General features: G+C 36.8%; 1 protein-coding gene across 2 annotated transcripts; it reads left to right on the forward strand.

The window, feature by feature from the left end:
* Window positions 1-11,629: 11,629 nt before the first annotated feature.
* GABRP (gamma-aminobutyric acid type A receptor subunit pi) lies at window positions 11,630-57,887 on the forward strand. Of its 2 annotated transcripts, none has more exons than XM_074292051.1 (10): window positions 11,630-11,951; window positions 33,903-33,992; window positions 34,684-34,802; window positions 40,452-40,519; window positions 41,985-42,202; window positions 43,769-43,851; window positions 51,456-51,593; window positions 53,393-53,545; window positions 54,240-54,427; window positions 55,549-57,887. In XM_074292051.1, the coding sequence occupies exons 2-10, from the start codon at window positions 33,937-33,939 to the stop codon at window positions 55,849-55,851; spliced, it is 1,326 nt and encodes a 441-aa protein (XP_074148152.1). In that variant the 5' UTR covers window positions 11,630-11,951; window positions 33,903-33,936; the 3' UTR covers window positions 55,852-57,887. The 2 variants fall into 2 exon arrangements, with proteins under 2 accessions (XP_074148152.1, XP_074148153.1); XM_074292052.1 differs by lacking the exon at window positions 11,630-11,951 and adding an exon at window positions 30,208-30,408.
* The last annotated feature ends 14,202 nt before the right edge of the window (window positions 57,888-72,089 follow it).

Raw genomic sequence — 72,089 nt, forward strand, 5'->3', positions numbered from 1 at the left:
AATATTTTCAAAAGATATTTTTTTAATCTTGAAATACTGTGTCAAATACCTCACTAAAATTCTAGTATGATATGCCCTGGCATTCTTCTGATCTAACAGTCTATTAATGAGATTAGCCTGGTATGACCAGTTCTTGAAGGACTTATACTCTCTCATAATGATCATTACTTCCCTTTCTAAAACTCCTTAATAATACATCATAAAATTTTGCCAGGAAAGTTCACTTTCTCACAGTCTAACAAAATTTCCTCTCTTCCCTTAAAAGCTTGATCTTCTCCTGGATAATGTATTTTATTTTATGTACTTAAAAGGAGTATTCTGACATGTTCTCCCTTCTCATCTCTGGCTCATGGCTTCCCTGACCACAGCCAAAGTGCTCATTCCTACAAGAAGCCTTTCTGGATTCTCTTTAATCTTGGTGCTTTCTCTATGAGATTACCTCTAATATATATCTTATGCATGCCTTTTTATTGTACATAATTGTTTGTATGCATTATGCTGTAAGGTCCTTGAGAACAGGGACAACTTTTTTGCTTTTCTTATCTCCAGTCCTTAGCACAATCCTTAATACATAACTGTTTAAGAATTGCTAGTTGACTTGACATGACGCTCCATCTTTGACATATTTTGTGTCTTTGTAAGGGCACCCCATCCCCCTTAATTACATCGTCTTGAGTCTCTAGTGTCCTGAAAAATCCAACTCTAACATGACCTTTCCTAGGAAGCCTTTCTTGGTTTCCTTGGCTACTCATGGCTTCCTCATTCAAAAAAAAAAAAAATTAACTTGTTTTGATTTTGTTTTATATATATTTAATTTTATATTTTGTTGTCTTCCTCGTTTTCCCCTTTTTTATCTGATTTTTCTTGAGCAGCATGATAATTGTGGAAATATATGTAGAATAATTGTACGTGTTTAACATATATTGGATTACTTAGGGGAGGGGGTATGGGAAAGGAAGGGAAAAAAACTTTGGAACACAAATCTTTGCAAGGATAAATGTTGAAAACTATCTGTGCATATGTTTGGAAAATAAAATGCTTTTAAAAATTTAATGATAATAAAAATTCAGTACACCTGCCTGAGAAATTCTGAAGACCAAGTCCCTCCCTTGGAGATTTGCCCTCATGTCTCATCATTAGGATAATAAGTGCCAGAGCCAGAGCAAAGCACTGAAGCTTGGCTAGGTCACAGGGAACTGAATTTCCTACATGGTTTCTTGGAACAGTCAGAGGCAGTCTGGTCAATAACTATAGAGTTTGTTTGCTCTGGGTGACTGAATTTGCATCACTGGCTTGAGGCACACACCTAGACAAGCCACTTTATTGAAAACTAGAGACACTAACCTCATCAACATGACTCATAAGGAAGTAGAATAATGATCTTTTCCCAAAAGTCAGCCAAATTCAAAAACATCAGCGTGTGCCCAAATTTTCTCCTGGAATCAAAGGCAACTATGGCTGAGGGTTTCTTGCCAAACAGAGCCACAACAGGGAACTCTGGCCCTGTGGAGAAATTTAATGGAGGGGATGGAGGCAAGGCAGTATCTAAGGTATGACCACAATTGGGTACAGTTATTGTCAACCAAAGACCAAAGTCAAAGAAGTTGAAAAAAGTGAAGAAATGAAAAAGTCAGGGGTAGCTAAGTGGCTCAGTGGATAGAGCACCAACCCTGAAGTCAAGAGGACCTGAGTTCAAAGACACTTAACACTTCTTAGCTGTGTGACCCTGGGCAAGTCACTTAACCCCAATTGCCTCAGCAAAATAAATAAAATACAAATACAAATAAGAGACACACACTACTTGGTAAGCTAATGAAAGCTGATTTTGAACAATAGCGTTTGTCAACGAGGCAAATTAGATTCCAATTTGATGGGCAATCACTGAAACAGACATACCTGTACAGTTGGAAATGGAGGATGAAGTTACAATTGATGAATTCCAGTAGCAGAAAGGAGGCATTTACTAAGAAGAGAACTTGTGGAACCCTGAGGCAAGTCAAGTCATTTAACCCCACTTGCCTCAGGGGAGAGAGACAGAGAGAGACAGAGAAAGACACACAGAGAGAGACAGAGAGAGACAGAGAGACAGAGAGAGACACACAGAGAGAGACAGAGAGAGACACACAGAGAGAGACACACAGAGAGAGACAGAGAGAAACAGAGAGACAGAGAGAGACAGAGAGAGAAAGACAGAGTGAGAGAGAGAGAAAGAGAGAGAGAGACAGAGAGAGACAAAGAGAGAAAAAGAGAGACAGAGAGAGAGAGAGAGAGAGAGAGAGAGAGAGAGAGAGAGAGAGAGAGTGAGAGAGAGAGAAAGAGAGAGAGAAAGAGAGAGAGAGAGAGAAATCTGCATTCATTCCAGAACTGTGTTCCCAAGGAAAACAGTAAATTCACATTTACAAGATCAAGATTTGATTCATCCACATCCTGACTACTGTAGTATAGTTTTCTCTCTTTTTTGATTTCTTTCCCCCCATTCCTTTATTGTGTATAAAGGAACTGGTATAGGTGCACAGACATAATGTGTTTTGTTGTGTTTTTTAACTAATGGTCAATGGAACATTTTATTCAACATCAAATGGAGGTGAGAAGGGAAAAAACAAACTGGTTCTGTGAAAATATCCCTTTTCTCCATTAGTGTCATACTTATTCAATTTTTATCTTAATATTCTAGTAAATTATTTTCATGATTCAACAAAACCCACACACACATACAAAATCCTTGCATACCTTGTTTGACTGGATAATTTCAATGTTTATCTTTTATAATTGTAAAAGATGATTTTATAACTATATTGTACATAGCTGTTCTATGCAGGGCATTCTCTGTTTTTCAATAGGGATAAATTACTATTAAAAAAAAATCAATCCTAGATAATTTTCCTTTCAAGTCAAACATCTTGTTGTTTAAATAAACTTATTGTTTAAAACAAAAAAATAAATAAACATCATACTAGTAATGAAACATCACCATAGAGGTAATAAAGACAAGGTATAGATTGAGAAATACATTTTTAAACAGTGACAATATGTCCATTGATTTTGTTTGACTACACATATTTGATACAAAATATTTTGGGGTTTTTTCCTTTTTGTAGATTGGAGGACGTGGATCTTGGAGTGGGGTGGAACAATAGGATACCCCCCCAAAAGGCAAGAAAAGTGGATCATTTAAGCATTTTAAAATGTATCAAAGAGAACAGAAGGCCAATATGAAACGCAAACAGAATAGCATTGAAAATAAAGCCATTGAATTATATAGTTAAAAAGAAAATCCATATATATAACAAATTTGCAGCTTCATTTTGTATATGTGGATATCTTATTGGTTACTTGTTAAATTCAGAATACATTGTTTAAAAAAGCAGCAAATTATTTTTTCTCTCATGGTTTTTTCCTTTTGTTCTGATTTTTCTCTCCCAACATGATTCATAAAGAAATGTATATTTTTTAAAAAAGTAATGTACATGTATAACCAGAAAAAAAAATTAAAAATGAATGAATGAAGGAATAAAAATAAAAGCAGCAACAGACCACAGGGGTTTGGCAACTTCTGGCCATGTAGGCCAGATGGAATATGAGAAAGGGCACAGTCAGTATTGGAAAAGGTCTGAAGAGATGTTATATCTTCAGAAGAAAAAAGTAATAACTAGGACATAGTTGGAATATGAGGAGTGTAGGGGAATGAACATCAATCAATTTATTAAGTGCCTACTGTGTACCAGGTACTATGCTAAGTGCTAGAAATGCAAAAAGAGGAAAAGACAATCTCTGCTTTTCAGGATCTTACAATCAAATATTGGAGACAACATGCAAACAAATATATACAAAGCAAGCCAAACATAGAACACATAAGAAATAATTAAGAGGGAAGAGATCAGAATTATCAGGGGTTAGGAAAGACTTGCAGTAGAAGGTGAGATTTTTTTTAGTCAGGACTTAAAGGAAGCCTGGGAAGTCTGTAGGTGGAGTGGAGGAGGGAGAGTATTAAATGCATGGAGAACAACCAAAGAAAATCTCAGGAGAAAAGAAGGCGCGTCTGATTCACACAACAGCCAAGAGGCCAGTGTTACTGGAATTGAAGAGTACATTTTGAGGAATAAGGTGTAAGAAGAGTGGAAAGGTAAGAGGGACAGGTTATGAAGGGCTTTGAATGTCAAACACAGCATTTTATATTTGCACCTGGTTTGGAAACAGAGAATCTGAGTTCAAATTCTGATTTTGTTACTATATGGCCCAAGGCAAGTCACTTAATCTCCTCCTCATTTGTAAGATGTAGGGATTTAAGGAGATGATTTCTAAGGTCCCTTCCAGCTCTCTTTTCATTATCTTAAAGTCAAAGGAAGAAGGGACCTTAGTAGTCCCCCTCATTTAATAGATGAGAAGCCTGAAGTCCTGAGAAATCACACAGCAGCAAAGCCAGGATTTAAATGTGTCTTCTCTGTATCTACCAGCCACTAGCCTCTCCACTGAATCACAATATAGGACTACTCTAGAAGACAAAATAGAAAAGACATTAGTGAGATTGGGGCTGAATTTGCTGCTGAAGCAAGGGGTGGTATAGTAGCCCCCATGAGCACATGGGTGCTGCCTTTATTGCCCATCTCCTCGGTTGGCCCTCCATATGGTGGTCAAGTCAAGCAACCTTTTGAAGAGCAGATGGGAGAAATTCTCTTAGCTGAATCAGGAGGGAGTGGAGACTGTTGGCAGTAAGGATAGTGAGGGGTTGGCCGGGTGAGTAGTGTGCTTGATCCATCCTGAGGGAAAGAACCATGCTCTCCATCCCCGGGATATCAGCAAAGAAGATGTCAGTGCAAACTGCTTACCCGTCAAGATGATCACAGGAAGGGGTGCTAAACACTCAGCTTAGCCTTTGTGGATCTCTTTTATTGTGGATTGCTATCTTCAGAACTCATGCATACACAAACACATACTCTGAAAATAAAGAGACTTGCACCTGATTCTCCAGAAGTCCACACTCTTTCAGAGAAGCCTGCCTAAAATTATGCTTGGGGAAGACAAAGAAGCCCCCTTGTTTATACAAATATCATCCTGCAGTCATTATACACGATATTGTGTATGTATATACACATACATAAATAAATATACATGTCACTCTGGGGTCATGTGTGTATATGTCATTCCGCAGTCATTGTATGTCTGCACCTATAGATACATATATGTACAATGGCTATCTTCATATATATGAATATGACATATTTACAAGCATACACATGAATATCTGTTTCACACACATATGTATGGAAAGATAGAAAGATAGAAAGAGAGTCAGAGATATCCTGGATTCAGATACAGGTGGGAGTGAAGGTCGATGATCCTCAGGGAGCACAGCCCCAGGAGCGGGGAGTGACTGAAAAATCATCCACTTTCCTGGCTGATTCCTGTGAATGAAACTTCCATGGGTAGGAGAGTAAGATGCTAGCCCCCAGGAGGAGATTGAACACTTCATAGTGATTAACTTAGGGTTATTTTCTTCCTGTTTTAGCTGAAGCTTTGTGGTTTAATCACTAATCTGATTTAGTCTTCAATTTGAGAGGATTAGATCCTGGAGATAAACTGGAAAAGGCAATCTTCCTGGCAGTAGGTTGATCCTTCAGTCTTAAATGTGACTGCTTCCATTAGTCAACACCCTGGAAAGTGAATTGGCTACCAATCAAGCAAATTATCATATAGGGACGTAATGGAATATCATTGTGCCATAAGAAATAACAAAATGGAGAGGTTCAGAAGAAATTGTAAAGGCCTCTATGAAATGATACAGAATGAACAGACACTGAAGAAAAATGTCTGTGATGATAGTATTAAAAAGCAAAACAACTTTGAAAGACTTTAGAATTCTGACTAATGCATTGAAAAATCACAATTCCAGAGGATCAGAGATGAAATAAGGTCTCTCTTCTGTCAGAGAAGTGATGGACTTAAAATGCAAAATGAGACATACATTCTGGGACATGGTCAACATAAAGTTCTTCTTGTAATTTATGCATATTTGTTTTTTTAACTTATAGAATGAAATATGCATTTCCATAATATAGTGTGATAAAAATGATTGTACATGAAATACATTATATATAATTTTCTATTCCATTTAAATATCCAACAATGTTAAATAAATTTCTTTTCTTTTCTCTTTATTTTCTTTCCTCTACTCTCCTTCACCCACCCTAGAAATGGCCATCATTAGACACAAATAACTATATATATATGTAAAATTGTTTTATGCATACTTCTATTTATTGGTTCTTTCTTGGGATACAGATAACAGCTTTCTTCATATGTCCTTTATATTTAATTTGGGAATTTTAATAGTCAAAACAACTTATTTGCTCAAAATTCTTTTTTAAACAATATTGATGCAACCATATACAATGTTCTCTTGGTTCTGCTCATTTTATTCTTCATTACTTCCTGCAAGTCTTTCCATGGTTTTCTAAGATCATTGAGGTCATCATTTCTTTTAGCACAGTAAGATTTCATCTGAATCATATACTACAATTTGTTCAGCCATTCCCCAATTAGTGGGCATGCCTGCAATTTCTTGCATATTTGTTATGAAAGTTTTTCTTTTTCTTTCCCAGTTGAAGTGAAGGAAGTAGGGAAAACATGTTTGGGAATTGTTAAATGTTTAAAAAAATGTTTTTTTAAAAATGTTTAAAAGTACATGGAGTGGCAGTTAAGGTAATCAGGTAGGATCTGGAAACTAATGAATAGAATTCACTTTAGTTAATTATTGTCTTCTTTGCTCTCCTAAGCCAAACTTCTAGAAAATCAGAGTCTTTAATTATTTCCATAGATGCATATGTCTGGAGAGCTCACATTTATCTGAGATTCATCCCTGAATGTAGTATAGAGAGACCAGGCTCTTATCACATCAGTTAATGAACCCATCTTCTGTGAAAAAAGAAGGAAGAACATTTCCTGTGGCTTTCTTTTCAAAAAATATTATTGTAATAGAATCAGTAGCTCTGGGTAGAGGGCAGGAACTCTGAAAAGGTCTACTTAAGCCTCAGTATGATTGATCTAATTTTACAACAAGATATTAACTCAGTGGAATTGATGAGATAATGGTTCCCTAGTGGTATAATGATTGGCTTGTACTCAGTATGATGAATTGATGTAATTGTAATAGAATATTTAAGAGGTCAGAGTCAGACCAAAGTCAGAGACTTGAGATGTACAGACTGCTGACTGATTGAGAGTGCTGTCGCAGACTGGGAGACTGAAGGAGACATTAAAGATTTTGGACTTTATTCCTATTCTCCTGGTGATTATTCTGCTGAGACCAAGGCTGGTCCCAAGGCCCTCCAGAAAGCTAGCCCAGACATAACAGCTCTGAGTTCAAATTTTTGCTATGTCAGTAAGTAATTAAGTGACCTAGGATAAAGCACATATTAGGCTACCATTTTCCTCATTTGTAAAATGAATGTATTGGAATACCTCATCTCTAAGATCCCTTTGGGGACATTGGGTGTGGGTAGCACAGCGGATAGAGTACAGGTCCTGGAGTTAAGAAGACATTTCCCTGAGTTCAAATTTGGTCTCGGATACTTCCCAGCTGTGTGACCCTGGGCAAAGTCGCTTTACTCCAGTTCTCTCCTCTGTAAAAGGATTTGGAAAAGGAAATGGGACACTCTGTTTTTGCCAAGAAAACCCCAAATGGAGTTGCAAAGATTGGACATGATTAAAAAATGACAGAAGGCACGTGTGTACACCCACACACACACACACACACACACACACACACACACACACACACAGAGACACACAAAATCTCTTGTACAGCTCACATTCTATGATTTAATCTCCTCATTCAGGACCAACTCAGTGACCTTTCATGTCCTTCAAGCTGGCTAGCTTTAATCAGAATGCTAAGGTAAACCTGTTACAGATCAGGAGTTTATATTCAGCTAAGTGATAGAGACCAATAACATTCCACGCTGTGGAATAAATAAAATAAGACTAACCCAGTAGTGTTTTAATTGATAAAGAAATATCAATGCAAGCAAATGGAAGTTTGGCCTAAGGAAAAAAAAAAAAAAGGTTTCAGGAGAGTCTAAGACATCTCTTAAAGATTTATCTTCCCTGAAAATCCCTTAGACTCGTTTTAGACTTAAAAAGGGACTTTAGAAATGAATTTAATCCAATTTTCTCATTTTCCAATGAGAAAACTGAAATCCAAAGAAGACATAATGGTCACATGTCTAACTTGGCCTGGCCAACAAGATGAAGGTGCTTATCTAATTAGTGCTATAGTAATCCCCAGGTGAGCATACTTTGTAGGATGAGAGCTTTTGTATAGTTTGTATAGTTATTCCTTTCACATCATGACTTTTCCCATGATGGCTTTGCAATAAAGTACTGTAAACTTCCCATAAAAGAAAAAAAAAAAAAAATCAGACTTCTCTGGTGCAAAGTGAGGGCCAAAATATGGATTCAAATCTTATCAATTCTAGTTTTAGAGAAGCTGTTCACTATAATCTCCAAGTGCTCCAGGCAACTCTGAGATTATACATTACAGAAAAAAAAAATGCTACTTTATTGAGAGAAGGTGTTTTGTTGTTCTTTTTTTTTTTTATCCCAGTAAGATCCAAAATCTTGTCTGATCCATTTCCATGGTGGTTGTCACAGCCACAGAGTCTTCTTGGAGCTGGTGAGGAGCTTTGAAAATCAAAACCCCCTTTCAATAACTTACATCCAAAGCTCCATCACTCTTCAGAAGCATCAAGGGGTCACAAAACATCTCATAATGCTTGTTTCCCCGTAAAAGATATATGAAGATAGGTGCTATGTGCATATAGAGAAGGAATTGATAAATAGAAATTTGTACAGAATAATTTTATATGTCTAATAGTAACCATCTCAAGAGGGAGGGGTGGGGAGTGAGGAGACAGAAGAAATATAATTTTATTATATATTTAAAAGAAATAGCAATTTGCATATAATAGATTTATAGTTGTGTGTGCAATCATTTTTTATGTTATAGAAATGCTTGTTTTAGTCTATAAATTAAAAATAAAATAATAGAAAAAAAAAAAGAATGCCTTTTTCAATGCTACTTGCCCTAATTGGATCTCTTGAGTAGGTGATAAATGACTGATTTAAAGAAGGGCTTGAGAATATGCATTTGTCTCCTATTTATTTGTTAATTTGTCAAAGAAAGGATCTATGTTTTAATACTGACAATCCTCAAGTCCTTCATATTTGACCCAATCATATACTCATCTCTTCAAGGCATCCCATCTTCTATTGCTTTGAAGAAGCTTAAAGTTGAAAGTTAATGAGGGAAGAGTCCCAATGGCATTTCATTTATGCTTTTCTCATTCTCTTTAACTCACAAGAAGCAAATATTAGTAATATGTGATGGGAACAACAAGCAACATGAATCAGCAAAAACCTACATACCTTATACCAGTTAGTTTAGAGCACAGTATAAACCATTGTCTGTAAGACTTAAGGCTTGGCCAATCCATTAGGGAACCTGACACTATTTAATAAGGACTGACTGGGGGAACATCTAAGTTGTGTAAACACAAAAAGAAACAGTTCCAGGAATACAAAGAAGGGCAAGATCCAAGAACAATTTTTAATCATAAAATGGTGTTTGGTTGAAAACAAGTCTCTCTGTGGTCTTTAATAGTGAGGTCCTCTGGATCATTACACTTTCATCAACCAAGATTCATAAAGAATCCTTGACATACATTTCATTAGACTAGAACCAATCACCATATTATTGATGATGTCCAATTCTTCATGACCCCATTTGGGTTGTTTTTTTGGTTAGTTTGTTTTGTTTTGTTTTTGGTAAAAATACTGAAATAAGTTTGTCATTTCCTTTTACAGATAAGGAAACTGAGGCAAACAGGATTAAATGACTTACCCAAAGTCACATAATTACTAGCTGTCTGAGTACAGATTGGAACTCAGAGCAACTTTCCTAACTCCAGGTGCAGCATTCTATCCTCTGTGCCACCTAGCTGCTTCTGCCATATTTTATATAACTTTCACTTCAAATAATGCATATTTAAATACATTAGAACCACTTCACAGGATTCATTGTTTATACTAATCAAGACTAGCTGCTCTTTCCTGGCAAGAGATCCTGATTCTGGAATGTGGAACAGTGTTCCAAGACCATGTTGTTAATTGAAATTTCCCTGGAAGGGAACAGACAATAATGGCCCAAATCCCAGGAAGTTATGCCTAGAAGTGGTTTAGTATTCAAGAGATACTCTAACCTGCTTTATGTGAGGCATCCCACTCTGCACAGTCCCTCTAGAAGCCAAAAATCTTTCAGAAAAATCAAGTAAGACTTTAAGCATTTTCAGACTGCATTGTTATTGTTAAATAGTTCCTCACTTTTCATGATCTGGGGGACCAAAGCATGCCCTAATGACTAAGGGGTTTTCTTGGCAAAGATACCAGAGTGGTTTGCCATTTCCTTCTCCAATGGATTAAGGTAAACAGATTAAGTAACTTTCCCAGGGTCAGTAAGTGTCTACGGCCAAATTGGAACTGAGGCCTCCTGACTTCAAGCCTAGCTTTCTATCCATTGAGCTACCTAGTGATTTTGCCATTTTCAGACTGTACTTTGAGATTTTATTACACTTCTCTTTCGGGAGGCAGCTAGTACAGTATAGTAATAAGGTAGTATACATAAGTATAGTATACATATATACTTGGTAAATCACCTGGAAAACTGGGGGAGACAAATGGAGTGGGGCAGATTCTCTAACTGCTAAGGTCCCTTCCACTTCTAAATCAATAATTCTCTCATTTTAGGATTTTGTCCTTGGTTCTCACTATCTCTCCAATATTCTTTCATTATACACTACTTAGAAACAGTCATCTGCCCCAGAACCTGAAACCTGTTACAGTCTTTGCATATGCACATTTGGGAAAGTGTACACCCCATCAACATCTTTAGTTTGCTGTATTGGCCTTTTGTTCAACTTTTCTGTCCTTCCTGTCTCAGCTCTGAATTCTGATAGTATTTTAGGCTCCCTTATTTTATCCCATATATAAAAAATAACAGACCTTGACATCTGCACAGAACGTGGCAGTTTTATAGAGTGCTTTTATTTTTGCCATCTTCTCTGATTCTTATGAAAACTTGTGAGAATGGGTGGGATGTGAGTTATGAGTATTCCATTCTCAAAATCAGAGCTAGAATGCAGGGATTCTGAGTCCCCGAAAAGGGCTCTTTCTAGAACCAGTAAGTAAGGCATTAATTCCCCAATGGTGAGAAATGTGTTTGTTGGAAAGAGGTTTTGGAAAATCCTTCCCTGGAGATTTTTTAAGACAAAAAGAGATGTTTATCATCCTGAGCCTAAAGATTGGAGGAAGGAACTGTGTGACTTCCAAAGAAGGTTTCTAGCTTAAACATTCCATAACTTCATTTTTTCTTTTAAGTCACATTAGCTTTGAAAATGTCTTCAGTTTTCCCACTTTCTGAGTGGATTGTCTGCATCCTTCAGCGTAGTTAAATCAATTTGCCTGGAGGACTTCTAGTCAGACTAACATAAGGAAGAGGGCTCTCCTGTGGTAGGAGGGTCTATTCAATTGGGAGGGACTTTCGGGGGAGGAGAACTGAGGGGACTGTAGGAAAGAATGGAAAAGCTGCTGCTACCTGAAGTTGGTCTATAGGGTCAGTGTTGATTGGCGGTAACTGGGTCAGCAGGTTTGCCAAGCAAATGACACTGCTAGTCTTGGAGCATGAGCTAAGGAGCAAAGACAGCTTCCACAGGGGAACAGAATTTCTGCATCACTGGACAAACAATACTGCCAGGTTTGGCTAACAAGCTGCAGTGATAGACCCACAGGCCTCTGAGGGGAATCCTGGACTCCCAAACAACTACTGGACTGATATTCTACATCAGCAGGTGTAACCAGTGGCTCTACCTGTACCTACTCTGAGGAAGAACTGATTTCAAGTAAGTAAAGCTCAGTGACATCTGATTATGGTCGGCTCTTCTGGCTTTGGTCTCCTTACAGTTGAACTCTTTGTGTGGATAGTCTTAGTGGCTTTCTAATATACCTCATTTACTTTATAATGTGGTGGTAGCTAGGTGGGGAACGAATACCAATACCTAGATTGTTCTGAATTGGTAGAGTCAGCCTAGGCCCCAGATGAGCCCCATTACCTCTGCCAAATACTTTCTTTTTAATACAATGATGGCAGGTTCACCTGAAACCAGGACTAGGCAGGGCTGGGAGAGGGGGGATAGGGAGGGAGAAAAGCCTTTAAAAAAAACAACAAATAAACCCTGAGATCGTGGTTCAGGCACATTCCATGGAACTGAATAATCATGCCCACAAAATGGGGTTGGGGCTGCATTGTGAGTCTCACAAGGGAAAGGGGGAAGAAGGTCAGACACACCTATGTGTGGGCTCAGGAAGGATGGGAGAAGGAGGAAAAGCAGCAGGAGGAGGAGGAGGAGGAGGAGGAGGAAGAAGAGGAGGAGGAGGAGGAAAAGGAGGAGGAGGAGGAGAAGGAGGAGGAGGAAGAAGAGGAGGAGGAGGAGGAGGAGGAGGAGGAGGAGGAGGAGGAGGAGGAGGAGGAGGAGGAGGAGGAGGAGGAGGAGGAGGAAGAAGAAGAGGAGGAGGAGGAGGAAGAGGAGGAGGAGGAAGAAGAGGAGGAGGAGGAGGAAGAGGAGGAGGAGGAAGAAGAGGAGGAGGAGGAGGAGGAAGAGGAGGAGGGGAAGAGGAGGAGGAGGAGGAAGAGGAGGAGGAGGAAGAAGAGGAGGAGGAGGAGGAGGAGAAGGAGAAGGAGAAGGAGAAGGAGAAGAAGAAGAAGAAGAAGAAGAAGAAGAAGAAGAAGAAGAAGAGAAGGAGGAGGAGGAGGAGGAGGAGGAGGAGGAGGAGGAGGAGGAGGAGGAGGAGGAGGAGGAGGAGGAGGAGGAGGAGGAGGAGGAGGAGGAGGAGGAGGAGGAGGAGGAGGAGAAGAAGAAGAAGAAGAAGAAGAAGAAGAAGAAGAAGAAGAAGAAGAAGAAGAAGAAGAAGAAGAAGAAGAAGAGAAGGAGAAGGAGAAGGAGAAGGAGAAGGAGAAGAGAGAAGAAGAGAAGAAGAAGAAGAAGAAGAAGAAGAAGAAGAAGAAGAAGAAGAAGAAGAAGAAGAAGAAGAAGAAGAAGAGAGGAGGAGGAGGAGAAGGAGGAGAAGGAGTTGTTATGAGCTTAGGGAGCTATCAGGGATGGAGGAAGAAAAGTAGGAATTTTTAAATACAGACTCTTGACTTTCTCACACACTCCAAAGTTATTTATTTATTTTTTTTAACATCAAGGACCTTGTTAGCCTCCAGGAACACTTAGAAGAAAGGGATTTAACTGTCAGAACTGACTCTCTAGCTCCATACTCCCACCAGAGGTCTAACTGGAGACAGGGAAAGAGTCTGCCCAGGGAATGATAATACAGAAAAGACTGGGTCTCTGAATAACCCCCAGTCTGCGGTAGGAGATTGAGCAGCCAGGCAAGAGAAGGACTAAGTGTCAGTATGTCAAATTTGCAGCATGGAGGGCAGAGGCTAGGATGTGAGCTAGATCTCATAAAGTGAAATTTAAGAGAGGCCACCATGAAATCTAGCATTTGGATTGAGAGAAATCAGTGCCTAAGGGCAGGATTGGAGGAGAAGTCTTACAAAAAAAGATTTCCATTGGGTTAGTGATCCAGTATGAATCAATAGTGAGAAAGGGCAGCAAGTGCAATCTTAGGCTTCATTAATCTAGGTACAAGATCCAGTGTGAGGGAAGCAATGATGTAGGAGTGGCAACTTGGACAGACTCCATCTATTTTGGCAGCTAAGTGGTATAGTGAGGCAACTAGGTGGTATAATGGATACAGCCCTAGGCCTGGAGTAAAGAAGACTCATCTTCCTGGGTTCAAATCTGGCCTCAGACGTTCACTAGTTGTGTGACCTTGAACAAGTCATTTAACCCTGTTTGCCTCAGTTTCCTCTTCTGTAAAATAAGATGCAGAGGAAATGGCAAACTCCTCCAATATGTTTGCCAAGAAAACCCCACATGGGATTGTGAGGAATTGGATACCACTGAAAAATGACTGGGAAAAAAGTAAGTACAATGGATAGAGCATCAGGAAGACCTGAGTTCAAATGTAGTCTCAGACACTTAATAGCAGTGTGACTCTGGACAAATCATTTAAGCTCACGTGTTTGAGAAGACCGTATTACTAGGACACATGACATGTGGAGGAGACTAAGTTTGCAGAACCATCATCCTGCCCTGATGGGGGCTTTCCTCACCAACAGCTCTTTATTTTGATAAAATCAAAGTTCAGGCAGAAAAATAAAATAAAGCCTTTCTGCAATGAAACATTTTTAATTCTTAAGGAAAGCAAGCTGTAAAATGAAGATCATAATAGCACCTGCATCACAGGACTTAACAGAAACAAATGCGATAACAGTTGTTATCTGGCACATAGTAACTCAATGTTTATTTTCTTCTCACTCTGTCCTAGTCCTGACATCTAGAATGCTGTTTTGGGATCTAGGCAATACATTTTAAAAGGACATTGACAAAGTGGTACATGTCTGGAAGAAGTGACTAGAAATTTGCCATGTGAGGTCTGGTTAAATAATAATATTTCTCCAGAACTTGAGGAATCTGTGATTTCATCTCTGTGGTTACACCCTTTACAAGCATCCAATCCTTTTACAATTTAAGAGCCTTATTAAGTAGCGTGCCAGAGGTCATAGAATCACAAGCTGCTTCTTTGGCTCAAGGTTTACTACTTTTTTCTATAGCACATTGCTTTACTTAAGAATTGCAGTGTTTCACTGCAGAAAGACTCGACTTAATTTTATTTTTGTTCCTGACCTTTGATTTTAACAGAATAAAGAGTGCTGGTGAGGAAACTCTTCCCCCCATCCCCCTTTCCATCAGTGCAGGCTGATAGGACTGCAAACTTAGTCCCTTCCATGTGTCATGCACCCAGTGACATGGCCTCCTCAAACAAGACTCCCCATTTTTCAACTCTGGGCATCTCGTCTGGCCATCCCCCATGCCTCCTCATCTCCACCTCCAGATTCCCCTGACTTCCTTTAATCCTCAGCTAGCATCCATTACTCACTCCTGATCCCCCTTCGCGCTATTATCTCTCACTTATCCTGTATATATTTCATTTGTACATAATTGTTTTCCTGTTATTTCCTCCATTAGGTTATGAACCCTTCAGGAACAGGAATTGTCTTTTGCCTTTCTTTACTTCCCCAGAGCTTAGCACAATGACAGGTACATATTATTTCCTTGATTAATACTTATTGACTGACTGGCTACAGTCTGAAAGACGCTTCCTGAGGCACTGTGGCTCTGGACAATGACCCACCCAGAGTCTCACAACCAGTCTATAGCAGAGACAGCAATCAATTTATTAAGTTGGCAACAAGATAGCTTTTTTTTTTCCCCCTGAGAACCATTGCCTTAGCTTAGGCTTTGGCAGGATAATTCACAAGGGCTTTCATATGGAGTAAGATTTACACTCATTTTTCTTGGCCTCAAAGAGTAGAACCAGGAACATTAGGTGAATATTGCAGAGGAGTTAATTTCAACTTATTAGAAGCATAACATTAAATGGAGAAAACTTCCACAATGAAAGTCATCCTTAAGTGGAATGAGCTTCTTCCCAGAGGGTGAGATCATTAGAAGTTTCCAAGCCAAATAGTCACTTCTCTTTTTAAAAAATTTATTAATCAATTGATTTTATCCCGAATTTAAGAAATAAATAAAAGCATTTCTAGAACACAGTAAAATGGAGAGGAGAGGAAGGGGAGAGGATTGCACATGAAACTGCAAATCTATTATGTCCAACTTGCTATGCTTTTAAATATATATTAAAGTTCTAGAGAAAGAACTGATATTATCTAAATATAGACTGAAGCATTCTTTTTTTTATTTTCTTTCTTCTTTCCTTTCTTCCTCTTTTGAGTCTTCATATACAAAATAGCTAATATAGAAATATTTTACTTGATTGTATATATATATCACCTTTCTCAGATTGCTTACTATCTCATAGAAAGGGGAGGGGAGAGGAGGGAGGGAGAAACAGTTTGGGACTCAAAATATTTTTTAAAATCTTAAAAATTATTTTGACATATAATTGGCAGAAAATAAAATATTATAGATATATGCATATATTAAAGTTATTATGAAACTTTTTTTCCTTTTTTCTTCCCTTCTTCTGCTTCCCCACTTTAGAGAAGACTATGTGTGTATGTGTGTGTGTCTGTATAATACGTTTGTGTGTATATACATATATTCTATACATATATATGTACATATCAATACATATATACATATTCTATACAAAACTATTCTATATTCTAAAGCTTCTATTTATCAGTTCTTTCTCTGGATATAAATAGTCTTCTTTCATAGGTCCTTTGTAGTTAATTTGGGTATTTATAATAGTCAAAAATGACCTCATCACTTTAAGTTGTGCTTAAAATAATAATGCTGTTACTATATATGGCTGGGCACTTCTTAGGATCAAGGAATCCCCAAATTTTTTCTCCAAGTACAGGTTCATCTAGATATCTGTAAGATTTCTTTCTATTCAAGTGACTTATTGAAAAAAAGCAGTTCTTTTCCTAAAATGATTTTCTGATTTGACATTCCTAAAGGTAGTCTGGAACTATGTAAAGCAAGGAATCAACAGTCAATGGTTTCTCACCCTATCTCTGACACTCAGTAGCCCTGAATCTATGGGCAAACTCCTTCCCTTCAGACCAACATTTCCTTACTTGTAAAAAGTAAGTGGGAGAGTGGGGCTATATTTAAATTCTTTTCAGTTGTTGATTATTGAAGATTAAATGCCTGCTATGGCCCAGGCACTGTGCTGAACTCGGAGGATACAAAGAAAGGCAAAAAAAAGTCCCCACTTTAAAGAAGTTCACAATCCATTAGAAGAGACAATATGTTAACAGCTATGCAGAAATATGCTATATAGACAATAGACTGGAGGTAATCAGCAGAATACCATGTCAGGCTTTATAATTTGTCTACATCATGATCCCTGATTTTCCTTTTTATAAGGAATAGAGTTTCTCTTTCATAAATTGAATTCATTGATGATAGTTAAAACATGAATATTTTGACAGGGCTTTAGGAAGACAGACATAAGCCAATTCACTGCTGGGAAGATGTTAGTGGAAAGCAATCCATCCAAAGGTTTTAAGCCCATTCTTTCCAGAGACATTCTCTTGAGAGAAGAATAGCAGGAGTTTGGGAATGATGTATACTTGTAATGCAAGATAGAGAGCAATGGAGGTAAGAGATCAAATAAAGAGCTCTAAGACTATCTAGGGAGGGAAAGAACTTTAAAAGCTGAAGGCTGGGGGATCAGAGGACAAGTTAGGAAAAAGGAAGAATCTGAACTAGCTCTTGAAAAAAGATAAAGAATCTAAAAGACTGAATGCATTTCAGGCACAGGGGTGGGTGAGTGAATGTAAAGAGGTAAGAAATAGCATTTAAAGGTCAGGGAGCAGCCAGCTGTCCAGTTTATCTGGAATAGAATGTAGAATATATAAAGCGGAACAATGGAAAGTAAAGTTGGAAAGGTAAGTAATCACCAAACTGTAGCAGACCTTAAATGCCCAGCTAAGAAGTTTGTATAGGCAGCCACAAGTTTTCTGAGCAGGAAAGGCACATGTATGTATATAGAGATAGATAGATTTTACTTTTGACTACAAATAATAATAAAAAGCCTTTGTACAATGAAGACAGCCAGATGGTGCAGAAGTAGATGGAGTGCCAGGCCTGGAATCAGAAAGACTCATTTTCCTAAGTTCAAATAGCCTCAAATGCTATGTAATTCTGGACAAGTCACTTAACCCTGTTTTCTATGATTTCCTTAACTGTAAAAAAGATCTGAAGAAGGTAATGGCAAACCACTCCTGTATCTTTGCCAATAAAACTCCAAATAGGATAATGAAGAGTTAGAAATGATTGAACAACAAAGCTTACATTTAAGTTACAAGTCAAAAATAAGAGTGTTGATGGGGCAGCTAGGTGGTACAATGGATAGCGTATTGGGCCTGGAGTCAGAAAGATTGAGTTCATATTCTGCCTCAAACACTTTCTAGCTATATAACTCTGGACAAATTAACTAACCTCCATTTTCCTTTAAACTTTAAAATGAGGATCATAATTACACCTACCTTGGTTATTGTGAAGATACAATGAGATTTCATATATATATACATATAAAACACACTTAATGCAGTACCTGACATATATTAGGTGCTTCATACATGCTACTTCTTTTGTCCTCTCCCCTTTCATTATCCTCCTTTAGATCTAACACAAATAAAAAATGTGTAGATTGTGGGTATCAGGTCACAACCCATCAGTTACACACAGCCATAAGGACTTAAGATGTGATAAAGTTGTTGCACTTCACAGAGATCCAAGCAATTGCACCATTATAAGGACATAATCCACTTTTTCATCCATCTGTAAAATAATATAATAAAATTGGATTCTAACCAACTGGAACACAGGCTATTAATCTTCTGATCAATGCTAGTGTGGCTTGAAATTAGTAGCCCAGTTATTTCAGCGGTGGGATTGAGACTTTCTAATTTTCCTACCCTTATAATTTAGAATTCTAATATTATACTTCTTTAGAGGTCCTCTATTCAGCACCTTCATTTCACAGATGAGGAGCCTGAAACTCAAGGAAATTGCAATTTGTTCAAGGATTTGAGCACAGGACAGCTAGGTGGCACAGTAGATAGAACACCCACCAGGTCTGAATAAGAAGATGTGAGTTCAAATCTGCCTTCAGACATTTCCTGGCTATGTGACCCAGACTCAGTTTCTTCATCTGCAAAATGAGTTAGAGAAGGAAATGGCAAACCATTCCAGGATCCTTGTACAGAAAACCTCAAATGGAAGCAACAAAGGGTGGGAAATGACTTCCTATTTCAAAGTCAATGGTTTTTCTTCTATACCACAGTTTATTTTTGGACCTATTGAGTCTGAGGTTCTGGCAGATATCCAAGTAAAATATTTAACATGAAGTTATAGATCTAGGCCTGGAATTCAGGAAAATTAGCTGGATTAAATTACTAAATATGGAAATCATCTGCAATAGAGATGCATATGAAAGAGCACCCCATTGAGGAAAAGTACAAAGAAATGAGAAGTTGTCTAATACAGGGCCTTGGGAGACACCGTGTTTAGGGGACAAGAGATGGAAGGTAGAACAGCAAAAAAAACAAAGTTGTCAGAAAGATAGAAGGAAAACCATGAGAGATAAGGAATGCAGACGATACAGGAGGAGAGACTATCCAGAAGGGATGGCAGGGTCAGGAGAGTCAAAAGTTGCAGAAGGAACTAAGGACACCTGAGAAATAGTTATCAGGCTTAGCAAATGAAAGTACGTTATTAACCTTTGAGACATCAGTTTCCATAGAATGGTGGAAGTGATACCAGATTGCTAGGGGTTGAGGAATGAGCTTTGGAGCAATAAAGGAGATAGCAAAGGTAGACTATTTTTTCTAGGAATTTGACCACCATAGGGAAGATGTAGAGTGCTTGACACAGTGTGAGGTAGTGAAAAAAGTGAGAACTTAGAATTGAAAGACCTGAATTTGAAAGCTGTGTGACTTTGGGAGAATTAATTCACCTCTTTGGGTCCCACTTTGCTCTGGTCCCAGTTCTCTCATTATAAATGAAATCATTAAGCTTTGTATTTATGATTCAGACCTATTATAAATATATGTATCTATTATATGTAGCACATATATAATATATAGATACAGATATACATCTTATGTTAAATAATTACTTGGAAGATATTTTGATCAGCATTGATTAATCTTAAGAAATAAAAATCACTTTAATAGAGAATGAGAGGTTTGACTAAATGTCATTTATCTCAAAATCTATGGTCCTGATATCTTTGAAAGATTTATTTGTTGATAATCTTATTTTTAATATCAAATGAGACAAATTAGTGTTCTCTTCATCAAAGAACAGAAGAATGTGCATTTCTTTGATTGGTAAATACGTGGGTCCCATGCAATCGTGGCGCATATCAGAATTGGAAGGGGTTTTGGAGACTTTGTCTAATTACTTCATTTAAAAGATGGTGACAATGAGATAGAATAAGGAGAAAGTTTGCTCATGTATTCAAATCTTGGTCACCTTGGAGGCACAGTGGGTAGAGCACTAGGCCACATGTAATAGTTGTGTGATTCTGGGCAAGTCACCTAACCCTATTTAAACTTGGTTTCTTCATCCGTAAAATGGTCTCAGAGAAGCAAACCACTCTGCTGTCTTTGCTAAGAAAACTCCAAATGGGGACATGACAAGTCACACATAATTGAAATGACTCAATCACAAGAACAGTGAAATTTCAGGAAACTGATGTTTGCCAAGAGGCCTTTGGCCTGTGTATGAAATAGAGGAAATTCTTGGATAGATTCAAATCAGACCCAGAGATAATTTCTGAGATCCTTTCCCACTCTAAAATTTTGTGATTCTGTGATTATATGATGTCTATAGTTCCTTTCAATTCTAAAAAAAAAAAATTAAAAGGAGGAGGGAGCTAAATGGCACAAACATTGGTTAGCTATGTAACCCAGGAAAATCACTTACTTGTCTCAAAAAAAAGTAATATGAGAATGGAAGACCTTGTGCACCAGGATGGTCCTAAGGTAATCTGCTGCCTCATGGGCTTTCTTTCCCATAGGTACTGAAGGCCCTCCTGGGAACCACTAGTCCCTGTGTTAGTAGTAAAGGATATTCAGACTTCCCCAAAACAGGACATTGTGGGGCCATGCTGCCCAATTTCTTCCATCTTCAAAGGCTCTACCAGCCTTCTAAGTGAGAGAACCAGGGACTTGTACCAGATCCATAGTGTAAAGAAAACATTAGGAAAGGGCTTGTGTGGGCAGAATAATAAGAACCGTGTATTGGATGATAAATGATGTTCTGATTGTGTTCCAACAGGAACAAAGCGCATGTTAGCTAAGGATAGTTTTGCTAGTATCTCAGGAAATCCCAGGAACAACAAACAGCTCAGCTCAAACCCTTCGTTTTGGGGAGTCGGTCCACTCTTATCTTTAGTCTCTGTCTTCTCCCCACCAACTTTACACCATGTCTGGATTGGCTCCGGTATTGCCTTGGTGGAAGGAATGCACTTTTCCTGGCCCTCAGTAACGGTCTTCTCACTTGCATCCCTGGGAGAAGCCTGTGATAAGTACATGCTTTGCTCAACTTAGAAGTGTGGTATTTGCACTGGAACATGATCCAGAGAACAGCGAATCTAAATGTTTTCCTGGTTTAGAATAGGCATGCAAGTTGTTTTCTCCCAGAAGTTCAGATAGGAGTAACTTCTGGTTGAGGAGCCTTTGATGCTATACACTTAGGAGGACATTTGTATATAAGGTTTTACTCCTGGATCAATCTCAATTCTTTCTTGAGAGATCTGATGGAATCACAAGCTGTGTCTATAGAGAGAAGAAATGACTCCAAATATCATGTATGCATCAGATTTTGGGATGAAGAGGCAAAAAAACCCAAAAACAAACAAACAAAAAGGCTTATAGGAGGTGAAAATAATGCGAGCAATGACAGAGATGAAAGGTTGGAAGTAATACCTGTAAAGGCAAAAAAAAGGAATTTTCCATCCATTTCTCCTGTACAAATCTGAGCATCTTACGAGAGGTTGTAGTTGGTGTGGATGGAAGGAGGGGGAGTTGGAAGCATTAAGGAATGTGCTGACCTAGCTTGTATTACACGCTAGATCTGAGATGAGAAACAGACCCAGACATGTAAAACTATACCTTATAATTAACTGACTGAGGTTTTCTCAGGACTTACTAGTGAATTGGCAGGTGTGGGAATATCCCTTCTTAAAGCATAAGCCGATCTATAGGGTGTTACAAAGGGGTCACATTACAAAGAGCAGATAGATGGATGGCTCAGTCAGTCATAGACTGGTTTCCTGTTTGAGATGGGGTAGTGCAGGCTTTAACGTGGGGCGGCGGTTCGCCCTGCCCAAGAGAAGTGGGAAGGAGCCGTATTGGGAACAGTGTTAGTCTTGGGAGGTGACCAGGATGGGCTGAAAACCTTGCCACGAGCTTAGTTCAAAGAGTTGTGGATGTTTTATTCCATAAAATAAAAGACTTAAAAGAGAGCAGGATCTCTGGCATCAGATATATAAAAAGTTGTCATGGGGTCAAAGGATAAGATTTGTTTTTCCTGGCCTCCCAGGACAGAGATTGTGGTAATGGAGGGAAGCTGGAGAAAGGCAGATCTGGGGTCAGCCTCAGGAGAGCTCTCTGTTTCAGAGTGGAACGGAATCACTTAGAGGAAGCTTTATGATGGCTTGTTAGGAATATAGTAGAGATGTAGTTGTAGTTGTTGCTGTTGTTTTGTTGAATTTCATTCTCAAAGAGAACCATGACTTCAGGGAGGTGATCCATGAATTGCAAATAATTGGATTTAAGTGAGGGAGGGCTGTGCAAAATCACCTGCCTCACTTTCTCCTCCAGAGCCATCTGGGTCCAGAGGCCAGATCAGATCATGATGACTGGAGATGGCCCGGGATACAGTGCAAGACCTTGGCCTTTTTAAGTCAAGGTCCTTAACAGGTCTCAGTTTGACTGAAGTGAATCCTGTTCAGATATCTGAGGTCCCTTTTACTAGATTCTGAGGTTCTGTAAGTCATAAGATCTTAGTTCAAATCCAGCAGGCCACCTAACCATTATTTCTTGGCAATATCATCATATGGCAAAAAAAAAAAAAAAAAAAAAAAAAAAAAAAAGCCTTCAGGGGGAAAAAACAAAGAGCTTGAAGGAGTATGTACTTATTCCCTTAAAAATCTGGGTCTTTAAATTGCTACAGAATCATGAACAAAGTCTTATTTTGCTTTTTAAAAAAAAAAAAGAAATAAGAAAAGATTAGAGAGAGTTAACTCTCATTTATTCAACAAATTTTACTAGGTGCCTTTTATTTGTAATACATATTGGTACCATGTCAAGTGATACCAGCACAGCTACAGAATAGAGGGATAGGTTTTCTGCCCTCTTTATCTTTATAAGAAAGTAAACCGGGTTGCTTATAGTATACTTTTTAAGTGAACTTGGAAAGGCCCCGCCTGCAACCAAAATACCTTCCCTTGTCATACTGTTGGAAAAACTTCTATTGTTGATAATAGTATCAGCCCCTCCAAAGGCCAACTTTCATCTGTTCTGCTATTTATCTTTATATTTTTCTGGTTTATGCTGTTTCTCCGCCCATGAGAATAAAAGATTCAGGAGGACAGGACTCGATTTTGCTTTATCTTTGTATCCTAAGTATTTATATAACTTTTAGCACAAAGTAAATTCTTCTTTACTAATTTATTTTCAAAGAATAATAAAGTAACATTAGGTATTACTGTGAAGCAAGAGAAATCTCCTCCAAAAACCCAAAGGGGCAGACTGTATCTACTGGACATGCTATAAGATTTTCTCCTCTAGTCCTCCCTAGTTGCCTTAATTCCTTTGGGTAAAAAAGTCAATTTTTAACCCCACACCTAATCTAGACACACTCGGATGGCACTATGGATGGTTCCAGTCAGCTCATCCTTCTAGGGAAAATTTAAGTGAATCCCAAATCCAAATTTTAGAGTTCTGCTTGGGAGAATTATAGTATAATTTGCAAACCTAAATTGTTTTTTATTATTAAATTTTATTTTTAATTTATGGAATAAAACAAGAATTTCCATAACATTGTACAATAAAAAGATGATTGCACATGAAATTGCAAATCTATTATGTACAACTTGCTATTCCTTTCAAACATATAACAAAATTATTATGTAAATTTCTTTTTCTCTTCCTTCTCTTCTCCACCCTAGAGATAGCTATCATTACACACAAATAGGTGTGTGTGTGTGTGTGTGTGTGTGTGTGTGTGTGTGTGTGTGTGTGGTGTGTATGCAAATTATTCAACTCATACTTGTATTTATCATTTCTTTCTTTGGATGCATATAATGTCTTCATTTATCCTTTATAGTTAATTTGGATATTTATAATCATCAAAATAAGTTATTTATTCAAAGTTGCTTTAAAATAACATTTTTGTTTTGTTTTGTTTTGTTTTTTTGTTTTTTTTACCATATACAATGCTCTCTTAGTTCTGTTCACTTTGGTCTTATTACTTTGTGCAAGTCTTTCCATGTTTTTCTAAGACCATTGAGCTCATCAATTCTTATAATATAGTAGCATTCTGTGCTACAATCTTATACCCTATCTTATTCACCCATTTCCCAATTGATAGGCAATTGATTGCAGGGGCAGTTTTGAATTCTTTTTTTCATTTATTTACTATTATAAAACTAAATTGTGACTCATTAACCATCAGAAGAGTCTTGTAACTTCCTGTGCTAGAATTTTAGGGTCCTATTGTATATAAATAGTTTGCCAAGTACAAGCCCCTCCATAGGCTGTCACCCCATGTATACTCTGATCTCAAAAAAGCAATAACACTCCTTCAGGTGATGGGAACAAACTCATTTATAAAAAGAGGATCAAGTAAACAAATTACCATTACCAAATTAGGAGTGAGGAAATAGAAAAATAGGATGCATCAATTTTTTTATATCTACATCCAAATGGACATAGTGGTGGTTCATGCGTTTTGGAAGCCTTAGAATAAACAGCCACGAAGAGGACCAATGATAGCACAAGTGATAACCTGACTGATAGAAAACTGAGTTACCAGAAAGAATGTAAGCCCTCTAAAATGGAGAGATTTGGAAGGAGTTTAGTGCTCCACACTAAATCAGAATACACCGACCTAATTAAAAAAAACATGGGATTTCATGTTGTTAAAATTATACTATATTCTTTCATGATTTTTCCTCCATGTCTCTCACAACATTTAAAAGAATCTGCCTAATTATTAGTCTAGGTAGTGAGCCATGTGAATTTCTTCTCTTTAGGTCAGTGATTGTTGAGGCATTAGTTCACTATGCCAGTCTTCAGACAGTCCCATCTTTCCAGATTACCCAGAAAATACCACTCAGTCAATACCACTAAGAAGGCTGGATCTGAAGCCCCATCTGATACAAGCCATCTCAAAGCATTTTTTCTAAGTGCTACGAGTTTAGCATCTGAGACCCATATTAGGGTTTGTAAAGCCTTTCAATAGGTACTATTATCTCCATTTTACATATGGGAAACTGAGGTAGGGAGTGATTAGGTATCTAGCCCATGGTCAACCCAGCTAGTAAATAAGTGTCTGAGGTCAATTTGGAATTCAGGTCTTCCCGACTATAGGTACAGCCCTTGATTCCCTGTACCACCCAGCTATGTGAATCTAGAACTCTAACCGGAAGGTACCTTAAAGATGAAAGAGGGATGACTAGGCCTGGAAATGACTTATGGATCATAGATTTTTAAAGCTGGAGGGAGTTTTGGAGATAATCTAGTCCAACTATTTTATAGATGAAGAAACTATAAGAACAGAAGTGATTTGTCCAAAGATATGGGGTTAGTAATTATGGAGCTAAGACCTGAACTTGGGTTCCAAAGTCCCTGTTTAGGAATCTTTCCATTACATTCCACTTCTTCACTTGCCCTATAGCTAGAACTGAAGAAAGCTGAGTTCATTACTTAAAGATGCTCTCTAGAGTCTTAAATACTCTACAGTTATCCCTTATGCATTATAGCTTTCTCCATCATGGTTACAATATATTGCATGCCAACATAAGAAATTAAATGAGGAATTTGGGGGAGTTTTGTGGGAGCTGCAGATAATACACAGAGGTCAGCAGATGATTTAGAAAAAAGTTTAGAAATTCAGAAATTCATCAAATATATGTATAGTATTATTTAATATCAACACATTTTATTTTTTAATATCATAATAATTCAGACTTTTTCTCTGATAAAACAAAAAGAGGTGCAAAAAAATTACAAAGATTTTCCAGATTGCAGGGGTGCCTTACTCCTAACCTTCATAATATGAAAAGGATAATTGTACTTCTTACATATGGTATGTTCTAAGAACATAATTGGTTGGAAGAAACACAAGTAGGAAGTCCTAAGGAAGGACTGGAAGCATTTCATGAGGAAATGGGAGGACTTTGACTCTTTTGTCTGGGATTAGGGCTTACAAGATTTAAAGCTTTTGTTTCCATTTTAGCAAACTAACTGAAGAGTCTAAAGTCGAATTTAAGGGATGTATGTGAAGAGCTGATTATTAGAGTTTCAGACAGCTTGAATTGGAAAAATCCTCAAAGGATTATTTCAAACCATTTTCTTGCCCTTTAAAAAAAATGATTGATACTTTTTTTTTTAACATCACTAGAATTTCTTCCAGCATCCCTCTTGGCCTCCTCCCAGACAGCAATCTCATATAACAAATGACATTTTGGTGTCTTTTTTTTTTTAATTTAAAGAAAAAGGAAGAAGAAGAAATTATTCCCCCCTAATCAGCAAAATTGATCAATGTAATGAAAAGATCTGAAAATTGTTCCTTTTTTGTCCATTCTCCCATATATATGTATATATATACACACAGACTTTCCCTCTAGTCAGGACCAAGTAGGATATCTCCCATTGAGAGATCTATAAAGAATCATATTTCACATCTTCCTCTGATTCTCACTTTTATTTCTTTTGTCTCCTTTAAGAGTACATATTATAATGACATGATTGTGTATACATGTGTTAAGAGGGAGACCAGAGAGAAAGAGATAAAGTGAGAGTGAATTGCCTTTAGTTTTAGAAGTTAATATTTACTGCTAATGCTACTAACTTGATATATAGACATATAGCTGCTGTCAAAAAAAACAAAAACAAAAAAACAATATGAGCTCTACACTGTGTTCAGTCCTGACAGTCAGCCCCTACAAATACTGGGATGATGGGAAGATATTTCCAACATGTCTTCCTTCAGGCTGGGGCAGGGTGGGAATGAGAGTGGGAGTAAGAAGGGGTCAGTGACTGCTACTCTATACCTAACCTGACCAAAGCCATAGTTTTGATCAGAAAGCTTGTCGATAGTATATGAGGATTCACTCCGACATCTGATAAGCCATTTAGTATGTCAACAAGCACTCGTACGCCAAGAATTGTGCTACGTTATGGGGATACAATGAAAAGGAAAAAAACTACAGCCCTTATTTTCAAGGAGCTTATTTCCTAATGGGGTGGACAAGATGCAAATCACTAGGTCTCTCAAGTCCTACAATGGAAATCAATCAGTTTTTGTTGTTAGTCTTGTGGATCTGGACTCATCATTGATCCCACTGGGATTTTCTTGGCAAAGATACCGGAGTGATTTGCCATTTCCTTTTCCAGCTCATTGTACAGATGAGAAAATTAAGGCAAACAGGATTAAGTGATTTGCTCAGGGTCATGCAGTCAGATTTGAACTCAGAAAGAAGTTTTCTTGACTCCAGGTCTAGCACTATCTACTGCACCACTTAGTTGTCCAACTTGCTGAGTAGCTACTACAAGCAAAGGCCTTGGGATGAATGCTCTGGGGTCACAAAGAAGCCTAACATATAATTTATGCACTCATGACACCTGTAGTCTAGTTGGGGAGACAGGACATGTTAGATAAATAATTCAAATAAGAGATGGTATTGGCATAGGTCCAGCTCCTGAAAATTGTCTGTAAATCAGCAATAGTATTTTTAAGATGTAAGAATGAAATGCAATCTGACCTCAGAGTGATCCTCAGGGCTTAGAAGGGACATTGTAAAATCAAAGCTGAGAAGCACCTGCTGTGAGACTGGATATCTATCTTTTGGAAGTGAAGAAAGGAGACTGAAATTCTAAAGGAAGATATTCTAATGGAATAATCTTTCCCCTTCCCGGATAATGTCTAAGGTCTCTCTGGAAAAGAACAAAAAAGAGCTTCAGGGGCATTTTCTTCAGCTTTTCTATAGGGTCAAAGGCACCCTCCTGGAAGAGCAGAACTGTATAATCTTCATAAACTTTTTGTCTTAAGTAAAGACCTCTGAAACCATAAGGGAGAGAGAAAACCTGTCTTATTTAGAATCTGAAATTCTCCTTTAAAGTTTTTCCAGCTGTCTTAAAGATTTCTAGCTCAAAGTTAAAGCCTCCTAGGCTGAGGAGGTGAGAAATGAGACAATGATTTTTAGACACGCACTCCCTACCAACAAACAAAAAAAAATGTTTTTGAAGTTGGCCACAGTCCAGAGGAGTTCTAAGGAAGTTGGTTGGAGGCCAGTCCCTACTCCTGGCACAGTGGATAAAACACCTATGGTTTCTTGTAACCAGAGGAGTTTCACTCCACCTTCTTTTGCTCCTCTCAATCTCCACCTTTCCCTTTCTCCCCCCAATCTGAATCCCAGGCCAAGTCTGTCTATCCTGGGTATATAGCACAGACTATGGTTCCTGAGTCTATGCAGAGAGAACTGTGAGAGGGTATGTAGAAACAGGTCAGGCAGCCTGCTAGGTTAAATGGTCACTGAATATCAATTGCTTTTCCAGCATTTTGGCTCCTTCACTCAAGCCTTACCTTCCTCTCTAGGGTGGAGGGAAAATAAATGGGTAGCTTTTTGTACATAGTCCCAGTCTCATGGAATCATCTGCTCACATCTGCTGAGCTGAGGATAACTGAGGTAAACAAAGAAAGAAAGCAGGTATTTAAGTATATGCACAAGTATTTGAAAGTACATCTTAAGTACATCCTTTAGTATTTGAAAGATTGTCAGGTTTGGCTCTTCCTTACGGGGCAGAAGTAATAAGACACAGCAAACAAATTACATGGAATCATGATGCTGATATTTTTTATTATGTCTGTAACCTTGAAAAGTCATTTAACTTTTCAAGTTATTTCCTGATCTGTTAAATCAGGAGTTTGGACCAGATGATCTTTAAGACTCCTTTCAGCTCCACATCCTGTGATCTTATGAGTAAATTCTACAGTCTAGCTGTAACTGGATAGAAGGAAATTTTTCCTAATAATAAGAACTATCTCCAAATAAAATAGAATGTCTCATCAAGTAATGAGTTCCTCATCATTGAAGATAGTCAAGTAAAGAATGAATGATCGGATACAAGGTATGCTGCAGAGAAAATTCTTGTCCAGGTTTGGTTTGGACATGATAACCTGTGAGATCCTTTTCATCTATCTGCTTCTAGAGAAAGAATTGATAAATAAAAGTATGCATAGAATACATTTACATATACATACACATACATATACACATATATGTCTATATCTAATAGTAGTCATTTCTAGGATAGAAGGAGGGAGAGGAAAAAAATGTATATGATAGCATTGTTATATATTCAATTTATAGTTTCATGTGCAATAATATTTTTATTATTCTGTTATGAAAATGCTTGTTTTCTTCAATAAATTAAAATCAAAATAAATAAAACAAAGGAATTATCGTGTCTGAGGATGGATTAGAACTCAGGTTCTCCTGACTTCAGGGCTAGCGCTCTATCCACTGCACCACCTAGCTGTCCCTAACAATTTTCTTAAAAAGAGAGAGGCGCCCTTAATGGTTACATTTGTTTCTGGATCTTCCTCACCCAGCATCTGTCCTTAATCCTCCTTCTTCAGAGTCTTCTGGGATTCTCTTGCTTCAGGGAACACAAGATCTTTGGATAAACTAGTTAATTTTTGCTTACTTTAGGTTCCCTGTTGATCTGTGAATTAAAGTGATTTAAAGATTGTCATGTGAATCATTCAATCCAACCCCCTCATCGAGTAGAGAAAAGTGAAGTTCTGGGAAGGCAAGATGTGGGTCCAATCTGCTAGTTATAGAATTTCCAACAAAAGGTTCAGCTAGTGGCGCCACTGAGACTAGAATCTGCATTTCTTGACTTTTGTCCAGTATTCTTTTTCCTCTATACCATATTGATTGTTCTGGGTTCTAAATCCAGTCTCTTGTACATTTTTTCCTTGGAAAATCTTCGTGGAATGGTCTGCATAGTGAGTTAGACCACTGTTCAAAGCTTACTGGTACTACTCTGTCTATTGGCTCCTGGCCTCTTTCCTTGATTGGTTCAAAAAAAAAAAAAAAAACCGGTTTAAAATCCAAGCCCACCACCCATTCCCCTGGATTTCCATTGAAGTAGTTTAAGATGAGCAGGTGCCTTTGACAAGAAGGAACCTCTCCTAACTCCACCCTCTCTTCTTCCAAGGGAGGAGCTCTCAGAAGTTCCAACCTGTCTCCATTCCCACCCAAGCACAGTACAACAGTTAAGCACTCTCCTACATAGTTCTCCATTCCAGTAGGGAACAGCTGTGAGGTGGAAGTCTAAGAGCAAAGAGGAGAATCTTTGAAAATGGGTAGAGTTCTGGGCTCCCAGGAAGTCCTCACCGTACCCTTGTGTATTACCTGAAAGGCCAATGGGCCTGCCTTGAAAAGGAGCTTCCTTGCAGCTTTTTGGTAAGTGACACAACTATCAACTCTCCATGTTTAGGGAAACAGTCCCTAGAATGTTAAATCTAGAAGTGATCTAGTCTCTCTCTCTCTCTCTCTCTCTCTCTCTCTCTCTCTCTCTCTCTCTCTCTCTCTCTCTCTCTCTCTCTCTCTCTCTCTCACACACACACACACACACACAAACACACACACACACACATCCACACTTCCATTTTACAGAAAATGAAGCTGAGAGGTGAATGAGAGAGGTGAAGTTCCTTATCTACAGTCATACAGTGCTCTAACTAGATCATTCAGAAATCCTGATCCCCATTTTTCTTGAGTACTTCTCTGCTTTCTAAGAGACTAAGAGTTTGAGTACTTTAAATACTAACATCCAGTTAAAGACATAAAAGAACATACAGATGACTCACACTAGAAGTAAAATACTAATTTTAGATGAAGTTATCTTTTATGTTATTTTTTTCTCAATGATACATAGGAAATATGATTTTTTAAAACTTTAACCTCATCTAAGCTAGTCTTTTGATTGAATATGCTGGTTCCTTTTGATGGATAACTGAGAACTGAAAAAACTTCCTCCTGTTTCCTCAACAAAGTTGGAGACTTAAAAGGTTAGGATGCCTTTAGTGGGAAAGAGGAGGGAAGGAGGGAGGATGGAAACCATCTCTTTTCCCATAGAGCTGTTTCTGCTTAGAGAAAACAAACAAGAAAGTACAGAGCAATTAAGTAGGCCCTCCTTACAATAATTGATATTTAATGGATCCAAGGCAAGTCGCTTAACCTCTCCAAGATTAGTTTCCTTCTCTATAAAATGAGAGTTTTGGACTTTGTGGCCTGATTGGAGCCTTCCAACTATAAATCTATGATTTTATGATCATTTCATCCTTTTCTAAATGTTTGGGGAATTGGGGGATATCCTTTCACCATGAAGTCACATTCAGATCCCACCCTCCCTTTCATGGCTCATGATCTCAGTAGTCACCTCCAACAACTGTATGAGCTCAGACTTATACAAGTGAGCGGAGTCAGGAAGCAGATGGTGGAATAGAATGTGGACTAGACTCAGGAAACCTGGGTTTAGGCACTACTTTGCCAATGCCTTAAAAAACCATTAATTAAAACCATTGCCTATGGTTTTGAAACAGTTGTTCATCTTTATAGGCCCATTTTCCTCATCTGTAAAGTTAAAGAGAGAGGGCTAAACTATATGAACTTTATAAGTTTCCTTCTAGTTCCAAAAACATGTGAATTTTTCAGGAGTCTGAGAAAGAAGGGTGGAGGTAGGCAAGTAAAGGGAGGACAAAATGACTGTACCTTATTGGAGTTCCTTGGGTCAGCTTTCCCACAGGGAATAGATTTGAGGATAATTTTGAAATTTAAAACTAGAGGAGAATTGGAAGCGGTAAGTTATTTCAGGTTTGTGAGGGATGGAAGGAAGAAAATAAAATTTATTAAGTACCTAATTCTGTGCCAGGCATTGTGCCAAGTTCTTTCCATAATCTTTGGTACTATTATGTTCCCCATTTTATAATTGAGGAAACGGAGGCATATGGTGGTTGCCTTACTTCTCCAGAGTCACTCAGTTGGTAAATATCTGAGGCAGAATTTGAATTCAGGTCTTCCCGACTCAGGCCCAGAACTCTTTTAACTATGTCATCTATCTCCCTCTGAAAGAAAAAGTAATGAAAGTGGGAGTAAAAGGCAACCAACCGCTAAGTAATGTGAAATGAAAGAGATCTGAAGACAAATAAGTCAGGAAGTCACCAAGGACAGAGAAGCTATTATAGGAGGTCTAGGATGTTGGCAAAGGAAGAAAATCTTGATGAGGACATTTAGGGGAGGGGAAGAAAGGAACTTGTTATCTACATAATTAAAAGGTAGGTAAAGAAAGATGACTATATTCTTGGTATTAATGATTGGTAAGATCATAAATTTAATTTACTCTGAGAACTAGGATGATAGGGATTGAATTTCCTGGATCCTCATTATTGAGCTTTGCTGCTCCAGAGAGGTTCCATTCCCAGAGAGACCCTCAGACCACCCACTCACACAAGAGTTTCCAGAACACTGGAGCCCTGGAAACTTAGACTTGGGACTCTCCATTCCACTGTCAGAAGTGTGATAAGTGATCTCGGGACTATCTTTGTGATTTGCTTTCTTAGAACAGTTTCTGACATTCATTCCTAATTAGGCTCATGAAGTCAAGACCCCCTGTGTCCTACTTCCGTGACAGTCCTCATGTGCTTACAAGTACACATGCACACATCCACAGACTCCGGCTGGGGGTCTGCACCAGATGAGAGCTGATAGATCTGGAAAAAAAAAACAAAAAAACAAAAAGAAAACAACAAAAAAAACAACGAGCGTGTCCTCAGATATTTAATGTAGCACTTGGCCATCCCTACCTCTGGGACCAGACCACAACCAAAGCCCCACATAGTCATTCATTGTCTCTTCACAACAGAAACAAAACTTGACATAATGTCAGACAACAGGCATGGAGAAGGTCTGGATCCAAGCCACGTGGATGCCATAATATGATTTCCCTTCTAGCAAAATCACAAAATCCATTGCAAAAGTTGTCCTGGATTGGGATGGGCCAGAACTCTGAACTGGAAACAAGGATTCTTACAAGGTGCTAACTCAGGGGAACTGATGAGACGATGGTTATCTAGTTTAGCCTGGTGCTTAATAGTTCTCTAAGGTCAGTATGATCGATTTAATCTGACAACAAATAATGGCTTCCTATAATGATTGGTTTATACTCAGTGTAGAGCATATAAGCTGGGTGCCTCAGCCAGGTTCATGAGGGAGCTAGAGAAGACAAGCAGACGGGAGGCTGAAGCACAAGCCCTTGGACTCAGATTCACTCACTCCATCTCACACCCTGTGGTGGCAGGCTCCCTTCCATAGTTTCTCCAGTGAAAGCAAGACTCCAGAAGGCCTTTAAGAAAGCTAACCGGGCCCAAGAAAGGTGATAAGACTTTGAAAGAGACAATAAAGGATCTGGACTTTAACCCCTGGCTGCTCGTGTGGTGATTACTGAACTGAAACGAAGGCTGCTCCCAGACCTCCAGATTCCCCAAAAAACCGAACGAAGAGCATTACACTGGATCACCTGTGGTCTCACACCTCACTCAGCACAGAAGGGATCTGGCAGATGGGATCAATATGGAACTCATGCTGGAATAATAAAGTCTCTGACTTTGTTTAGGGCTGGTCTTTAATGCGATCCTTTTTAAAAGAGCACAATTCCTAAGGCACTTATATTGTATGTGGTTCCTGGAACTGGGATCCTCTATATAAAGCCATAGAATTGGAAGGAGCATTTTATGGCTCCATTAGTCCGTCCCCTGTCTAAAGCAAAAATCCCTCAGATTGAGTGTGCTTGATTACTATTCTCAAGAATCATCCTTCCTTCAAAACACTGACAAGTGAAATGTGTATGTCCCCCTCAGATGTTCATTCCTCTCATAATGTCCTTTCTGATTTTACAGGTGACTCATCTTTCTGCCTTACAAGGTTCCCAATATGTATTACAACTTCCACCATTGGATCTTTGTGTGTCTCTGTATCTTGGCTTCAAGGTAAACTGAATTACCACAAAACCTCCTTGGTCAAAAATGGTTTATGCCTATGAATTTTAAACGGTGGGCAAGGCCTAGGAGTTGGCAGCTTTGCTTTATCAAACAAACAAAGGCCAAGCAAAGCAGTCATTTCTACCAAGCACACTTGTGAGTGCAATATAGTTCCTTGGATTTGCTCTTGGGCAAATTTCCCATGAACTATGTCAGAAGTAGAAGTCTTTCCTGTCCAGCAGGAACACACTCAAGGTTTCGAATTTGAATTGAGTTGCACTAGCTGATACATGAGGTACTCTTATCTATGGGATACATCCACAGTGAAAGAATGCTGACATTAAAGAACATTTGGAAGTTACCATTCTACTGTTCTCTCTCTCTCTCTCTCTCTCTCTCTCTCTCTCTCTCTCTCTCTCTCTCTCTCTCTCTCTCTGTCTCTCTTTGTTTCTCTCTCTGTCTCTCTCTGTCTCTGTCTCTCTTTGTCTCTCTCCATCTCTCTGTCTCTCTCTCTTTGTCTCTCTCTCTTGTTCTTTCTCTTTCTCTCTCTCTTTGTGTGTGTGTATGTGTATCTCTGTCTCTCTCATCTTTGTCAATCTCTGTCTCTCATCTGTCTCACACACACACACACACACACACACACACACACACACACACACACACACACTCATCAACTAACAAAACTTTCTTTCTGTTCCAGAATATGCATCCAGGGGAATCAATCTAATATCGAGACCAACAGGAATGACAAACTCTCATTGCCTGGTTTTGAGAATCTCACTGCAGGATATAACAAGTTTCTCAGACCCAATTTTGGTGGTAGGTTATCATATTTTACAATAGTGATCAATAAAAAAAGACAAGTATGGTACCCAGAGGGGAGAAAATATAGGCTTTCTTTTTAAATTTACTTTTTAAAAAATAGGAGAAAAGGATAAGAATGAAAAAGTCTGAGGATGAAAATACAAATAATTTTTCATATAACCTTGGACATTCATATTTACCTCTTTATGCATCTATGATATTAGGAAAGGCTCCATATTCTAACAGCATAAATTGTTTTAGAATTTTCAAAGCACTGTCACATAAATGATCATATTTGGTTCTTACAATAATCTTGTTATGAACCTAGGACAGGTATTGTTATTCCTATTTTACAGATATGGATAGATAGATAGATAGATAGATAGATAGATAGGCAGACAGAAAGAAAGGCAGACAGAGAAAGGGAGAAAGAGTATCAGATCTTCTAACTATACTAGATACTGCCTTTTTAAAATGTAACCCGGGGGGGGGGGGGAAGTTCATTACTAACTTCAGCCCTCATTGGTACAGACCCACCCAGAACATCCCATCCAGACAGATGGGATCCTAAAATTCCCTAGATGTCACAAATTATGTGTAAGCTCAAATTTTCCTGGCAAATGCTTGAGTGAATAGCTCCTATGATTTCTGTCTTGGCCAAAATTTCCTGGGAGGAAGCTGCCCTCTGGTGGCACAGTTTAATTTTATTACTAAAGGGGGAAAAACAAAAACCAAAAGAAATCATTACATTCACAAACACATTCAAAAACACAGCAAACCTGGAGCTCCCAGGGTATTTACTACCCATTTTCAGTGCGTAGGAGTTCTTTTGGGAGTCTTACTCCTCTCCTACCTGTTGGCATTCTAACATACAAAATTTTTTTCCTAGAGATTACTGGAATTGAAAGTTTATTATAAAAAATTTATTACAAAGTTTCTCATTCACTGGCAATGGTGGTACCATGGAGTCAGAAAGATCATAACTCTCAAATCTTGCTTCAGACACTAACTGTAGGACCCTGCCTCTTTTTCCTCATCTGTAAAATAGAAATGATCATAATAACATCTACCTCAAGGGGTTTTTGTGATGATCAAGTGAGTTAACATGTGTAACATTTGCTAACTTTAAAGCACTATATAAATTCTATTATTGCTCTTATTAGATTAACCAGAATGCTTCAAAGGGTCAGGGGGCGAACTGTGGGAATCCATTTATCTCCAAAGCCAGAATATTTACTCCTCTGGGTGACCTGCATAATTCCAAAAATTGAAGCTGTACTTCACTAAGTCTTTCCAGTCCTTTTTTCAGCATTACATTTTCTGTCAATATATATTTTTATTTAAATTTAACAAAATGTCTAAAAGATATAACATTCTCTTCAATTTCTGTTTTGGCATTTTAAATTATTAAATATCAATAACAGTTAACTTTGCATCTCAGGTCTTAGGTCCAAATTGACTGCTTCCAAAGTGAGTTAGGGAGGTGTGGTTTCTTTTGGAAAATATATGGGCCAGGAGTAAGAATACTAGGGACCCAAACTCTGCAACTAACTAGAAAGCAGAATTTCAAAGGTAATTTTTTTCCCCTAAAGGACTTAAAATTTATCTAATCCAGAGATTCTTAATCTGGGTTCATTGAATAGATTTTGGAGGATACATGAACTTTAATGGGGAAAATCTTTATTTTTAATATTATCTTCACTCATTGTATTTAAGCATTTTTTTTATCATGAATTTAAAACAAAAAAAAATTCTGAAAATGGGTTCATAAACTTTACCCAGTGACAAAGAAGTCATTGGCTTCACCTAATGCCAAAGAAGCCTTTGAGGTAATTCAATTTGCTCATGTTAATCATAGTCATCTAGTGATAATTTAAACTTCTAAAGATCTCAAAAGTCACTTCAGCCAAATCCCTCATTTTAGAAATGAAGAAATTGAAGGCCACTCCAATTAGAGAATTTGTACAAAATCAGACAGGTAGTAAATAGCTGAAGTGGGTTATGAACCTAATCTTCCCCCTCCAAGGCCATTGCTCTTTTTATTTATTTACCAGATACATGCATGGGTAAATTTTACAACATTGACAATTGTCAAAGCTTTTGTTCTAATTTTTCCCCTCCTTCTCCCCCCCCCCAAGATGGCAGGTTGACCAATACATGTTAAATAGGATAGAGTATAAATTAAATACAATATATGTATACATGAACAAATTGTTGTTTTGCTGAACAAAAAGAATCGGACTTTGAAATAGTGGAAAATTAGCCTGTGAAGGAAATCAAAAATGCAGGTGAACAAAATTAGAGGGATTGGGAATGTAGTGGTTCATAGTCATCTCCCAGAGTTCTTTCGCTGGCTGTAGCTGGTTCAGTTCATTACTGCTCTGTTGGAACTGATTTGGTTCATCTCATTGTTGAAGATCAGAATTGATCATCATACACTATTGTTGTTGAAGGATATAATGATCTTCTGGTTCTGCTCATTTCACTCAGCATCAGTTCACGTAAGTCTCTCCAAGCCTCTCTGTATTCATCCTGCTGGTCATTTCTTACAGAACAATAATATTCCATAACATTCATATACCACAATTTACCCAACCATTCTCCAATGGATGGGCATCTACGTAGTTTCCAGTTTCTGGCCACCACAAAGAGGGCTGCCACAAACATTCTTGCACTGGCTATTGCTCTTTTCACTGAATTATGTTGAACCATCTCATTGAGATAAGGACATTGAAATTCAGAGAAGAGAAAAGTTCTTAAAACCCCTCTTGCTAATTAGTGGCAGAATTAAGATATGGAAGGACCTTGAGGAAAATCCCTGACAAACAGCACTTAGCACTTAACCAATAACTATGTTGGAAACTTGGTGCAATGATAAAAGCACCAGACTTGTACTCAGAAAAAATTTGGGAATGAACTCAACTTTACAATTTGTGTGATCCATGGACAAATCATTTCATTGATCAGAGCTACACTTTTCTCATCTGTGAAATGGGAATAATTATACCTATTGTATTTGTCAAAAGTCATAAGGGTAAAGTGAGATAATGTATACAAAGTGTCTTGCCAATCTTAAGATATTATACATACACATGCACATACATAGCATATTGTTGTTATTACTATGACTTCAACAAACATCCTCTGTCCCTAAGAAGGAGGTATCATAATGGGTAATAGAATAGTGTCCTTATTTTTCTTTACCTACATATTAATTTACCAATGCCAACAAACAGAAAATTTTCATAATGAAACAAATACAAAAATTAAACCTAATAAAATGAGACCTTCTTTATCTTTATATGCTGTTATACTTAATTTAGTACTCTGAACATTTTGGGAGGAAGTTAAGAGAAGTGTGCAGATCTGTGATTTCTTCTTTCCCATAGTAGAAATTCTCTCTCTAAATTCTCTAAAACAAATCAGAGATTTCCTGGGAGACTGGGAAGTTTTACCTACAATCACATAGCTAGTTTATATCAGGGTAAGACTTGAAGCCAGGGATTTCTTGATTTGAAGGCCTACTCTTCCTTCTACTTCAAAATATTGTCTCTTGGGGCAGCTAGGTAGCACAGTGGATACAGCACCAGCCCTGAAGTCAGGAGGACTTGAGTTCAAATCTGATCTCAGACACTTAACGCTTCCTAGCTGTGTGACCCTGAGCAAGTCACTTAACCCCAATTACCTCAGGGAAAAAAAAAAAACATATATATATATATATATATATATATATATATATATATTGTCTCTCGCCTTCTAGTACTTAATAATTATTTGTATAATTGAATTGAATGAAGTTTGCTGGATAGATATGGCCTACATTTGGTAAGGTCATCACTTAGGATTTCAGATCCCTGTCTTTCCCTCCCAGAGGGAAGATAATAAGGAATGGAGATTCATCTCAGTATTTCCCAGACAGAGTTACTACTGGGTATTTTAAAACCAAATTCATTTCATCATGCCAATTTGAGTTCTAGCCCTGTGATTTAAGAATGATGATTATCTTTATTTTAGTAACAAGATCATGATGGTACAAATTTCTGCTGAATCTCTATAGCAGTAGTGTTCAAACTTTTTTCCATCATGTACCTCTTAGTTAAAAAAAAAAAAAATCGAATAGCTAATGTCTATTTATTTATAAATTAAATACACTTATTATTATACCATTAATTAATATTATACCAATAAAGTTAAAAAACTTAAAAGAGAAATTTTTCAAAAATTAAATAAAGATAAAAACAAATTTGACCCTGGAGTCAATAAGAGGCTGTTGGAGTTTGCTGAGTAGAAGAGTGAGTTAGACTGAGTTAGAAATGACAAGATTTAGCAACTGATTAGACCTATAAGTTGATGGAAAATGAATAAAGATACTACAATTCCTATTCTGTGTGCCTGGAATAATGGTGGTACCCTCAACTGAGTACCTGGGTAACCAAGGGAAGTTTAGAAGGATATGTTTGGGGGGGAAGGGAAATGTATTCATAACTCATACCTGTCTATTTATCCTGGGCTATTCACTCTTTTCAATCAATTAAATCAAGAGGGTAGTGGGGTTGCTACCCTGATTGTGGAGCCTTAGCTGAGGGGTTCCTACTATAATCCTGAGGCAAAGGGAGACTGGAAGGTGGGGAGAACAGAGTGTAAGGATGGGCAGGGAATTTTTCTGTTCATTCTCTCTGAGTTGGGATAGGTGTGCCAGTAAATGTTTAACAATCAGATCTTGGAGGGAAGGGAAATTATACACAATACACTTTTAAATTTAACCTTATTTTTAACATTTTCTCCATCACTTTGTCTAGACAATTAACAAAATGATAAACCTCTGACTATAACAACTCAAGTTACATATAGCCTCAGTGGGCCAATGGTGGGCAGAGGTAAAGTAAGAGTATTTAAGGGGGTGTTAGAGTTGTCTTGGAGATGAGACCACAATTGGCTATGATGGGGTAAAGGGCAGCTGCCTCATTTTCCCATTCTCCCCTTGGTTTATCACATTCACCTTTGGGAGTCAAGCCACATCCTTCTGGGTTCATTGAAGGCAGCTAGGTATCAAAGTGTGGCAAGAACAGCCTTTTGCCTGTTTTTGTATCCCCAGTACTTAACACAGTGCCTAGTGCATAGCAGGTGTTTTGAGAAATCTGGGTAGCACAGTGGGTGGTGTAATGGATAAGAATGCCAGGCCTGGAGTCAGGAAGACCCAGACAAGCTGTGTGACCTTGGACAAGCCATTTAACCTCTGTTTGCCTCAATTTTCTCACCTGTAAAATGGGGATAATAACTTAGGGTTGCAATAATCAGATAAGATTTGTGAAGCTCTCAGCACAGTGTCTGGGACATAGAAGGTGCTATATATTAGCTATTATTATTATTCAAGGCCCCCACTTTGGAGACCATTGATCTGGTGCTGTACTACATGCAGACTCTTCTCTGGAAACCCTTTCTAGCAAAACATAAATACCTCCTTACAGAAAGCAGGTCTAGAAGTGAGGAAGACCATGATAGAGCCCGTTTACCTCTACCAATGACATCACTGGTATAATCACTTATTATCCCTTGGCTTTAAATTGCTCACGTATTGATCTCCCAAAAAAAAAGAAGAAGGAAAAAAGAAAATCTCACATTTTGATCCTCATGTCATCCTTTTCTATCTCTCTTCTTTCCCAGGAGAACCTGTTCAAATAGCACTGACACTTGACATTGCCAGTATTTCTAGCATTTCAGAAAGTAACATGGTAAGTGCCTTTTTTTTCTCCCTTATGCCACAACAGATTAACTTTGTTTTTACATCTCATAGATGGTCTCCAATAATACAAAAAGTTTTAAACATCAGAAACCTTGCCTCTACAAGAAGCTGCTACAAATACTTTTTTGCATGTGTGGGTCCTTTCCTCTTTTATAATCCAAAAAATCCTAGTATTTTAAAAGAGAAAGTTGGGGTTATGGGAAAAATGCATAAATGAATACTTGACATCATATAATCCCTAAGAGTAGGGAGGAATTGGGTAAAGATTTGCAATTAATATCTTTCAATAGTTTTGTAATTTGTAAAACAAAACTTGATGAGATTAGTTCATTTAGTAGGATAGCAGAAAAAGTGATGGACTTGGAATCAGGAGAATGGAGTTCAAATACTAACCTTGAGCAATTCAAGTAACAACTATCTGAGTCTCCTTTTTCTCATCTGGAAAATAGTGGTACCTACACTGGTACTAACTATATCATAGAGTTATAATAAGGAAAACACCCTACAAACCTTAATGTGCTATTCAAATGTGAGCCAGTATCGTGGAGAAGGCCTAGACTGCATTGTGGACTAACTATGGGGGCCTCAAACATCCAACCTATGGGCAAACTTAATACTTGGTATTTGTATTCAGACAGACCTCAGAGCTAAACTAGAGAAATGTAAGTTTTATTCAAAGAACAAGCTAAACTATTTGATTGAGTTTTATGAAGAAAAAGGTCTTTGCTTACCTCTTCAAGTTACTGACCCAAATAAATAAGGTTGGCTTGTTCTTTTGTTGACACTGGCTGCCATAGCCAGGGTTCCTGAATAATTATATCCATATATGTCTCTCATGCTTTCCTTTTTGATCTTAACTTGAGGATTGTGTGTAAAAAGTAGTTTCTAAGTTTCTTACTCAGATTCCTTTATTTTTTCTTTTCTTCATGTTCTTTATTTTTGTTTGTGTATTTATAATAGAATGACAGTCGCTGAAAATCATTCTTAAAACAATATTGCTATTGTTCTCTTGGTTCTACTTCATTCTTCACCATTTCATGCAAACCTTTCCTTGCCTTTCTAAGATCATTGAGCTCATCATTTCTTACAACACAGTAGTATTCTATCACTACAATATACCACAATCTGTTCATCCATTCCCTAATTGATGAGGATCCCAGTAATTTCCAGTTCTTTGCCACTACAAAGAGAACTATTGTAACACTCCATTCACATTCATTTAGAATGACTATTTGTGAATTTCCTTCCATTTTATTTTTACTATTTTCTTCCTCTCTCTATTTATATTATCCCAATTGTTTTATCTTCTCTCCCCACCCACCCATTCAAAAATCTCCCCACCCTTCTAATCCAATTCACACACCCTTCCAAAAGTCCCTCCCCAATCCTTTGCCCTCCCAAGTCTCACTCCAGTGATTTACCCACCATCACTCCTATAAAAACTTTCTCCTTAGGACTACACTGCAACCATCTACCTGAGGCAGCGATGGACCGATCAGCGGCTGGTATTTGAAGGCAACAAGAGCTTTACTCTGGATGCTCGACTTGTTGAGTTTCTCTGGGTCCCTGACACCTACATTGTGGAATCCAAAAAGTCTTTCCTACATGAAGTCACTGTGGGGAACCGACTGATTCGATTATTCTCCAATGGCACTGTCTTGTATGCTCTCAGGTAGCTCTGTCTGTAGGTACAAACTGGTGACAATCAGTGGATTCAAGGGCCAGGCAGGTTTAGCTGTTTTCCCAGAAAATTTAAAAATGAATCAGACATACACGACTCAGACAGACATTTTCTTTGCCAATCTCTGTTTATGTCCTTATTCCCTACAACAATTGAACCTTCCCATATAATTTAAATTTACCAAAATATACAGGTTTCTGTGGGCTTAGGGGAGGAATCCAAGAGGCTTCCTTTGTATGATGTATTATTTCTCCTTTGCAAGGGCACCTTTGTACATACATTTAAGCAGATACCCACTGACCTGAGGCCAATGTTCTTTATAATTTAAGAACTGGAAGATATCAGAGAAATCATCCATTCCAACTGTCTCATTTCACAGAGGAGGAAACTGAGATTCAGGGAAAGTAAATGACAATCTCAGGGTTATACAATTTTTTTAAACAAGGAAGGTAGGACTAGAACCATGGTGTACTGATTTTCAGAAAAGTAAGAGAGAAAACAAACCCATCTCGTGACTGAGTTTAAGGTCTAGAAAGGAGACATTAAAATTGGAATTTCATAGTAAGTACCACTCTAACATGTGTTTCAGAAAACAAGAAATAACTAGATTTCTGTATTCTCCATTTCCCTCTTTCCAGTAGAAATAGTGGGAAAAAAAAGGAGTGGGGGTAAAAATGTATGACATTAAACTGAGTTTTAGCCCTATATAGAAACTTAAACATGGTAAATTATGTAAACAATAATAATTGTAAACTTTGAGTTTTAGAACCCAAGATGTCTAACTTTGGAGTCAGTGAGTGAGACAATGTGGTCCGGTGGAAGGAGCATGGCTTGGGACATAGTAAATCTAGACTGTTGTCCTATGTGCCATTAAACAAGTCTGTGATCTTAAGCAATTTCCTGGGTAGCGATGTGATGCCATAGTGCACAGAACTCTGGACTTGGAGAACTCATTTTCCTGAGTTCAAATATAGTCTCAGACACTTACTAGCTGTATGACCCTGGGCAAGTCACTTAACCCTGTTTGTCTTAGTTTCCTCACTTGTAAAATGACCTGGAGAAGGAAATGATAAATCCCTCCAGTATCTCTGCCAAGAAAACCCCAAATGGGGTCACACAGAGTCAGACACAACTGAAAAATGACTGAACTGACTTCTCTGAGCCTCAGTTTCCTCAACTGTCAAATAAAGGTAATAATTTTTCCTTACTACTACTACAGCTGATGGAGAAGTTCCTTGAAAACTTTAAACCATTATACAAATGGACGATATTAGTAAATGTGTTGCTTCTAAATTAGAAACACTTCAACTTCCCCCTACTGGGACCTGTTTCTCTTGATGCTCCCTTAACAGTATCTAAGCTTCAAGCAGAGACATTGAAATGTCATTTGTCACCCAGAACCCTAGTGGTGCTTTCGATGCAGGGTCCAAACCACATGTTCACTTCAAGAATCAAGCTAAAAGTCCTCAGGGCCTCACTACTAGAAGAGAAAACATTCTTTATAAGGCATCCTCTTAGGACATGCTTTCTGAAACTCAGGCTCTTTTTTTCCCCCAGAATTACTACTACTGTTACATGTAACATGGACTTATCTAAATATCCCATGGACACACAGACGTGCAAGCTACAGCTGGAGAGCTGTGAGTATAATATCCTGTGAGCCCTTGAGATTATTTTCATGGCTGACTTTAAATCTGTTTAATAGCAAAAAAAAAAGGAACATCAACTGTATCTGGTGTCTGCTCTTGATATTAATCCAGGATGACAAGAGCCCTTTTGACTGCTCTCACCAGGAGATTTGAGGAGCGCCACAAAAGAAAGAAAATCTTTGACTGTTAGGCCTTCTTTGGAGCATAATTACATGTTGGTACCAAGGTTTTTTAGATAATTTTGGTCCTCACAGGCAAAGGAAATGTTTTTAATGAAGTTACTTTTCTGTGGCAGGTTCCCAGCAATCTTTACTGCTTTACTTCTTTGTAGAACTATGATACTTTTAAAATAAGAAACTGAAGGAGACAGGATATAGTCAAAAGCTCCAATCAACAATTTTTCTACATAACTTCTATCAGATAGAGAGAAGGAAAAAAATAAAATGAGAAATGCGATAAGATTAAAAGAGGGTGAAATGCATTAGAATAAACCAGACTTCTAACAGGGAACCAAACAGAATAATAATGACTAACATTTATATAGCATTCACTGTGTACCAGGTAAAATACTAAAAGCTTTACAATTATCATTTCATTTGATCTTCACAACAACTCTGGAAGGTTGCTGCTATTATCATGCTCATTTTACTGATGAGACAATTGAGACTAACAGAGTTAAGTGATTTGCCTAAGGTCATACACCTAATAAGAGTCTGAGGCTTTGAACTCAGATCTTCCTAACTGCAGGCCCACCATTCTTTATCTACTGCCCCACTGAACTGCCTCTAACAGAACTGATATGATATGTTTATTTTTTTCTCTCTCTCTCTTTTTTTTTTTTTTTAGAATTTTTCTTTTCACAGTATATATGCATGAGTAATTTTTTTTTTTTACAATATTATCCCTTGTATTCATTCCTCCAAATTATTCCTCCCCTCCCTTAATTCCCTCCCCCCCCCCCCCATGACAGGCAATCCCATACATTTTACATGAGTTACAATAAAACCTAGATACAATATATGTGTGTAAATACCATTTTCCTGTTGCACATTAAGTATTAGATTCCGAAGGTATAAGTAACCTGGGTAGATAGACAGTAGTGCTAACATTTTACATTCACTTCCCAGTGTTCCTTCTCTGGGTGTAGTTGTTTCTGTCCATCATTGATCAACTGGAAGTGAGTTGGATCTTCTTTATGTTGAAGATATCCACTTCCATCAGAATACTTCTTCATACAGCATTGAAGTGTACAGCGATCTTCTGGTTCTATTCATTTCACTTAGCAGATATGATATGTTTATAAAGCATTTTGCAAATCTTAAAGCTTTATGCAAAGTCTAGCTGTCATCATCATCATCAGGAGGAGGAGTATGTGTAAAAGCTTCTGCAATGCTGTGCTAGTAAAGATTTAACAACTAGCTCTCCAAAAGACATGTTGGCAAATAGTGTAATAGTTTGTCTTATCTAGGCCATTGAACATGCACAATTTTACTTTCTAATCTATACATTTGTTTAAACATTCTTATGAATTTATCTATTCCATCACTTGTGGTATAGTGGAAAGAATATTTTGTGACAAACCATGTTCAGTTTCTACTTCTAACACCTCAGAGCTGTATGACCTTATAGAAGCCAGTGAAGTATTGATCTTTCATAGTTGTTGTGAAGATCAGATTAGATGATATAGGAAGAAGCATCAAACCTTGCTAATGCTCTTGCCCCAGTCTTCTGATGTTTATTCCATCTCCCCTCTTTAGTCCATAATGGCTGCATGACTTAGTTCTAAGGTCAAAGGGACAGAGCTGCCAGTAGTCTCTTGTTCTTATTTCTTACAAAACTTACAAAACTTATTTCTTACAAAACTGCTTGGCTAGAACAGTCTCTTCTGTAGCAACAATCATTTTTTACTGTAGTGTACAGCCTCATGGCCCAGTATACTTCCTGGGTTAGAAGGATCCACATAGTGCATTCCTATCCCTATTGCCTCCTGATTTCTATCCATCTCCCTAGGCTAATGTAATCTAGAAAAATGATCCACTTTTGGGGTCAATCTACTACTTAGATTTTACAGCTAAGTCTGGCACTTTTTTAGGTCTTTGTTGAAGCAATTGTGAGGATAACTGTGCTGTCTTTTTTCCCCACTCCAACTTCAATTTCCCACCCTCCCTTATATACCCAGTTCTAATATTATAGAATTTGGTAAATACTTTATTTCAACCTTTGTTAGTGTTTGCTCTGTGTAAATTCCCAGTGAGTACTATATTCTGATGTGGAGATAGCCTTGGAGTTGTCAAAGGACGTGCAAGTAAAAACCTCCCAAGCTCCTACCAAGCTAGAAATGAATATAGATGGTGTACCTGATCCAAGGAGCCAATCCAATTAAATTCTTAGAGGTTTCACCCCAAAAGACTGGCTACTAAGTCATCAGATTTTTCTGGCTCTAGGAACTCATGAAAATGGCTACTAAGGCATAGTAGGGATGTTTTATGAAAAAAGTATCCCAACAGATGAAATCATAGCATTTTAAGAATTTAAGTGAAAAATACTGTGCTAAGTACTGGGAGAGATAAAAAAATAACAAAGAAACGGTCGGTCTCTACTTTCTGCAATCTGATAGATTCACTCATTCTTTCAGTCAATAAATATTAAGTACTGATGTGCTAGACACTTAGGAATATGCAAAGTTTAGATAACTCATGGTCCTTGACTTTATGGAGCTTACAGGTAATTATTATACACCATTACATGATAAATGAACTATAAAACACTGTGCTTTGTGAGATACAAGAGAAAAGTCAGGATATTACAGACATTGGGAATAGTATAAGTAAAGAAATGAAGGCAAAAAGTTGCTTAATATGTATATTATATGCATATATGTATATTAAGCAGAGTATAGATTGTTCTGACAGGAATGTAGAGTGAGTATAAGAAAGTAATAAAAGTTAAAAGGGGAGTTCAGAGTTTTCTGGCTATAATTCTGCCCTTTTTGACAAAAATCTAACAGCAGTATTCCTACAGTTCCATACATTATTGAGCAAAAGTTCTTGGTTCTTGAACTCTTCTACCAGGGTTTCCAATTCATTTGGGGGCTCCCTGTTTTTGGTGGAGTCCCTATCTTTGTCGCTCTCTTTCCACCAAATCTTTTAAAAGTTTGTTCTGAGGCCACAGGACATTTGTTTAGTTTTACTAAGGTTAAACTCTTTGAGCTTAGTTTTTTGTTTTTTAGTTGTTTTATTCTTCATAAGTGAATTGACCTGCATTGCTCACCTCTCAAAAGCAATAGGACAGAAGTTATAGATACATCTATTAATATGGGACAATACATAGTCCCATGCTTACCCTATCAATTCCCATTCTCATTCTATAATTTCACATATTGTCCAAGGCCTTCATGTTTGTTAACTAAAAAAAAAACCCAATTATGTTTAATTTACTCTCATTCAGAATTTATTCATTTCTCTTGGCCATTTGAATTTTCTTTCTCTTAGATTTTTTCTCAATTTAATTCAAGTATCTCGAGATACAGCAACTAGGATTGTACATAGTATTTCATAGCACAAGTGCAACAATATAAATTCTGTTTTATTTCTAAAATCTTTCTATTTTAGGAGTCACTATGTAAATGTCAGTTTTCATCTTTATGACTTTGTTTACATGGGTGATTTTTTCTGTATCTATGTATTCTTTTATATCCTTGGGTTTTATGAATTAGATTATTTATGAACTTTTATGAATTAGATTGTATTACAAGCCACCAAAAATTTAAGACACAAGGGTACATCAGAGAAATGAGGAATGATTACTGTTAAAAAAAAATTATTAACATCTGTGTTCTTAAGACATTTTCTCAGATATATCTGAGTCAGATGTTAAGGACTCTCATCTATAAATGAATCCCAAGAAACTTTTTTAGTTTTGTAACTGCTGACCTTGAGTTGGTCATCTCATAAGCATTATTTAATTTATTTTTCTCTAAACTAACTCATTGCTTCATACGTCAGTCAATCAATAAATCTTTTATTAAGAATCTATTATGTGCCAGGTGCTCTTCTAAGTGCAAAAAAGCAAGATGACAAAACTTACTTGCCAATCTGCTATCCATCATGCAGTTGTTGAGACCTCCCAACACTTTATTACATCATGTAGACATTAGTATCTTGGAGAGTCTATTATCATTTGCAAAGGTGGAATTTCATTCTTATTGACTTTATTATCTCTTGAAATAGTCACTGGACTTGAACATCTGGTGGATTTCTACTTTTTTTTTTTTTCATTTTTCCCCCAATTATATGTTATGACCATTTTAGTATCCATTTTTCTAAGTCTGGCTTGCTGGGACATTTCCTGTCCTAGACTGTGTTCCCCTTTACCCAAATAAGCCAAATCTTTCTTGCCAATCTTCCAAATTTTTTGAGCTAAAAGATACTTTCATCCCCATCTTTTTTGCTGGTTCCAGTGTTCCCAGAATTTGTTTGGAAAGGTACTATTTTATAGTTGTTTAGAAATGAATATGGGAGAATTATGATAAATTTACAGGTTATTCCCCACTTTGGCTCCCAGAAGTCAGAAGTCATGCTTGCCATTCTTAAAAATTATATTACATATAATTCCAATAAAACTACATTTAAATGGATACTGTAATATTCTTATGATGAATAGCAGAAATGATATGTGAAAAGAATTAACCTCAATCCTTCATTTATCATAAGCATCCCTAAGCAACCACCATGGAAACTACCACTAAACTGCAGAAACTTCAGAAAGTGGCATTTTTGATTGGTGTCCAGGGGCACTCACTCAACAGAGATAATTTCTCAGGGCATCAAATACAGCACATGTAAGAGATGAAAAATTAGTTAAGCACTGGAGGCCACTGAGTATTCTTTATGTAAGGGTATAAACGGGCAAATGTTCGAATAACAGAATCATTATGAAGCAGCCATCATTTTTCAAAGGTAGACATTTAATTAAAGACTCAGACAGACAGATTAATTATCTTGTTTATTAAATTAATGCAATAGCTTTCTTGATGCAGTGCAGCTGTTTGGTGGCTAAGTCAAACTTCAGGTTATCAAAAAGATAACTCATTTTTTCCCCACATGGAAAAAGTAATTGCCCTTGATATATTCTACTTCAGCTTGTCTCAAATCCCTGAGGCTGGATTCTTAATACAAATTCAATGGCCTGCCTGCTTAAACACTACCTGTGCCTCTCCAATGTGAGGAAGGACTACTCACTAAATGTTCAACAGTAGGCAGGTAGTTAACGGGACTTTTGCCAAAAAGGTGTTGTTGTTGTTGTTGTTGTTTTTTAATTATCCATCGGGAAACATTTCACCACCCCACAAATATTCCCCTGGGCTTTTCATTATCTTCTAGTATTCACTACAAGGTTTATTTGATGGTTTGGGGAATTTGCAGGGCAATTTTTTTTTTAATTCCAGAGTAGGATTTCTTTCATCCTTAGTTTCTTTGAGATCATTTGGTCACTTATACTTTAGTTAAGTGACATTGCACTGGGGGTGCTATAAGGAAGGGTACAAATGGAACTTGTATCAGAAAATTCTCAGCAATTTAGCAAGTAGATTCTTATCCCCTTTGCTTGAAAGAGATGTCAATTTTCCTTGAAAGGTGTCTAGCACAGCCAATGTGTATAAAATTAGAATCTGTCGACCTTTAAAAGTGGATCTATAATTTTGTGAGAGTAAAATGGTTTTTATCTATAATAATGGTATATGTTGTACAGGCATCAGAAGCAGTTAGAGAATTTGCTAGGATTATAAGTATATAGTAATCGTAAACAATTGCGTTCTGACCCATCATCAGAATGTGAAAGTCCTAAGTTCCTAACATCACATCCCAAGAACAGTAGAAGCACAATAAATACTTGTTAATTTTTTTTAAGGAGCATTCCCTATAGAGTGTTTCAGGATTGACAACCCCTGAAGCAAATATCAGTGTATGATTATTTTTGAATGACACACTCAGCACTGCCCTTTGAAGTGTTCCCCTATGAATATTCCCAGATGACATCCTACCATGATCTTGGTGAACATACCTTATACCCCAGCAACGTTTATAAAGGTTGGGAGTCAGATTGGGGGATATCTGCCACCCTTATTCCTAATCCAAACTTTCTCCTCTTTTTCCAAATTGTCTTTCACTTCTGTGAACTTACATTTTCAATTAATTGTTCTCTCTGTTGTTATTTGGTGAGATATACCACCACGGTTTCAAGCCTTTCTATTCTAGTGATTATTTTTGCTATGTGGATCATAAGTGATTATTATTTTTCTCTTGAATCACTTGAGAACACTCTGAGGCTGTTCTAAATTCTCTTGGGAGTCCATGGGTTCTTCTGCTTCATAAGGTATTGATTTATTTTCATTAGCTCTGCAATTTTTTTTTCAGAAATGTTTGGACTTGCTTAGATGATCTGGAGACCATACTATTCCTTTCTTTTAATACCTTCCCTATTTACTTATCTATTTGAAGGCTTTGACTTTTCTTTCTCATCAAATCTTTGGTACTTTTAGTCCTTTTTTCCTTATATCCCTTAGGGTCTCCTTTTCTGATTTTCTTCTCCTCATTTTCTGTCTCCTTCTTTGATAACAGTTTCCTAGGAACTAAACCTCAAAGCTGTCTCAGATTTCTCCCTTGCTGGGGAATAATGCACTTTTAAATCTCTGCAATATATGGAGGCTAGAAAGGACCTCATCTGGATGCCAGTTCCCTTTCCTTCAGGTGTAGTGGAATTTTTACATACACTGGCTTTCCATCCTAGTTCCCAATACTCTTCATTCTCTGGTTGATCACAGCACAACATCCTAGGCAAAAAAAACAAAAACAACTTCCCACTTTCCATAGCAGAGGGTGAAGGAGTAGGGAGAGTCAAGTTCTTTTGCAAGTCTATGGATAGATTTATGTAACCTTGCTATAGCAGAGTGACCATTGTAGTAGGGAATGCTGAATGAGTCCATCAGGGATCAATCTTATCTGTTAGCTCATTGGGTTATTACCTTGATAAAGTTCTGGTTATCTTAGACAATGGGAACAACTGAAATTGTTTTCTCTCTTACACATAATTCCTAAGAATTACCTAAGGAAAGTATGAAAGCTTGCAAGAATGAGGGAAAATGTGTGGACCATGTTGCTGGTTACATGACCCGAAGGTCTCTAAACCAAACTTTCAAAGCAAAGCTATAACTATGTATCTCCTCTCTAAAAATAAAATAGCCCTGAGCAAATGAATATATGAATAGCTGACTTTTCATGGCACTTCAACAGACTACATAGGTCTATATGGGAATCAATACATTGTGAGTCTTCAATTGGCATTAAATAATCAAAGAGAAATGTTTTCTAAATATCACTTTATTTTTATCTTGCCACAGGAATTTCTAAAAATGATTCAAGGATTACCAAGAGAGAATCCTTGCACTTACTTTGTATTACTCCACCAAGATAGACTTTCAATGACCAATCCCACATTATTCTTATTCTATCCAAGTTAATTCATTTTCTGACCTGCTCAATCATAAATGGGATTTGACTTATATGGCAACATTATATTAATACTGATTCTTTTTCCAGGGGGTTATGATGGAAGTGATGTGGAGTTTACATGGCTGAGAGGTAACGACTCTGTTCGAGGCCTTGAAAATTTACGACTGGCTCAATATACCGTACAACGGTATTTCACCTTAGTCACTAAATCCCAACAGGAAACAGGTAAATGAGAGAGGAAATTCAATAAAAGGAAAAATAACTGAAATGAGGAGGAAAGATAGAGGTAGGGTAAGATTACTGAACTTAGATGTATCTTCAATTATCCTTTTTACTTTTTTCACTGCCCTTCTGGACAGAAAAGTCTCCTGAGAAAAAGAGAATTGGGTCTGTCCCTGTCCATTTAAAACACAGAAGTGAAATAACTCTCTAAGGAAAAGAAGACATTTCTAGGCCAATTCTGAGGCAAAGTGACATTTATCCAAAGTCATTTTCTAATAGTCAGTGAAACCCTGAGGCTCTCACATGCATAAAATTCACCTTGAAATCACTTTGTTGAAATGATATTTCTTCTGTGTTTTACTGGAGGATTGGTTTTCTGCCACCACAAAAATTAATTCTGCGTTGATAGGTAAGGAAGGTATCAGAAACTTACAACATCAGCAGGGTTTATTTACACACTTCAAAAGGAAGAAATTGTTTCACAGTATTTCAGCAATTAGATACCTTACCAGATTCAGGTTTGTCAATAATTGTTTCTTAAATGTGCACATGATTTTTCAGGTAAAAAGAAAGATGTGGCAGCATCAATAATACTTACTTCTACAATGTTTATGAACTTCAAAAATATTTATCATTTTTACTTTCTTGGAATGGGAGCTATAGTAGATTGAGCAAACAGCATTTTCCAGATCTGGGATCCATTCACATTTTGTAGTTTTTCAAATTTCAATATGATCCAAGATTGTTTCAATTTTAAATCTCACAAATAATTTTTGGTGACTAGTAACTTCTATTTCTAATAAAAATAAAATTATTAATTAAAGTCACAAAAAATTCAGGATTTCAGGCAAAGTTGTAGAGGTTAAATGTTTCTTAAGATTTCCTTCAAAGTCAGCTGAAGGGATCTAAATATCCAGAAGTAGTGTGTTACAACAGACAGAACACTGGACTGACACCTAGTCAGTAGGCCTATATTTTTATCCTTTCTCTGTATGACAGATTAGAGGTCGAGTCCTGGCTTCGATTTCCTTATTGTAAAATGAGAAAGTCAATATCATCTAAAGTAATTTGATTCAATTAACAGACATTTTTTTCCATAAAAAGGGCTTCTATGTATTCCTTGACTTTTCTGGTATTTTAGATACTTGATCCAAGTTAAAATTCTCTGGTTTAAATTTTGGCAAACAGAGCTTCCTATCTGTCCACCATGCCATATCCTTCCTATCTCTACTACCATCTAACCCACCACAAATTAGATCTCTCCAACTCCCCTAGGATAAATTCTGCCTCTCTCTGTGGTCTACTGACAGTCACTACTCCTGGCTTGACTGTCTCGTCTCCTTTCCACTCATCATCCTTTCAGGAAAAACTTAGGCTGGATCTATCTACTGAAATATACAGGCAGATACCTCTGTTATTCAGCATTCCTCTTTTCAAAACTAATTTTCATGATTGCAATAAATTAACTGTTTAAGATGATTGCCCAGATTTAATATTAAGTGCTTTTTTAATCACCAAAGAGGCAAGCCTAGAGACAACTAGGTGGTATAGTGAATAATGTGGCTATTATATTTTGTTATTCTATCTCATTTTGGAAATTGGCTATTGATTATGTCATAAAGGAAAAATCTCTATTAACCTATTTGAGTTGCCAAAACATTGCTTTTCCCAACCATGTCAAAGAATTTAATGAATTTGTTGCAAAATGCAATTTCATATATTGCAATCCTCCCAGTAGGTGACAGTCTGTTATTTCTAAGTGATATGATATTATTTTATATCTCTTATTTTCTATATTCTAGGAAATTACACCCGACTGGTCTTGCAATTTGAACTTAGGAGAAATGTCCTGTACTTTATTTTGGAAACCTATGTTCCTTCTACTTTTCTAGTCATTTTATCCTGGGTTTCCTTTTGGATATCCCTTGATTCAGTACCTGCAAGAACCTGCATTGGTAAGTTTCTAGTATGGAAATGATGGTTCAAGAAGGATATACTAACTGACTAGTCAACATTTACACTGACACTATCCTTCCCTTTATTATGACTTTGGTTTCATAGGGTACTTTCCTCATAGATATAGCTCATAGGATAATATATATTTATAACAGTGAAGTCAAAATGTGGAAGAAAGTATTATATATGTATGTATTATGTATGTATTTTGCATATTAAATACTCCCTCTGCCCTCCAAGGCTAATTTTTTAAATCAAATTTCTTTTCTTTTCAATTAAAGAAAATTCACTTTCTCTCCTTATGACCCCCATACCCACACTGAGAAAGAAAAAACAAAACTCTAGTTATAAACATGTATAATTAAACAAAATAAATTACTATATTGGTTATATCCTACCCTACCCCCCAAAATATAATATGCAATCTAAGTCGAGTACTTCTCTGTAAGAAGTTGGGTAGCATCTTTCCAAACAGAATTATTTTTTACATCAAGTGGCCCATCCTTGTACAAAATGGATCTATTGTAGCCCTTTTTCACTTGTTCCTGGATTTTTTCAGAAAAGAGTTCAACTGAATACACACACACACACACACACACACACACACACACACACACACACACAGATATGGAAAGAGAAAAAAATAAGTCTTTTCCACTGAAATTAGAATATTTTTCCTGTTTCATTTCTCAGGTGTCACCACTGTACTGTCAATGACAACACTGATGATTGGTTCCCGTACATCTCTGCCTAGTACCAACTGCTTTATAAAGGCCATTGATGTATATCTTGGAATCTGCTTTAGCTTTGTTTTTGGGGCCCTGTTGGAATATGCAGTTGCCCATTATAGTTCCTCACAGAAGCTGGCAGCCAAAGACAGGGTAAGAATTTTGAGTTTAACCATCAGCCCCTGACAGGGATGTAAAAATATAAATGCTCCCTAGATCTAAGCTTATATTAGCAAAATATCAGAGCTGATTCCTCATATTATTCCCAGGTGGGGAAAACAGTGAACAAGAATGGTCAGATAACACAAAGAATTTAATTCCCCCTTGCTTAGTTGCTAACTTGGGTGATTTCATAAGTAGCCATCAATCAATCAATACACTTGCTATGTGCCAGACATTATCAGACTAAATGCTGGAGATGCAAAAAGGGGCAAAAAATAGTCCCTGCCCTCATGTAGTTTACTATCTAATGAGGGAGATAACATGCAAACAAATATATGCAAAGGAAACCACTATACAGGATAAATAGGAAATAATTTACAGAGGGAAGTTATCATCTAAGAAGGAGGGACAGGAATAAGGATTGGACCCAGAAGGAGCTCCATGAGGAGGACACCACCTTTTCTAAGGCAAAATGGCACCTCCTTTTCAACTTAAAATCTTGGAAAGTTGCCCAGAACACCGAGAGATTCAGTAACTTGCCCACGTTCATACAGACAGTATATGTCAGGGCAGGTACTTGAACCCACATCTTTGTGGTTGTTATGCAAATTTTAAATCTATTGCTAAGATCAATCATTTGAAAAATGTCCTCCTGCCCAATTGCCTTCCTATCCTTTACCTGTCCTGCTCTATGGTCCAAGAAAGGTATTACTCATTACAGAGTTTTATACAGATCAGAAGGCAACCACATGGCCTACTTCCTGATACTGTCTATTGGCCTTCTTAATTATCTTATGTTCCTTAATGTAGCCAAAATTATCATTCCCATTTTTATGCCAGAAAACTAAAGATGGCAACTAAAATATAAATCAAAGAACCCTAAATCTGAATTTCAAGACCAATTTCTTAGCACTAAATGCCACTTTATTTATTAAACTTGTAATTAAGCACCATGCCTCAGTATTTTTATCTTTATGTCCTTCCTTATTTACTTATCTATTTGTTTGTCTGTGTGTTTGTGTGTGTGTGTGTGTGTGTGTGTGTGTGTGTGTGTGTGTGTGTGTGTTTTTGAATCAAGTACTTATAAGCTAATGGCTTTCTCTATAACCTAGGGAACTTCTAAGGAAGTAGAAGAAGTCAATATTACTAACATCATCAACAGCTCCATCTCCAGCTTCAAGAGAAAGATAAGCTTTGCCACTATTGAAATCTCCAGCGACAATGTCAATTATAGTGATCTGACAATGAAAACCAGTGACAAGTTCAAGTTTATTTTTAGGGATAAAATGGGTCGAATTGTTGATTATTTCACAATTCAAAACCCTAGTAATGTAGACCGTTACTCCAAACTATTATTTCCTTTGGTTTTCATGCTAGTCAATGTATTTTATTGGGCATATTACCTGTATTTTTAAGAACCAAATCCCTTGAAAAATTTTGACATAAGTAATAAGTAATTGACATTTTAGTCCTAATATTATACAATAACTCTATGGTGATACAAATGCCCAAGATATAACATTTGAGTAGTCATTCTTGAAAAGTGGACTTGATATCTATTCTATATGCCATGCCCCTTCTGGTATTATCTAAGCTCTTGTGAAGAGACACTAACTTATTTCACTCCTTTTCTTTTGAAGGACATCTTCAAAGTAGCCTGAGATTCCAAGCCATAGTTGTCTATGCAATAAATATCAATGGAATGCCTTTAACTCTTATATACCATTGGTATTCAATAATAATAGCTAACATTTATGTAACACTGACTATGTGCCAGGTACTGGGCTAAGCATTTTACAAAATTATGTCATTTAATCCTCACAACAACCCCTTGGAGATATTACTATTTTCATGTTACAGATGAAGAAACTGAGGCAAATGGAAATTAAATGACTTGCCCAGAATCACACAATTGGTAAGTCCAAATTTGGACTCAGGCCTTCTAACTCCAAGACCTGAGGCTTTATTCACTTTGTCAAGTGTTTCCCCAACCCCTCTCCATATACACATTGTTTTTTAAGTGATCCAAGTGAAAGAGATTTCTACATTAGAGAATCATATTATTTACTAATACTCTAGAGTTCATTCTTGTCTGTATTAACATATTCTCAGAATTTCTGGCAAACAATGTGCTCTACTTTGGAAATGTAGAGGCAGCTCATCTCAGAATCATTATGCCAAAACAAAGTAAAAATGATCTTTCTGAAATACTTTCCACTAACAAGAGTAAAACAAATGCCACTTTTCAATAGCTTCTTCCATTCATACTTGACATGTAAGTAAAGAAAAATGGTTAGAGTATTAATAGTCTCTTGATTCTTTTTGTAGTGGGATGAATCCTCCAAATTAGATTGACATTTAGGTTCATATTCCAAGGTCACCTGATCATCCATGGACCTTATGATCCATATCACTTCTCATGGAGAAAATAAAGCATATATATCTTGCCCAGAACATATCAACTATTTCCTCTTCAGTATCCATAGTTAACGTGGAAACAGTTCATATATTCCAGAAATCTCAAAAAACATTTTAGTAACAGATAAAGCATCAATTTCTAGCTACCCTTATTTACATATTGATAAGTGAAAGGAGTACCAATGTAACAAACCACATCTTATATTCAATAAGTTATCTCCTTAAATACAATGCTTTATCCTTCAGGGGTCCTCAACCTTTTTAAATTGGGGGCCAGTTCACTGTCCCTCAGACTGTGGGAGGGCTGGACTAGAGTAAAAACAATACCTCACACTCTGTCTCTGCTCTTCAGCCCATTTGCCATAACCTGGCAGGCCGCATAAACGTCCTCATCAGAGCATCTTGCTCTGTAGTTTGAGAGCATCAGAGAGCATCAGGCTGTAGTTTGAGAACCCCTGGTCTATATGAAAAAGACTATGGAAGTTGTACTCATAAAACCTATGAGCCCTATAGTTCTTTCTATTTTTTTAAGTTTTATTGATGCTTTTGGCTTTTTATACCACAGTAACTTTCCAAAATGCACCTCCTTCCTTCGTGATACTCTTTTAATAAACATTAAGCAAAACTAATCAGCAAAACAATCCCATTTGACAGTATACACAACATGCTACATCCAAGAACCCCACCACAGTACCTAAAGAAGGAAAGTGGATTTCATCACTTGTTATCTAGAACCAGGAATTATCATTGCATTTAATCTGAGTTCATTGACTTTTGGTCATTGTTTTCATTTCTATGATTGAGATTACTATATATTTCATCTCCTGGTTTTGTTACTTTGCTCTATATCACTTTATACAAGCCCTTCCATGTTTCTCTGGAATTCTATTTGTTGTTACTTGTGGTGCAATAATATTCTAGAATGTTTGTATCAACAATTGTTATGTCATTTCCCAATTAATGGGTACCCACTTTGTTTCCAGTTTTTGTTAACATAAAAATTTCTATTACAATTTTTTTTTATATATTGCAACTTTCTGGTGTGTTGTTGTTGTTGTTTTTTCCTATGACCTTGGGATATATACATAGTGTTTAGCCACTGAGTCAAAAAGTATGGAAAGCTGTAGTGATTTTTTTTGAAAATTTAATTTCAAATTGTTTTCCAGAATCAAAGCAATCATAAGACTACTGTATTTGAATCCTGGCTCTACTACTTAATGCCTCTGTGACCTTAAGCAAGTTAACTACTTCTTTTAGCTTTAATTTCCTCACCTGAAAACAAATTGGAAGCGGGAAGAGTTGGATTGGATGTCTAAGGTCCCTTCCAGCTAAGTCCTATTATTTTTTGAGCTTTCCAAAAGGAGGTTGTTACCAGAATCCTTATGACCAGGAATTTTGGTGCTGTATTACTCGTGCAGAAGGCTGTTGTTATTTGTCCTTCATTTTCAAAGAGGGCCATGATATGTGATATCATGACATGCAAGTGAACTGGATTTAGATGAGGGAAGGCTGGGCAAGGTCATCTGCCTCATTTCCCCCTCCACACAGTTCAGGGTTCAGCTATCAGGATTCAGTGGCCAGAAATAGATCAGGACAACTGGAGCTGGCCCTGGATGCAATAAGAGACCTTGGCCTTTTTAATCAATAGTAGACACGCTCAGGACATTGATAAAGTATTTTTTATTAATCCTTTTATTTTCTCCTTAATAAGGTATTCAATTCTTTTGAGAAACTTAGGTCAACCCCTGACCCTGGATACTGCTATTGCACTTTTAACACTGTATGAGCATTATTGAGTTACAGAAAGAACTAGAGCTGAGTACTGAAGGCTTGGCTTAGGAACCCCTCTGATGGGTATTCTTCTGAAATCATCTGTATCAAAAGGAATATACATTCATTTTTAGCTAATGCTTCCTATAATTACATTTCTATGGATTTAATTGCCAGTAGTTTTTTTTTATAATATTAAAAAAACAAATGGAAGGATTAAGAAGATGGAATGTGGTTGTACAGTCCAATTCTATTTATAATAACAAAAACTCAAGTAGAACGACATTATTGGCCTGAAACATCATTCATCTATCACATAAAGAAACTGCAGCATTATGAAAGAAATGAAATACCAGAGTTTAGCTGTGTCCATCGATAGAATTAGCATTGAGAGAAATCTCTTGGAAAAGAGATATTGTAGAAACTTAATAAATCGTTTCACCCTGCACTAAAATGAGATTTCACTATGTGAAATTTCACACTGTGATCCTTTGAAAAACAATAACAATTATTTATCAGAATAATAATTAACACCAGAGACAAAGGCACCATTCCTGTTTTCATTGATACCAATTCATTACGACATTTTCCTTGAAAATAGATAGCTGATGTATGAGGATGTATTCTGATGGAAGTGGATATCTTCAACATAGAGAGGATCCAGCTCACTTCCAGTTGATCAATGATGGACAGAAATAACTGCCCCCAGAGAGGGAACACTGGGAAGTGAATGTAAATTGTTAGCACTACTGTCTATCTACCCAGGTTACTTGTACCTTCGGAGTCTAGTACTTGATGTGCAACAAGAAAATGGTATTTACACACATATATTGTATCTAGGTTTTATTGTAACACATGTAAAATGTATGGGATTGCCTGTCATCTAGAGGAGGGAGTGGAGGGAGGGGGGATAATTTGAAGGGATGAATACAAGGGATAATGTTGTGGAGAAAAATTGCTCATGCATATATACTGTGAAAAAAAATTCTAAATAAAAAAAAAAGAAAATAGATAGCTGAGATAGAGTTGTAGGAGATCAGATTCTTGGAGAATGGCATAACTTCATTTCTACTTCTTTATTTCTCTGGTCTCATCGCATTGCATTTTCTTATACATTTTAACAAAATATACCATCCTCGTATTTTTTATCTCCTTGTATTTTTGTTCTACAATTCTGTATTTTATACCATTCTGTGTTTTATGAGAGTACTTTCTCTTTTAAATTTTTTAAAATAACTTTATTTTTCTGTGTTTTTAAACATCAAACATTAAAAATGTGTTTTAAATACACATTTCCTTAAGAATTATGTTCAGAGAGAAAAATCAGAACAAAAGGGAAAACCACAAGAGGAAAAAAAAACAGAAAAAAGTGAACATAGCATGTGTTGATTTATATTAAATCTCCATGGTTTTCTTTATGGATATAGATGGCATTTTCTACCCAAAGTTTATTGGAGATGCTTTGGATCACTGAACCGCTGAGAAGAACTAAATCTATGAAAATACTTTCTCATACAATAGGGTTACAATATCAATGCCTAAATATATACAGCAAGTTAGCCCAATGCTACAAGGTCCATTTCATTCAATATCTTTAATGTCTGGTTATTAAAATCAAGTTTATATTTAACACATTTTAAATCATGCAAACTAGGACACAGGAATACAAGCCAAAAGACTTAGATTAACTGGGGAGAAAAATCATCCTGGAAAAAAACAAGATAAAGCTCAATAGAAAGAAATGCCAAAGACAAAAAAAGAAGGAATAAAAAGGGAAGGAAAAGAAAGGGGAGAATGAAGAAGAGGAAAATGATGGTGATGATGATAATGATGACATAGGGATCATAACTTAATATAAGTCATCAAGAAAAGAAACTAACATGATATTCAGGTGTATTATAAAGAGTATAACAATAATCCTACTTTCTCTAGTCAATCAGTTAACAAGCATTTATTTAATACTTACTATGTGCCAGGCAGTGTGCTAAGTGCTAGGGATTATTAAAAAAAGGTAAAAATAGTCCACTTTCAATGATACACATTCTGAGGACATACAAAATATATACAAACAATGGAAAGAAAGAATAATAGAGAAAGGCACTAGTAAGTGGCAGAAAGGGGAGAAGAGGAGGGAGGAATACAGAGGGGATCAGGGAAGTTCTCCTGCAGAAGATGGTATTTGAGCTGAATTTTAAAGAAAGCCAGAAAAAATAAGAAGTGGAGGTGATGGGTCACCCTATTTCAGGTTCAGAAGACAATAAATACATATTTATGGAGACAGGAGATGGAATATTCTCTCCAAGAGCTGCAGGTAGCACAATATGGCTGCATGGAAAGGAATAAAATGCAAGAAGGCAGAAAAGGTGGCAGCCAGGTTCTGAAGAACTCTAAATGCTTAATAGAGGAATTTTGATTTAACATGAGGTAATAGAGAGCTACTAGAAGGGGTGACAAAGTGAGACTTACTCTTTACAAAAATCACCTTGTGATTTGAGCCAGTTCCAATGATCTTGTAATGGAAAGAATCATCTGCACCTAGAGAGACAAAATAGTATTTTCACTTTTTTGTTGGTGTTTGCTTGCATATTGTTTTCTTTCTCATTTTTTCCCTTTTTGATATGATTTTTTTTCTTGTGCAGCATGATAATTGTGGAAAAAATGTATAGAAAAATTGTCCATGTTTGATCTATATTGGATTACTTGCCATCTAGGGAAAGGGATAGGGAAAGGGAGGGAGAAAAAAAATTGGAACAAGGTTTTGCAAAGGTGAATGTTGAAAACTATTTATTTGTGCATATGTTTTGAAAATAAAAAGCTTTAAAAAAAAGAAAGATCACCTTGGTGGTTAAGTGAAGGATGAATTAAGGGGAGACTTAGGAAGAGAGACAAAATAAAAGACAATTATCATAATAGTCCTGGTGAGTGGCAGCCTTTTCATTATTCATGTCCAATTTGATCCACCATGATTTTCAAAGAATGTATAAACAACGGAATGGATTCAGAGAAGCATGGCAAAAGGATCAAAGTAATGGAAATAAACTAATATAAGAATGAAGTTGCTTTGGCTCTAGAAGAAAAGGAAAAGAAGGAGTGACAAGACTAAAGACATTTTTAAGTACATATTCATGATGTTCAAAATGTCCAACGAGAAAAACAATTTAAAATTATTTAGGAGAAACTTTGTACTTCACTTTCCATCTTCAGTTCAACTTGGTTTCAATTCCACAGAATAAGATGTTCTATACCTCCTAGTGTCTCCTCCTATTGCTGCTTTCCAACTTCTGTTTGCACATTGTCTTCTCCTATTAGATAGTAAGCTCCTTGAAGTCAGGGACCATCTTTCTTTTCCATCTGTATCCACAGTGGCTTGCACAATACCTGCAACATAGCAGATACTTAATAAGTATTTACAAAGTTGAACTGAAGGTAGTGAAAAAAATTTTGCAGGTAGGATAATAAAATGCTCATGGGTGATATATGACTTTTCTATCTAGAAATCTTAGTGAGTAGACATAGCAATTTATCCTGTTTAACCTGCCTGAAAGTTTTTTTTTATTTTATTGAAATCTCTTTAATTTCTATGAAACTTATAGATTCTCTGAAAGCCAAAGATTCCAGAAAAAAATATTTCAAGGTTTTTTTCTTTCTCCTCAGTATTCTCACAGAATTAAAGTACTAGATGCATGTTATTTGTTCATTTGTTCTGCATATTTATTAATATGTATTATCATCTCTAGGCAAGTAATTCCCACCCCCTCTTTTGAGTTCCAGATCTAAAGCTTGCTTACTGGTTATTTCAAAATGGAAGTATTATATACATCCAAAACGCAATATGTCTAAGATTGAATTCATTTTTTAGCACAAACTTACCATCTTTTTAAATTCCTCTGCTTCTGTAAATGGTACCACCATCTTTCCATTCACCTACATTCACAATCTTGGCATTAACCTTGGCTTATCATTTTCATCCACATAACCGAATCTTTTTTTTATTCATACCTTCATCCAACAGAACAAGTAGACAAGCCAGCCTAGTTGTAGAAATAAAGTACTCTGGAAGAGAGACAAGAGGCATCATGTCTAAAAGGAGTCCAACCACCATTACCTTCCCACAGATCCTAAAGGAGAAAGCCCAAGACCCTGAAATCAAGAGCTCTAGGAATAACTACATCTTGTTGCTACCATTGGTCTAGCTTTAGGGTCTCCAACTTCAACATTGAGGGGAACAATCTTTATAATGAATGGACCCAAGTCCTCACTATCTACTATTTCAGCCATTAACTGACTGCTATCAACAGGCAAATAAATACAAGAATTCTAGGAATAGTCATGCCTCAACAGCCTCCAATCCCATATCACTAGCCCTATTTCCAGTCCAGGTTTTGCAATAGTAAATTAGGCAAGAAACCCCTATGAAGAAGGAGCCCACTGTCTTAACCAAATGCCATCCGTGTCAGTCTAGAGAAAGTAATAAGAAATTCTAAGGGACTTAGCATAACCGAAGATAGAAACATGTGCAAAAAAAAAAGGCAAATAGCCACCACCACCTCCTCTCAGATCTTTAGGAAAATAGCTCCAGTGCCTAAGGAAAACAGAGAGTAAGGGAAGGAATAAGTAATTATATTGCATCCAGGTCCTTCCAATAGTTGAATAAATAAGGAAATGAGGCTAAGCTACCGTGAATAAGGGCTGGAGGAGGTTCTAGGTCTATTAGACAGACTGAAGTGGAAGGCTATAGCAGATACAGGTTCAGATGCAGCAATGAGAGAGAACCTGATTTCAAGCATGTCCCTAAAGTCCCAAGCATGTCAGGGATTATAAATCTAGGAAGGAATTCAGAACCCAGCCACTTATCCATAACTGAAGATAACTGAATAATAGCAACTGGATTGCAACTGGTATCCTTATGTTCACATTAGGACTGTAGTGGGAAACAAATAAGAAATGAACAACTGCACATAGTAAAAAGTGAGTAAAGCCTGGTGCAGGAGCAAAGTCCAAATGAATGAGAAAAGAAAGAAAAGGAGATGAGAGAAGAAATATATAAATATATGATTGGAACTACTGAACAACAACTTTTAAAAATATTCATTAAACTTGCGCTTATTTGCAAAAAAGCATTGCGTTCACCAATAGAGAGATCAAATAGAAAATTAATATAGCCTCTGCTCTCTAGGAGTTCATATTTTAATTAGGAGGAGACAACATATATGAGGGATTTCACCTAAAAGTTAAGACAGGAAAGTTCAAGGTACAGGAGCAAAGCAAATGGTAATACATATTTAGAATCACTTTGATTGATAAAATATATCCATTCAACCATTTAACATTGCCAAGGACTTCGGGGACAAAAACTTTGGTTTTGGTTGCTGATGGAACTGAGAGCTGTTGCTCCTGCAGAGGTACTTGCTAGGTTCCATCTCTACAAGAGTTGTTTCCCTGTGATTTCAGGGGTGGCTGATGTTACTGCAATTCTTGATCTTACCTGCCTGATAGCCGGTAGCTGATATGTGTCACCAGTGATAGCTGATATGGAAGATCTCTGGCTCATCTGGATGAAGATTGCAGTGGGTCAGATTAAAGAGTGTATGGAGACTCTGCTTTTCCCAGGGGAAAATTCACTTTCTCTCTTTTATGATGTCTAGTTATTTCAGTCAGGTTCTCTTCCATGAAACTTTAGTGGCAATTGTTTGGCCTTTGGTAAGAGTGATGGTAGGAGTTTACCCTCTGGATGATAGCTTCAGGAGAAGAGATAGGAAGAATGTCTGTGGTATATGAGGGGCACTGCTATTCCCAAGGTTCTTGGCCATATCTATCCATCAGTGGCAGGTGGCCAGAGTGGTTGCTGAATTTGTGAACTAACCAACATTACCAGGTGGGTCTCATTGGATATGAAATGATCCACACTCTTCTATCTCAATTCCTATGTTGTGCATGCATGGTTCAACCTCCCACAGAAGGCTCTTCTTGCCTTGACTGACTGAATATGGTACAACATAGGAGACATCTGTTATTGGGAAAGTAGCATGGTTGTGTAGCACAATGACCAGTGTTAGGGATGAAAAGAGAGGAAAGATTAATAATTATATAATAGTTTTATATAATTATATAATAATTAATAATAGTTTTGTTATCAGGAAAGGATATAATTATGTTGCAGTATTTCATTCTAACTCCTAATCCCTGAAACAACAGAGGTTAGCCATAATAATACAGCCAATATAGCTATCAGAATTCAGTCACTGCTTAGGAATTTAAGAAGTAGGAATTCAAACACACAGTCTAAGTACAGCCTGAAATTATTTTTTTTTGTTTTGTTTATGGTCTGGAACAGCTTATTTTTGCAAATAAAGTCAAGTTTAATGAATACTTTTAAAAGTTGTTGTTCAGTAGCTTTAGACTATCCTTATAATTTCTTCTCCTTTCTTCTCCTTTTCTTTCTTTTCTCATTCATTTGGACTTTGTTCCTGCACCAAACTTTATTCCACTTTTTACTACTAGGAGCAAATGTGGGTTTGTTGTATTTCATGCAGCAAATATTGAAGGGAAACAAGAGCATAGTCTTAGAGGTTCAGAAAAAGGCAAGGAGATGACTTAAGAGGCATTTTAGGAAAGTGAAATTGTATCAAGAAGTGTATTTTATAAAACTAAAATGACTTCCTAATTCTACCAACTTGTAAGTCTATTCATGAAAAAATGAATAATAAAATAAATAAGTCTATTCATTTTTTTCATGTTCAATTGTCCATGGACCTGGAAACCTGAGCAACATTTTTTTTCTCAAAAATCTTAAAAACAGTTATCATTATTCTTTAATCTGCTCTTCCCAAATCTAAAGAATACTTTCTTAAGGAATATCTTTCCCATCATAGTAATTCACTTTTCATTATGGCTTTTCTCCTTGCTTTGCATCTATATAGCATGTGTTTTGCACATTTTATCCAGAGGCTGAATTATATTTGACTTTCTTTTCCTGTGAGCTCAGAGAATAGTTTAATTTCCTGATGTTAAAGGAGGTTTAAGAGAGGCTTTTTAGACCTAAAAAGTTCTACAAGCAAACTGAAATAAAGAAATTAGGAAATAACCTTCAAGTTACTAGAATGTAATATATGTTCCTCCAGGAAACAGATGATTGAGATAAGTGATAAAAGAGGAATTCATATTTTTTGGTTTGCCTTTATCTCATCTTAATTTCCAAATATATCTTCACCAGTCTCTACCAGTGAGTCATCCTTTAAATCAATAATTTTTTTTTAATCTGTGGAATAATCAACCTGTCAGTTAGTTCCAGTTGTATATGCAATGCTTCACATCATAGTTCACTAATCTCCAAAAATACAGGAATAAAGTACATTTTCTCATTTCTTCTCCAATAAATACTAAGTTTGGTAATTATAATCATTCAGTGTTTCATTTCATTTGTTTTTGTTGTTCTTTCCACTGACATTGTTTTGTTTCCCTGGTTTTGCTGAATTCATTGTGTCAGTTCATTTTGTCTTCCCCTACTTTTCTGTATTCTTCATATCTGTCATTTCACATCTATGCACAGTTTGTTTAAGCATTATTCAACAAATATGCATCTATTTCTAGCTCTTCACTATTACAAAATTTATTAATACAAATATTTTGGCATACATGAAATTTTTTTCTATCTTTGTTCTCCTTGGGAAATGATTCCAGCAGTAGTATCTCTAGATCCCAGAACAGAGACATTTTAGTCAATAAATCATTCAATAAACATTTATTAAGTTTCTATTATGTTCCAGGCACTATGCTAAGTGCTGGGAATACAAAAAAGGAAAATTCCCTGCCCTCAAGGAACATACATGCAAACAAATATATATATATATATATATATATCAAAAAGCTACACACAAGAGAAATAGGAATTAACAGAAAAAGGGCACTAAAATTATGAGGGGTTGAGAAGATTTCCAATAAAAGATGGAAATTTAGTTGGGACTTAAAGGAAGCCAGGGAAGTCAGCAGATGGAGCAGGAGAGAGAAAATGTTTCAGGACAGGGAATTGTCCAATAAAATGCCCAGAGACAATTGCCTGTTTATGGAGCAGCCTGGAAGCTAGTATCACTAGACTGAAGAGTACATGGTAGAAAATATTATAAGAAAACTAGAAAGGTAGAATAGCACTAGCTTAAAAAGGACTTTGAATGCCAAACAGTGTATTTTGTATCTGATCCTGGGGCAGTAAGGAGTTAATGGAGTTTATTGAGTAAGGGGCTGACATTATCAGACCTGTGTTTTAAGAAAATCACTTTAGTGATTGAATGAAAACTAGGTTGGAGGAGAGAGAGGCTTGAGACAGGCAGACTCACTAGCAAGCTATTATTATAGTCCAGATCTGAGGTCACGAAAGCTAGAGTATTGACAGTGTTGTAAAAGAGAAGGGCATAGGTATATTAGAGAATTGTTGCAAAAGCAAAACCAATAATCTTGCAGATATAGGCAGGGGTGCAGTGTGAGATAGTGAGAAGTCCATTATATTGTAATCCTGAGGGAAGTTGGAGAATGGTGTTCCATACTACAGTAAAAGGGAAAGAAGGTGGGGAGGATTTAGGGGAAAAGATAATGTGTTCTGTTTTGGAGATATTGAATTAAGATGTTTACAGGTTTCAGATTTTTGAAAGGTAGTTAGAGATGTGACATGGAAGTTCACAGAGATTTGGGGGCAAGAAAGGTAGATTTGAAAATCATCAGCATAGAGATGGTAAATAAATTCATGGGAGTTGAAGAGATAACTGAAAAGGCATAGTCAGTTTTCTTGCATAATTTCAAAGTGCCTTCCAAAATCCTTAGGAAAATTTCATACCTCCACTAACACATGTATTTTTCATGGACCTTGCAATTCAATTATATGGAGTATTCATGGTGGACTAGCATATCTTGTATGAGGAACTGCTGAGTCTTTTTCTTCCTTTCTTTCTTTCTTTTTTTTTTTTTTTTTTGCTAAAAACAATATTGTAAAAATAATTAACATTTATTTTGAAATATTAATTTATTTTCATTAAATATTTTATTAAAATTAAAAATCTTTATTAAATCTTTATTTATTATTTATTATTTTTAAATAAAAAACTATTTTTGCATGTATTTGGAATTTTCCAAATACATGCAAAGATAATTTTTAACATGACCTTTATAAAAGCTTGTATTCCAAATTTTTTTTCCTCCTTCTTCTCCCCTATCCAGCAAGCAAGTTAATTTAGGTTAAACTTGTGCAATTTTTCTAAACATATTTCTATATTCATCATCTGTGCAAGAAAAAACAGATCAAAAGGAGAAAAAGAAACAGGAGAAAGAAAAAAAAATAAGCAAACAAACAAAAGAACAATAACAACAAAAAGATGAAAATACTATTTTTTGATCCACATTCAATGTCCATAGTTCTCTAGCTGTGGATGGCATTTTTCATTACAAGTCTACTGGAATTGCCTTGAATGACCTCATTGTTGAAAAGAGCCAGTCGATTATCACATAATATTGTTGTTGCTGTTGTTGAGGCTTTTTCAAGGCTGCTCATCCACCTGTGGTGTCTAGCTGTACCTCAACTCTCACCAGTGGCTCCAAGAAGTTATAGCATGCACAGTGGCCACACCCCAATAAAACGATCTCAGCATATGGGCTAAACCAGGTTGATGGTAACTGATTGATGACTCTCAAATCCACTGGTGAGTTACTTCAGGCATGTGAAAACTACCTCTGGCAAAATGGGTGAAGGAGAACAATTTGTTCCTAGAGGCCAGGAAGGTGGTAGAAGCGGGAGCTGTGGAAGGCTTAGAGCTTGATTATTCATCAAAAAAGCCAAAGTCTTCCACTGTATTCCAGGCCATTGCCAGTTGTCTTGATCTTTAGCTTGACATTGCATTTTAAAAACTCTGCAAGATAGAGTGGAGCTGACACTTTGCACAATTCTCCCCATTTAAATTTAATTCACTCCCAAGTTAAGACATCACCCATTCTACTGTCCACTATTTTACTATTTTACCTACCTTGAAGTCCTATGGCTACTGGCAAGCAGCAAAGCAGCAGGTGTAGAAATAAGGGAAGCTGTAGTCACCACCCAGTATGCCAGATTATTCATTCCACTCACTGTTGGTATATAGAATGTGCATGCACTCATGGACAACATGAAATCCAAGAGACCTGAAAGATGAATAGCACTTTTTCTAAGAGAGAATTCAGCAGGTACGAATTGCAAATAGCAGCCTACTGTAGTTCAGAACTTTGTCTTAAAAGTGGGAAAAGGGACCTCAAAAGTGAGCCTATATGTCTGAGAACTTACTAGAGGGCAAGTGCTAAGATCTTTATTCCTGTAACTGGAAGCTGGGAGTTTTTTAATTACCTTGTTATATGTTATAGAATCCATGAGGTGAAAGTATGAGGAGTTTCCTTTTTATATCTGACCTTCTGGATGTTATTTGTTTTCTGGGCAGGTAACTTGCTAATGAGACTTTTTATAATAAACCTTCCATTTCTTCTGGGCAGATCAAATGGACTCTCATCAACCTGACCTTATGTTCTCTACTTTTAACACAACATACATTTCTAATAGTCATCTTCTGCTCCCCAGGGAACTCATTAGTCCCTGGAAACTTGTGGGAAGACCTAATAGGAGAGCCTATTTATAACACATATATAGGAAATTAACATACCAAGAGCCATTCCCAAATGCCACAATAGCTGGCATTTAAATTCAATCCTGGAGAGCAGCTTAGTGGCTTAGTAGATAGAATACTGGCACTGGAATCAGGAGGACCTGAGTTCAAATTTAGCCTCAGATACTTCCTAGAACCTGGGCAAGTAAATTACTTAATCCCAAATGCCTCTAAATAATAAAAATTAATTCAATCCTGACTCATCGAAATTTCTGCACTTATTTACACATTATTCTCCTTTATATACTCTGTATTCCATCCAACTGGACCATTTAACTGTTTTCCATATCCCATCTCTCACCTCCAGGCCTTTGCATAGGCTGTCCCCCATGTTTAAAGTATTCTCCCAAGCCTAGAATGTTCCCTTACTTCATTACTGCATGGAGGAACTTTAATTGCTTTCAAGACTCTGCTCAAGTTCAATTTCTTACTTGAAGCCTTTCCTGAATTTGGTATTTGTTATTGTGTTAGTGCCCAAAATTACTTTGGACATGTTTTTTATTTGCTTATCTCAGTTCAGGGTGTCCCATTCTAGAAGGTAGGTCTAGGGCAAGGACTATCTAATTTTTGTTATCTCAGCCTTTATCAAATATCTAATACATAGTATGTGCTTAATAAATGCTTGTTGTTTAATTGAATTGTAATGTTTTGGTCCAGAGGACAGAATTCAAAAATAGAACTGAATTATAAAGAGGTACATTTAATTTGATGGAAAGAATACATTCCCTCACAATTAAAGCTATAAAAAGTATAATTTACATTTAATAGAAGAGAAATATTTCCTAAGAATTAGAACTATCCAAAAGTGGAATTGATGGCCTCTGGAGGTGGTGGCTTCCTCTTCAACTGAGGCTTTCCAGCTATATAAACTGTTTGGTACATGATAGAGGGAATAGCTGTGCATGTAGATGTTAGACTGGCCAGCCTATCAGGCTCTTCAGACTTAGACTAAGATTCTGTGAAAATCCACTACTTTACTCCCAAAGAACCAGGAAATTCTCTAAATACAGCTCCAAAATCAGACCATTATACTCAGAAAGTATCCTTTTTTTTCTTAATGGCCATTTCATTTATCTGGGATAAGCTACCTTTTTGCCTCTTAATCATTCTTTTCTTTCCCCAGAGGATAAAGCAAACATTGTCATCTTGCCCACGTAGCATATCTTTACTCTGGAACAACTGCCAGACCATAACTGGGGAATCATATTTCATTTTCACAGAAATGAAAGATCTCAGGCCATGAATCCCCTCTGTAGTGCACATGCAGATAACATAACTACTTTAAAAATACATTTGTATGTGTAAGTGTTGCTATGGATTGTAATCAATCTTTTGCATTTTTAATGGCAAGCTGTATGTTCCGACAATCTCCACTGCAGTGAAGGTATTTCACATTCCCTCTCATTTGCTTACTGTATTAACCAAGACAGTACAGAAAGAGCAATAAAGTTAGATCTTGATTAAAATAGTACATAATGTTGTTGTAAGTGCTAGAGCATCATAATACTGTTCTCTGGTCAAAATGTTACAATTATCTCCAGATTGAATGTGGATTTAACTTTCTGTATCACTAGAAATCTTAACAATAGTCACTAGCATATGTTCTGTCATCAGTATTTTCATTTTGTTATTTCATAGATTATCTTGGATTCATTCATTCAGCAAACATTTATGAAGCACCTCTGATATGCAAGGCCCTGGGCTAATGTCAGAAAGACCTTATTAACATCACTGGTCAGGATGGCATAGATACAAGCCAAAGAACCTTATTCACATTTTTATCACTTTGCAAGAGACTTGAGCTCCCCTCAAATAAATTTTCATCTTCAGACATAATAATTTATCTGTATCAGGAAGAAAAGTAAAGAGATATAAAGACTCAAGATTTTCTTCTCTAAAAGCTATCTTCATAAAGTTTCCATAGGAAACCATAGAAACCCACAATGTCTGGTTTAACTGGTTTTTGATAACACCTAACAAAAGACTCTGGTAAAATGTCTGATCTTAGCAAGAATTTTTTTTTGTTTTATTCTTCTGTGGTGGAAATTAATTATCAGTTTTCTGTTTGAAAAGCCAATATATTATCATTACTCTTGGATGAATTGACTTTGATAATCTGACATAAATATTGTAAATTTCCCCATGCCAATATAAATAAGAAATCAATATTCAGATTCTATTTCATCTAAAAATCAAGACTTGATTGTCTAGCTGTTCTATGTGCAATAGAATATTGTACATGAATGCAATAGAATATCATTGCACTCTAAGAAAGGGCAAGTATAAGAAATTTAGAAAAACTTTGTTTGAACCAAGCAAGGCAAGTTGGGACCAACAAAGCCTGTAGATCTTTAGCTGCAAGAGTTCTTAGAAGTCTAATAAAGCCCATTCATTTTACAGAGACAAGGAAACTGAGATCAGGAGAGTTAGTAACTTGACCAGAATAATGGAAAGAAAAATAATATTAAATAATATCAGAATTAATATCAGTGTGATGATCATATGGAGCCTTCCTCAGAACAATATTTTTAGATGTATAAAATAAACCACATGATATTTAAAAGGAGAAGGACATTTGTTTTCCAGGCTTCAAGCATTTTCACTTGTTGTCCTCCATGCCTGAAATGATCCCTTTCCTTATCTCCATCTCCTAGCCTCCTTCAAGCCCTAACTAATTACAAGAAGCTTCTCCTGATCTCCCATAATTCCTCTCTCCTCCACAAGATTATGTCCTATTCGCATTCTTATATCTTGTTTATACAGAGCTGTTTTTATGTTGTGTTCCCAGTTTG

This window comes from Sminthopsis crassicaudata, chromosome 2 (assembly GCF_048593235.1).
Source record: "Sminthopsis crassicaudata isolate SCR6 chromosome 2, ASM4859323v1, whole genome shotgun sequence".
NCBI classification, from domain to species: Eukaryota; Metazoa; Chordata; class Mammalia; order Dasyuromorphia; family Dasyuridae; genus Sminthopsis; species Sminthopsis crassicaudata.

Excerpts from the sequence above, each read along its gene's own strand:
- GABRP (XM_074292051.1), top strand. The coding sequence starts at position 33,937 with ATGTATTACAACTTCCACCATTGGATCTTTGTGTGTCTCTGTATCTTG. Across the intron at positions 34,803-40,451 it reads TCTCAGACCCAATTTTGGTG|GAGAACCTGTTCAAATAGCA; the intron begins GTAGGTTATCAT and ends CTTCTTTCCCAG. Across the intron at positions 51,594-53,392 it reads TAAATCCCAACAGGAAACAG|GAAATTACACCCGACTGGTC; the intron begins GTAAATGAGAGA and ends TCTATATTCTAG.